Source organism: Lepisosteus oculatus, chromosome 28 (assembly GCF_040954835.1).
Source record: "Lepisosteus oculatus isolate fLepOcu1 chromosome 28, fLepOcu1.hap2, whole genome shotgun sequence".
NCBI lineage: Eukaryota > Metazoa > Chordata > Actinopteri > Semionotiformes > Lepisosteidae > Lepisosteus > Lepisosteus oculatus.
This window is the reverse complement of record NC_090723.1, coordinates 9736235-9788069: the sequence shown is the minus strand read 5'-3', so window position 1 is coordinate 9788069 and position 51835 is coordinate 9736235. Positions and strand designations below refer to the sequence as shown.

Here is a 51835-nt window from a genome sequence, read left to right as displayed (position 1 = left end):
ACGAGCCCCAGCGCCCCTTCCGGCACATGACGCCCCGAGCGCCACATAGCAGGAAGCCTGCTGACCGCGGCAGCCAATCAGCGGGCGGGGAGGGACGGCGGGCCACCGGAGCGCTCGCCCCCTGCTGGACCGGAGAGGCACTGGCCTCTCATTTCTAATGGTTCGCTGATCGATTATAAATGGGGTGGCGGTTGAGGGGGGTTTGTAAAGGCTTGCAAAACAAACAAACAAACAAACAAAAGATCTCGGAAACAGGTGGAGCAGGTCAAGGGCTTTATTGATTAATTTGCCACGCTCACATTCACATACTGTATACTGGTGGCTACAGACAGGTCTCAAGGCAGGAGACACCGCGCAGCTGTGCAAGACTCTCAGCGGCAAGTCGAGGGTTCGAGCTGGGCTGCGGCGGGGAGGGGTTTCAGTCTTCGTACAGGAGGTACCCGGAGAAGGTGCTGTATCTGCCCTGGGCGCCGTCTTTCATGACCTGCCCCCCGTCCAGCTTCACGTAGACCTCGTCCCCAGCCTTCAGCTGCAGCACGGCGCTGTTGGCCGCGGTGTCGAATTTGCTGCTGGCGTCCTGCGCGGTGGAGCTGGCGTAGACCTGCGGAGACCGGGCGATCTCTGTGTCTGCCGTTCAGGAAGTGATCTCCCGATCCCCCTCCCCGCCCTGTCAGTGCTCATTCAGATGTACCGTTACTCCTCTCTCCTATTAGACACGTATTTCACTGGAATCTTCCTTATTTTACGGATTACATGTTTTAATCCGGGTCTTAGTTCATGGAAAGATCTTCAAATCCGGTAACTCTTGTGCTAAAATTACGCTTTACTTTTCTCTCCCCCAAATTACAACTTCAGTTCTAAAGCGAATTGTTGTCTGAAGACTAGAACTCACACCTGTTCTGTTCACCTCACACCTGTTCTGTCTCTTGTCGAACTGGCGCCTTTAACCTTTAGCCTTTAACAGGAAAACCACGATGAAACCTGTTCGCGGTTCGTTTAAAATGCAGACAGAGGAAAGTTATAGCAGCATGTCGAGAAGGCCAAGACAGCTCTCCACATCAGCCCTTCCAAAGACATGATAACTCGAATTAAGAATTGGTGATTGGTCTCTGTGCTAAGGGAATTGGCTTAAGATGGATGTGTACAGTCCAGTGGTTATTAAGTCCCAAAGTGTTGCAATGAATTTGCTGTGCTGTGCTGCTCTCAGTGTGCTGCCTGTGCTGTGCTGTTGTCTCTGTGCTGCCTGTGCTGTGCTGCTCTCAGTGTGCTGCCTGTGCTGTGCTGTTGTCTCTGTGCTGCTCTCTGCTGCTCTCTGTGTGCTGCCTGTGTGCAGCACTGTGTGCTGTGCTGTGCTGTTGTCTCTGTGCTGCCTGTGCTGTGCTGCTCTCAGTGTGCTGCTCTCAGTGTGCTGCCTGTGCTGTGCTGCTCTCTGCTGCTCTCTGTGTGCTGCCTGTGCTGTGCTGCTCTCAGTGTGCTGCCTGTGCTGCCTGTGCTGCTCTCAGTGTGCTGCCTGTGCTGTGCTGCTCTCAGTGTGCTGCCTGTGCTGCCTGTGCTGCTCTCAGTGTGCTGCCTGTGCTGTGCTGCTCTCAGTGTGCTGCCTGTGCTGCCTGTGCTGCTCTCAGTGTGCTGCCTGTGCTGTGCTGCTCTCTGCTGCTCTCTGTGTGCTGCCTGTGCTGTGCTGCTCTCTGCTGCTCTCTGTGTGCTGCCTGTGCTGTGCTGCTCTCAGTGTGCTGCCTGTGCTGCCTGTGCTGCTCTCAGTGTGCTGCCTGTGCTGTGCTGCTCTCTGCTGCTCTCAGTGTGCTGCCTGTGCTGTGCTGCTCTCAGTGTGCTGCCTGTGCTGCCTGTGCTGTGCTGCTCTCTGCTGCTCTCAGTGTGCTGCCTGTGCTGTGCTGCTCTCAGTGTGCTGCCTGTGCTGCCTGTGCTGTGCTGCTCTCTGCTGCTCTCAGTGTGCTGCCTGTGCTGCCTGTTCTGTGCTGCTCTCACTGTGCTGCTCTCAGTGTGCTGCCTGTGCTGCCTGTGCTGTGCTGTTGTCTCTGTGCTGCTCTCTGCTGCTCTCTGTGTGCTGCCCTCTCTGTGCCCGGAGTACACAAGCAGCAGACACAAGGAGTTGGTTACCTGGTTGTTCAGCATGAGGTCGGCCCACATGTGCTCCCCGTCCTTCAGGATGTGGTAGCTGAAGACGTAGACCCCCGGCACCCTGCAGGTGAACTTGCCACTGCCGGGGCTGTAGTCGGCGCCCAGGTTGGTGATGACGTCGGTGAACCTCAGGACGTCCTGCTGGGTGAACAGCTCAGAGAGGGCCGCGTAGAAGGCGATCCTGGGGCGTGTGGCAGTGCCAGGCCCCCCTGGGGGCCCCGGTATTCCAGGGCTGCCCCTCGGCCCCGCTTTGCCGGGGGGCCCCGCCGGCCCCGGGGGTCCGGGGGCGCCGGCGGAGAGGGGGACGACCACACCGTGTTCCCCTCTGGCTGCCCCCGAGGCGGGGGGGTCGCAGACGATGCGGCAGGAGCCCAGGGCCTGCTGGGAGGCCGAGGACGCAGCGAGCAGCGAGAGCAGGAGGAGCAGCTGCAGAGGCGCCATCCCTGCGCCGTGCGGACGGCTGCCTCCCGAGACGCCCGTCTTATAAGCACCCAAACCTCCGTGACCTCAGGACGACCTTTCCACTTCTGTCTCCGCCAACGCTTTTTCCGTCCCTCGTGCGGTCCTGAAAGCTGACTCGACAAAGATCTCAGCAGACAAGCCATGTGCCGGCTCTGATTGCGAAACGCAAAGCCCACCCAACTTCCCGGTTTCAGAAAAGTTGTGAGCAGGAGCAGATTCCGGCTGTTTCCTGCCAAACCATACTCTGCTCTCCTTCTGACTTCCCCTGCACTGGAATAACCCGGCGTGGCGGCCCCAGCCGGGCACGGCTGCCCACTCGCTCGGCGCCACTCGGGCCGAAACAGAAGGCAGAGAGAAGCGAGTCGCAGGCCCCACACCCTGAGCCCAGAACGACATTTGGCTCCGTGCGGGAAAATCTATTTTTAATCCCCCGAATCCAGGTCAACGCGCTCACTGGTCAGCCAGCAAATCAGTTTGCATCAGAGGTCCAGCAGTGACGTTTCGGAGAATGGTGAATGGATGACAACCTACGATCCGGCAAGGAAAAACAACAGATGTTGTGCCAGCTGTGAGAGGGAATTGGAAGTCTTTTCTGTGTGAACCTCCCCCGGTATTCCTCGCTCTGCTTCGTGTACAGGATCGATTGCACGTGCCGCCGGTGCCAGTCTCGGGCGCAGTGGAAAATAACGCGTGCGCCCAGCGTGTGGGCATTATTTTCTACGGCCATGTGACCATCACAGTTCGCAGGGCTTTTTAATCCCCAGCTGGCAGAGCTTGAGAAAGGACCTGAGAGCAGTTGGCCTCAGTCGCACGTTTGAGCGATGCTCCAGCTCGGTTGCTGTCGGCCGGCGCTGAGCCGCGGGCGCTGGGCGCCTCGTCCTGCCCAAGCCCCGGCCGCTGTGAGGACGCCAGCCCCCGTCCTCCGCGGCTGCCTGTGCGCCGCCCTGGCGCTGCTCGCCTGCGCCCGGGGGGCCGCCGGGGAGCCCTCCTCCGCCAAGAGCGACGCGGACTACGACTTCGGCGACTACCGGGGCAAGTGGTGCCTGGACGAGCGCGGCTTCGTGTACGCCCTGGGCGAGACCTACCGCCCCAGCCCCCGGGCGTGCCCCTGCACCTGCACGGAGGACGGCCCGGTCTGTGTCAAGCCGCGCTGCCCGCGCATCCACCCCAGGTGCACGCGCGTGAGCTTCCGCACCTGCTGCCCGCGCTGCGAGGCCGTGCGGCAGGTGTGCGAGTACGGGGGCCGGACCTACCGGCTGCTGGAGGAGTTCATGGTGAGTCGCCGTGCCCTGCGTGTCGTTGCCCGCGCCGCAGCCCCGCACAGTGCGTCTGCAGGTGTGTGTGTTCTCCTGCAGGTGTGTGTTCTCCTGCAGGTGTGTGTGTGTTCTCCTGCAGAGTGAGCGTTCTTGTGCAGAGTGAGCGTTCTTGTGCAGAGTGAGTGTTCTCGTGCAGAGTGATTCTTCTCGTGCAGAGTGAATGTTTTCCTGCAGGTGTGTGTTCTCCTGCAGGTGTGTGTTCTCGTGCAGAGTGAGCGTTCTCGTGCAGAGTGTGTGTTCTCCTGCAGAGTGATTGTTCTCTTGCAGATTGATTGTTCTTGTGCAGAGTGAGCGTTCTCGTGCAGAGTGAGCGTTCTCGTGCAGAGTGAGCGTTCTCCTGCAGAGTGAGCGTTCTCGTGCAGAGCGTTCTCCTACAGAGTGTGTGTTTTCCTGCAGAGTGAGCGTTCTTGTGCAGAGTGATTGTTCTCGTGCAGAGTGAGTGTTCTCGTGCAGAGTGTGTGTTCTCCTGCAGAGTGTGTGTTCTCGTGCAGAGTGTGTGTTCTCGTGCAGAGTGAGTGTTCTCGTGCAGAGTGAGTGTTCTCCTGAAGAGTGAGTGTTCTCGTGCAGAGTGTGTGTTCTCATGCAGTGTGTGTTCTCCTGCAGAGTGAGTGTTCTCCTACAGAGTGAGTGTTCTCCTGCAGAGTGAGTGTTCTCCTACAGAGTGTGTGTTCTCGTGCAGAGTGTGTGTTCTCGTGCAGAGTGATTGTTCTCGTGCAGAGTGTGTGTTCTCGTGCAGAGTGAGTGTTCTGCAGAGGTCTGTGTCTGTGAAGGAGATGGTCTGCTTGCCCAGAGCTCCTGCTGCAGCTGCTGTTTTGAGACTCTCCTAGCAGAGGAGTAGCTGCCGCACTGGGATGGTGCACAGGGCTGTGAGCAGAGCTTCGCTTTGCCCTGCCACGCACTGCTCGGCTCGGGTTCGAACCACTAACACTTGCAGTAGCAGAGATATAATGCAATCCAGAGCAGAAGTGTTTGTGCAACGTTCTTTCCTGTTTTGAACTTGAATAGTGAAGTGACTTCTGAGCTGAATCAGCTCATTTAGTAACAGTTAACTTTCGTCCAGTTTTGAGATGAATGCTCACGTCTGTGTTTATAGAATTTGTAGAAGACGCAGTTTACCACCCAAGTTTATTATTTTCTTTTTAAAAGGGAAAGTACGTTTGATAAAGGTTTGTGACCACATAGTTCAGTTATGTTCTTTAAAACAGCATCTGCCATGTGTGTGACTGAGCCCAAACTGGGTTTTTCTGTAAGACAGCTGTGCTCTCACACGGTCCAAGCCCGGAATCAAGCAGATTATTTCTAGGGCCGTCGTGGTCTTAGCCCAGGGGAACCTCCTCTCTAACTGTGTCAAAACCCTGGTGACAGACTGCAGAGGAACTGGGGCAGCTAACAGAGGAGCTGATGAATGGGGACGGTAGTTTGCAGGGAATGATGTCATCAGCCCCCTGGTCTGGCGCAGTGGGCAGTGAGGGTGGGCACACTGAGGCTCACTCCCAGCCTGTCCCGGGACTCTGTGCTCTTGCCCTGCAGCTGTCCCCGTGTGAGAGGTGCCGCTGTGGGGCCAACAGGGAGGTGTACTGCACTGTGGCCGAGTGTCCTGCCCTGCACTGTGTGGACCCCACCTTCGAGCCCCATCACTGCTGTCCCGTCTGCAAGAACGGTAACCTGCCTGTCGCACCTGACACACACACACTGACACGCACACACACACACAGTGTCAGGAATTATTATTAAATCAGGACCCAGAGAGAGCAGCCCAGTCCTGTCTTGTCAGGTAAACCAAAACTTTTTTCTCTTTAACCTCTCTCTCATACAAATAAAAGAAAACACACAAACTTCCACAACATGACAATTTTCTCTTTTTTTGCGAACTAAACAGTTCCATACACATATAATACCAGTGTGGCTCTGTTACTGATTTTTTTTTAAATTATTTTCATTATTTTAAGATAAAAAGGATACAAAGGCAGGCTCAAGTAAAAAGAAAGAGACAGAATTCCGTCAGCCGAACCAGGGTCAGGGTGAGACAGGAGTGAGCACCACACTGGAGGACAATCTGGGAGCTGGCTGGCGCGCCGACATTCCCCCCAAAACACTCGCGTGTCTGGCGCCCCCTCTTGCTCTGCGCGCGTGCACCTCGTCTCGCGCCGCTCCGAGCGTGAGGCGCTTCACGCGCCGGCGGGACAGGCGTCCAGTCCCGAGAGTCTAGCGGGGCCCGGGTGCTGTCTGTCTCGAGGAAGCTGCGCCAAGCCCGGTCCTCCCCGGGCCGTTTTTCTGTACGTGCGCTGGTGTATTTTTAATTCATGCTACAACATCTCAAGGCAAGTTAAAATTATCAGCCGGTGGGGGGGTCGACTTCAAAGGCTCCGACGAGCGGTTTAAATGTGGCACAGGGCTCAGTTACCGCCTGATCAACGCGAGCAAAAAGGATGCGCCGCATTTTCACGACACATTTATAACCGTGTAGAATGTGTCAGGAAACTAGTTATATCGGTCACGTATGCTATAATAATTGTCGACTGTTTTTAAAACCTATGTGTCACAAAAAGCGTAAAAAAACACAGAAATCTCGTCTTTAAAAAGCAGGTGCAGGCTGCCCGCGATTCTGACGGCTGTTTCTATCCCCGCCAGGGGCCAACTGCTTCGCCGGAAACACCATCATCCCCGCCGGGGTGCGCGTGGAGGTCGACGCCCGCACGGTCTGCTTCTGCGCCTACAAGGACGGCACGTGGCAGATCCAGCACCAGGCGACCTGCCAGGCTCGTGACCGGCCGCGCGGAGGCGGGCGGGAGCAGATGGAGACGCAGCTCTTCCCCGAGTCTGTAGAGATCCCGTAGCTGCGCGAGGGAAGGTAGCGCCACGAGGCCAGGTGCGCGCACAGTACACCGAGACGTGTCCCCGCCGCCCAGACTGACAGACGGCGCTGTTCCTTTCCCACTTCCCCCCGCTGTCGCCTGTCCTGCCACCCGGCTGAGTGCCCATCGCTGTAGGATAGCACGTCAGGTGTTTACACCTGGAGGAGAACCCATTCTCCCTCATCTGTTGTTTAGACGAACATCGGGTATTCGATTTTAGAAAGACAAAACCTTGCTTGTTGTTGCTAAGCCGTTTTAGACGAGCCACTTCTGAATATTTAAATATGCTCTCCAGGAATGTCGCACCGTTTTTTTGATCCGTTCCACGTTTGACAAGCTTATGGCTGTCGCACAAACTAATGATCAGGCAGAAAAGCAAAGATGTTTTTTGCGTTTTATTTTATTTTGCATATGTGCGTTTATATGCGACTGTGCTGTGTTATTCTAAATAAGGTAAAATGTGTATAGAGTGTAGAGGGCTGGTTGAACCCACCTGGAGCGGATCAGACTGCTGCACTGTCTCACCTGGAGCGGATCAGACTACTGCACACTGGGAGTCTGACTGGGAGCACTGTCACACCTGGAGCGGATCAGACTGCTGCGCACTGGGAGTCTGACTGACAGCACTGTCACACCTGGAGTGGATCAGACTGCTGCGCACTGGGTGTCTGACTGGGAGCACCATCACACCTGGAGTGGATCAGACTGCTGCGCACTGGGAGTCTGACAGCACCGTCACACCTGGAGTGGATCAGACTGCTGCGCACTGGGAGTCTGACTGGCAGCACTGTCACACCTGGAGCGGATCAGACTGCTGCGCACTGGGAGTCTGACTGACAGCACTGTCACACCTGGAGTGGATCAGACTGCTGCGCACTGGGTGTCTGACTGGGAGCACCATCACACCTGGAGTGGATCAGACTGCTGCGCACTGGGAGTCTGACAGCACCGTCACACCTGGAGCGGATCAGACTGCTGCGCACTGGGAGTCTGACAGCACTGTCACACCTGGAGCGGATCAGACTGCTGCACACTGGGAGTCTGACTGGCAGCACTGTCACACCTGGAGCAGATCAGACTGCTGCGCACTGGGAGTCTGACTGACAGCACTGTCACACCTGGAGTGGATCAGACTGCTGCGCACTGGGTGTCTGACTGACAGCACTGTCACACCTGGAGCGGATCAGACTGCTGTGCACTGGGAGTCTGACTGACAGCACTGTCACACCTGGAGCGGATCAGACTGCTGCGCAATAGGAGTGACTGACAGCACTGTCACACCTGGAGCGGATCAGACTGCTACGCACTGGGAGTCTGACTGACAGCACTGTCACACCTGGAGTGGATGACACTGCTGTGCACTGGAAGTGACTGACAGCACTGTCACACCTGGAGCGGATCAGACTGCTACGTACTGGGAGTCTGACTGGGAGCACTGTCACACCTGGAGCGGAGCAGATCAGACTGCTGCGCACTGGGAGTGACTGACAGTGCTGTCACACCTGGAGCGGATCAGACTGCTGCGCACTAGGAGTCTGACAGCACTGTCACACCTGGAGCGGATCAGACTGCTGCGCACTGGGAGTCTGACTGGGAGCACTGTCACACCTGGAGCAGATCAGACTGCTGCGCACTGGGAGTCTGACAGCACTGTCACATCTGGAGCGGATCAGACTGCTGTGCACTGGGAGTCTGACTGGAAGCATTGTCACACCTGGAGCAGATCAGACTGCTGCGCACTGGGAGTCTGACTGACAGCACTGTCACACCTGGAGCGGATCAGACTGCTGCGCACTGGGAGTCTGACTGACAGCACTGTCACACCTGGAGCGGATCAGACTGCTGCGCAATAGGAGTGACTGACAGCACTGTCACACCTGGAGCGGATCAGACTGCTACGCACTGGGAGTCTGACTGACAGCACTGTCACACCTGGAGTGGATGAGACTGCTGTGCACTGGAAGTGACTGATAGCACTGTCACACCTGGAGCGGATCAGACTGTTACGCACTGGGAGTCTGACTGGGAGCACTGTCACACCTGGAGCGGAGCAGATCAGACTGCTGCGCACTGGGAGTGACTGACAGTGCTGTCACACCTGGAGCGGATCAGACTGCTGCGCACTAGGAGTCTGACAGCACTGTCACACCTGGAGCGGATCAGACTGCTGCGCACTGGGAGTCTGACTGGGAGCACTGTCACACCTGGAGCAGATCAGACTGCTGCGCACTGGGAGTCTGACAGCACTGTCACACCTGGAGTGGATCAGACTGCTGCGCACTGGGAGTCTGACTGACAGCACTGTCACACCTGGAGTGGATGAGACTGCTGTGCACTGGAAGTGACTGACAGCACTGTCACACCTGGAGCGGATCAGACTGCTACGCACTGGGAGTCTGACTGGGAGCACTGTCACACCTGGAGCGGATCAGACTGCTGCGCACTGGGAGTGACTGACAGCACTGTCACACCTAAAGCGGATCAGACTGCTACGCACTGGGAGTCTGACTGGGAGCACTGTCACACCTGGAGTGGATCAGACTGCTGTGCACTGGGAGTGACTGACAGCACTGTCACACCTGGAGCGGATCAGACTGCTACGCACTGGGAGTCTGACTGGGAGCACTGTCACACCTGGAGCGGAGCAGATCAGACTGCTGCGCACTGGGAGTGACAGACAGCGCTGTCACACCTGGAGCGGATCAGACTGCTGCGCACTAGGAGTCTGACAGCACTGTCACACCTGGAGCGGATCAGACTGCTGCGCACTGGGAGTCTGACAGCACTGTCACACCTGGAGTGGATCAGACTGCTGCGCACTGGGAGTCTGACTGACAGCACTGTCACACCTGGAGTGGATCAGACTGCTGCGCACTGGGAGTCTGACTGGGAGCACTGTCACACCTGGAGTGGATCAGACTGCTGTGCACTGGGAGTGACTGACAGCACTGTCACACCTGGAGCGGATCAGACTGCTACGCACTGGGAGTCTGACTGGGAGCACTGTCACACCTGGAGCGGAGCAGATCAGACTGCTGCGCACTGGGAGTGACTGACAGCGCTGTCACACCTGGAGCGGATCAGACTGCTGCGCACTAGGAGTCTGACAGCACTGTCACACCTGGAGCGGATCAGACTGCTGCGCACTGGGAGTCTGACTGGGAGCACCGTCACACCTGGAGCGGATCAGACTGCTGCGCACTGGGAGTCTGACTGGGAGCACTGTCACACCTGGAGCAGATCAGACTGCTGCGCACTGGGAGTGACTGACAGCACTGTCACACCTGGAGTGGATCAAACTGCTGCGCACTGGGAGTCTGACAGCGCTGTCACACCTGGAGCGGATCAGACTGCTGCGCACTAGGAGTCTGACAGCACTGTCACACCTGGAGCGGATCAGACTGCTGCGCACTGGGAGTCTGACTGGGAGCACCGTCACACCTGGAGCGGATCAGACTGCTACGCACTGGGAGTCTGACTGGGAGCACTGTCACACCTGGAGCAGATCAGACTGCTGCGCACTGGGAGTGACTGACAGCACTGTCACACCTGGAATGGATCAAACTGCTCTGCACTGGGAGTCTGACAGCACTGTCACACCTGGAGTGGATCAAACTGCTCTGCACTGGGAGTCTGACTGACAGCACTGTTAAACCCAGAGCACACTACACTACTGTGCAATAGTGCAACAATATGAATGACCCCATATGTAAATACAGCAGTGAATGAGTTTGTACTAATGCCGAATAATAAAGACCTTGAACTTGCATGAACTGTTAACATTTCTTTATATATATGAATTGAATAGTGACAATCTAGGATAAGGGCAGAGGTTGTCCTTAAGAGTCCAGGATTTCCCACAAACTATAGACTTTATTCTCTGTAACTTTCATCAAATAAAATATGTACTGTAGTTCCAAAAAAGGAAAAAAATAAAATACATTTCCCAGCTGACCACAGCATTTACTTTGGAATAAGCATTTTTTCCCCGAGTTAATGGACCGCAGGTGGCGTCAGTGATGGCCTGCGCTGATCCGGCTTCTAGTGAATATAATTAAAATATGTGTTCGTTTACCGAAAAGCCTTTGTGGTTTGCTTGTGATGTTACGGCTTCTGCCTCTGCGTTTGTAACCGCAGTGTTCACCGGTGGCCACTAGGGGGCGCAATGCGCCGCTGCGAGTCCACTGGGTCTGAGCAGGTGTGGAAGCGGTTGGCTCGAGATGAGCACAGCGTCTCTCCTTCCAGATGTATTTTCCGAGAGATGTCTTAGTACTTCACCTGTATCCCTCAATAAAAAAACTAGATATATGTGGGCATTGTCTTAAATATTACAAATGCATGGTTTGTATATGAAGAACGTTTAAAGGCACCACCTCTACAGTACAGTACTTTGGAAACTCAAATCTGTTGATCTGTTAAAACTGCTTTTAGCGTGGTAGACCTGGAAATTCACGACTGCGTTTTGGCAGGGTTTACAATCGCGGAGCTAAACTCCATAAATATCCATCCAATTTGAAAACAAACTTTCATGAAAAGGTTAAAGACACAATACAAAATGAGATGGAAAGTCGAAAAGAATCTCTCCTCCACCGAGAGCCGCCGCGCCTGTCTTTAGTGCGCTGCGCCTTTAAGACGCCCGTCTCCAAGGGATAGCGTGTGACGTCAGCAGCGCCGTATCCAAGCCCCAGCGAGCTCCAGGCGGGGAAGAGGGAATCTCGCGGCTGTCCCCTGCGGAGTCTCGAGGCGAGCGAGGCAATTTCAAACGGCTCCCGAGAGCGCGGCGCGGCGCGAGGACACCGCGGCGATGGCAGGTAGGACACGGAGCGGGAGAGGAGCCGTACTTTCTGAGCGGAAAAACTCTGTAAACTGCGAGGGGTAGAATTGGACAAGGGAGCGGGTGTGAGAGCGACAGGCGGAGATGGGAAGAAAGTGAGGTACGGGGTGGCGGACCCCTGCCTCTGGTCCCGGGGGCGCCGCATCCCTCGTACGAGTGTGGAGCCCCGGCGGACTGCGCTTAAATAATCAATTAACACGACAGCTGGGCACACTAGGGCAGGAAACAGAGGTCCGGTGTTTTATTTTTGAATGTTAGACACTGATATTTCTTGGGAATTGAGTAGTACTTGGGGGGCAAAAGGTTAGAAAACCCTTATTGATCCCCCCCTTTTTAAATAAAACAAAATTCTGATGACATTAGATTGTGTTACAATTTCCCGGTGCGGGTAGGAGAGTCTTGAGAGACCTTCGCGGGAGCAGTCTGGATGTCAGCCGGTTTGCTGGCGAGGGATGGCGCGACAGGTGGATTGTGTTTGATCGCGAAAAGAACAGGTGTGCGCATTGGACGGGTAGCTTGCGTTCGGCAACTTCTTCGATTTTCATCCCTGCCGTGTTTTTTTTTTTATTTTAATGCGAAAACCTGGATTATGCTCACTGGAGAGGATCACCCTTCCCTTACATCTAAAGTCGGCGAAGACTCGGCTTTGTGCTTCTGTGATAGCCGCCAGTGTGTCAGATCAAGTGTATCAGAAAGTGGTTAGTCATCCCGAAAAAAGCACAGGAGTCTTCTTTCTCATGAAGTCAAGATGATAAAGGGGAAGGAGGGTGTGAGTTATGGGGTTTGATGTTTAATTTGCATTTTTTTTTTAGAGGTTGGAATGATTTTACTGTAAATTACTCAGACTTTGATCGTAAATTACTGTTTCTGCACCTAGACTCTGTGGCACATGTGAAACCCAGCAGGGAAGATGGCTAATAAGTGTCTGTTAATGCAAGCATGTGACGCACGTATCGATAGGCGATCGCTCTGATCAGGAAGCTCTCCGCGTCCCAGCGGGACGGGGGTCGGAGAGAGCCCTCAGCCCACGGGACGTCCCGGGAGGGTCAAGTCGGAATAATACGCAGCTGACGGAGAGAAGTCCGTTGTACCCGGCCGCAGCTGCAGTGAACATGAGCGAGTCGGGCAGTCGGTTCACCGGTCGTCTGTTCCAGCTGATGCGGGGTTTCGCCTGCCGCAGTTCTTGTACAACTGTTGAAACGTTCTCACAAAAATACATCTGCAGAGGTGTGTGGGGTGATCCGAACGAGAAAGCGGGCAGGGCATCTCGATTAAGCGGCACCTGGATTTATTTGACACAGCAGGTAGAGAAACTGGCTGCTGAGAAGGAAGGATTGAACTTTTCTGCCTGGAGGCTGTGGACTCTCTGGGTCGGGTTCCGGTCCGGCTCGACTCTGCTCACCGGCCTTCGGGTCAGCCGGTGCGGCACTTTACAGTATCACTTCTGTCGAGCCGCAGGTGAAACTTGTTCTGAAATCGCAGTGCACCGCAGTTTTCATTGTCCAGCAACGTTTTAACCTGAAGCTAAAAAGAACCTAAAGCTTTGTTTCCCGTGAACACGGTGAATTCTGAGCTGGGGAGACGCGTGTGTGTCCTGTCCAGCCCGGGTGTAAGGGAAAGGCCTTTCATTGGTTTTCTGCAACTAAAAAAAAACCTCTTGACAAAGTCTGAAAGCATACGGGGGCAGACGTGTTGCTTGTTTGCCGGTTCCCCCGGTTTTTAGACCTTTCGTGTCATCTTGCATGCACTGTGAATAACCTCTTGGGTTAAACACACAAGGCAACGGAATTGTGCAATCGCAGAATGACAAGTCCAGTCCCGGCCCCGTGGCGTCCCCACGACAGCCCTATTCGCCCTTGTCGGGTCTGGAGCACCGAGACCTTCGGCGGCCTGTGCCCGACACGTCCGGTTTGTGCCCAGTGCCGGGAGGCTGGCCGCGCGCTGTCGGGGCTGTGCTGGAGCACATCAGGACGCGCGCGTGTCTGCTCGCTTGTTAAAGAACGACAGAGCGTGTGCGGGGCGCCCTGCGAAGCTCTGGTGTGCGTGTATGTGTGTGGAGGCTTGACAGTCGAGGCTTTTTCACAGCTCGGCGTGCGGTGTTTCTTCGGGTTTTCAGCGCGTGCGCATTGCGAGTAATTTGCAGCGCGCGCCCGTGGAGCCCCGGCCCGCTCCGGTGGGCGCGCGGTTCCGAGTGGGCGCTGCGGGAGCCGTCGGTGTTTCTGATGCGCGGTATTTATAGCTCGTCCCGGCCCGCAGGTACACTGCGTGAAAACGGCACAGGCTGCAGCCAGCGGCCGCGGGCTCCCGGGCCTCCACCTACCGCCTTCCCCAGCATCGCGCCAGCCCACGGCGGAAAGTAGTTCTGCCCCGTTACTGCCGGAGGCGTTCAGGCCCCGGGCTACACTCGCGCCTCTTGAGAGGGCAGCCATTGCAGTCCCACACAGCTCCAGCCGCGGCAGCAGCAGAAAAGACGGGGCGAGTCGCGCAGTGCAAGTGAACGAACCGGCCGGAAGGGCTGGTGATGGGAGTGACCTGCAAGACGTGCATGTCAACTGTGAAGGGAGGGTCTGCGCTATGTGCTGTGGCCGGAACTGCCCTTAAAAAATAACCTCGAGTCCCAGTTCTGAGTGCAGGCCGCTGGTTATTTTCATGTGTGCAGCCCGCGCTGAGAAGGAATGCTCCGGAGTCTTCGGATGTACTAAACCCGTTCACAGTGACAGTTTATGTCATTCTTATGTTGATGAACCTCTTCAGTCCCATAATGATTTCCTGTGTTTGTTTTTCTATCCAATCCAATAGTTGGGGAGCAGTGTCATCCGAGTTTGAGATTTCTGTCTTTGAAATCTTGTTTTGCACTGTTAAGGCTCCTGGAATATCTTGCAGAGAGCAGTTTGAAGCATTTTGTGCCTGCGTGTGTGTGTATATATATATAGTGAAGTATGTTGATATAATATGCATGCATAATATGCAAGTAAATCAGCTGTCGAGCCAGGTTGATGCTCTGTGCTGTAGCTCGGTGCAGTGCATTGCCCTCTGGCCTGCTAAGTGGCGTTCAGTACTTCATGGAAAAGGTGGCAAAGTTTTCTCGTGTGAAGGGGGGTGTGAATTCTCGTGAACATGATGTGTGAATCGCTGCTCTTCATGGTTGTGTGTGCACATGCTAACAACTCCCAGGCAGTTAGAACTCTCTGCATGAGAAGACTGGTGACCACACTCCCACTTTCTAACCGAAATACAGTGCTCTTGAAAGTCTCTGTGTGTGGGGAAAGAGTGGGCAAAACTGTGAGAGGCAGCACAGCCCCCCTGTGACACTTACACTCCTATTCTTTCTGGAGTTTACACTGATTTTCCAGATGCACTGTAATTAGTTTGTGCGTGGGTGGTTTATGCCATCACAGGGTTAAATCTGAACTGCAGGTTGGCGTGTTAGTGTTTGGAGTTCCCACCTGTTTTTTCCAGCCCGAACGTTCTGAGCACATGTGAATGTCCGAAAAGCAGAGAGAAAAAAAAAACGGAAAAAGAGCGATGGTTCTGTTACTGTTGCAGGGAGGGTCGTAAGAGATGAGCGGGGCTCCAGTCGGTTCCTCGTGCTCGATTTGTCGCTCCTCCGTCTGGCCCACCTGTTTCTGCATGGATCCCAGTGGCTAGTTTCAGCAGCGCAGCTGTGCGATTTATCCCATGACCCCTGTTGTAATGAAGTGCCTCCTGTTTCCCGTCCTAAATTTGTTTTTCTGCTCGTGGTTTCCACTCGTGTTTGAAGATCTGTTTCGCAGTAGGCACTGCTGCGCCTTCAGGGTTTCAGGAAAACCTGACTCAAATCAACACTGCAGCACATTCCTAGTGCTGCTGGCGGCAGTGGAGACTGGGGTCTCTCCATGCCTCGCTCGACCCGGTAGCTCTGTTAAACTTCTGAAAGGGCCGTACTGTTCATTGTTCCAAATTGATTTCGGCAGTATGACTGTTTTGTTTTTTACAGACCGATTTTCCTGCCCAGTTGAAACCCTTTTGAATGCTTCTGCGTCTTTTTTATAGCCATTTATAGTTTAGTTTGTGTTCTTTTTGCACAACAGGTGTCCCCTGAGTGAAACAAATCTTGAATTTAGTAGATTTCAAACCTCATTATTCCAAAGCAGCTCCCAAGCCTATACAGCTGATTTCTCTCTTACAGTGTGTTGTGTACCTCGTTGCTGGTGAAGGAACTAGAAGGCAGTGCTTATAACTGGCTGACTTTAATGCATAGCATCTTCCAGCACTTATTTGATAGTGATAGGCTGAAGTTAGATTATTGAATACCCATTTACTTAAGCAAGTGGTAATTAGGATTTGCAGTTCTCTGATTAAAGAGTGCAGTTTATATCTACAATGTTATAACTCCACCAAAACAAGGGATTTTCAGTAAAGGTGGAAGAAACCTCATTGTCAATAAGTACACTTTCGAAAACTTTCCCTCCCTCATTTGGAGGGTGCCAGTTCGTATGACCGTGACAATACGGTTTCAAGTGTGACCTGCTTTTGATATAACCTACTTAAAAGGCTGAGACTCACGTTCAAACAGAGTCATCTGTCAGAAGCATTGTGCAATTGTGCCAGAGCAGTAAGATGAGATCACAGCTCTTTGTTTCCACAGTTCTGTTGAGGGAAAAAAGCTCAACTTATTTACTGAGGTTAAGTAATCCTGGCGAAGCACAAGTAGTGGTTAGCGGCTGCCTCCTACACACCATAGGGCCCGACAATTTATACCATTGCTTCAGCACCGAATACTTTTTAGGATTGGTTTTTTCCTTGCCTTTGATGCACGAAAGTTCAAAAGAGGTGACTAAGAGCTGTGAACTGGTGTATTTTTTTGCATTTTTTTAATGAAGATAGGATTTTGAGTTGGGTGCCGGGAGCATGTTTGTTGTTTTGTCGATAGCAGCAGCAGCAGTAGATTTTGTTTGCTCAGGTATCACTCCTGTATCACTTCTCTCAAGGTCTGTATTTCTCATAAGGGATTTATTTAATAGATGGTGTGGAAGGAGCAATCATCAGGAAACCTATATAGGGTTACTATATAGTAAAGTGTAGATACGTATGTTTATACTTTTGTGTGTCTTTGTGTGTTCAGTGTTCATATGTGTATAAGTCTATACTGTATATATTTGGAACAAGTAATAGGTTTATTCCATGCTGAAAAGAGAAGAAAGAAAACAACGTTTTGGCTGTTGAGCCTTCTTTGGGTGTAAGCTTATTGGAAGATTTGGAAGCACAACCTAGACAGAGGCTTGGAGAGAGAATGATATTTTCATTCTCTACAAGCAGGGGTTTCAAGTCCTGTACCTGGTGCCCCACACACCCACTGCATTCCAACCCGCCTTCATTAGATCACTGAGTCCTTGCTTGAGCTAAGAAGTTGCTTCAATTGAATATATACATTTTGTTTCCAGTCACAAGTCTGGGATTTTAATTCACTTACCAAATAAGTCATTTTGTAATGAAATAAATAAAGCTCCAGCATGTTTAAGAGCTGGGAACAAACAGTTCAGATTGATCTCATAATCAGTAAGTCAATGAAGGGTTTGTTTATGTGACTGGAGGCTCAGCTGGAACAAAAGCCAACAGGCGAGTGGTTCACCAGGACCAGAACTGGGAAGCACTGCTCTACAACATAACAACACAAGAAAGATTACACTCAAGAGGAGACCTTTTGGCCTGTCTGTGCTGTTGGGTAATTAGTAGCTAATGGATCTGAGGATGTCGCCCAACCATTTCAGTACAGGTGCTGAAGAACAAAACTTAGCAGAAAGTGAGATTGTGTGTTCAAAGACAGCTGAAAGCTGGCAACACACACCTCCTCCCCAGTTGTGCATCTTTTCTGCCCTGGAAATGTGGCCCTGAACTGCCAGCACTTGGACATCGGTGTCTGTAGTACATCGTGGAAGACGAGTTAGCAGTGTGCGTGTGCATATTCACGTACCTAGAGACTGCCGTTAAGAGGTTTGTTTATTCCTGTGAAGGTTCTTGTTTTCTTCCTCAGATTTTCTGTATTTTCGGCCTTCTGTGTTTTCCTCATAATTAAATAGTTCTAAACAAATTGTATTGTAAATAGTAGTTTGAAAAAGAGAAGAAAGTTTTTGCAGTGCACATAAGATGGAATTGATTTAGAAGAGCGTTACAGTCATTCAAATGTCCCGTCTTTCTGGATTTCCTCCTGTATCCGAACGTGTGAGTGTGTCGAGAGGGGTGTCTCGCGGGGCAGAGGAACACTGGGCAGTTAGACTCTCCTTGGCCTAGTGGGAGAAGCAGGGCCTGACCCTGGCTGGTGTTTACCCCATGGGGTGCCAGGAAATCTTTTTTAGAGGTACCGAGGGTCCGGGTGAGGAAGACGGGGTGCTCGTTTATTATTGCCGAGGGTCTGTCATCCGTTCATCTCACGAGTCTCCTGCTTTTGTGTTTGTGTCCTAGAAGAGAACTCCACCACGGCCTCCGTGAACATGGAATCGGGCGAATCACAGGAGCAGGCGCCTGTGGCAGGTACGTCCGCGCGATTCGCCGGTGTGATTTCCCTCTGTCTGCGTAAGAGACCGGGTCACCTGCTCTACCGGGTGGCTCGGCCTCACTGGCCACAGACAACGTGGCGTAAGTGGGGGGGCCTTGGTGCAGCCCTCCATTTCCTGCCTGCTTCTTCCAGCTCAGGGGCGCGGGGGAGCCGGAGCCCCAGGGCCTTGTCGTGAGTCCTAAACAGGCTCTTGTTTTTACATGGGTGACAGATGGGAGGAGCCCATTAGCCCTCTTTCGTTAATTTGGCTTCTAGTATTGATTGAATTGATCCAAGGAAACTGGTAACTTGGCTGGAAAGTGTGTTCTAGACCCCAGAATTCTTTGCATAAAGAAGTAGTTTTGTACTTTTCTTTAGTGTGCACTGGGGTCCATCGGTTTGCTTTTCACTGTTGATTCTGAATTCTCTGTTCAGGACTAAAAGGTTCAATTCTTTGACCCTGTCAGTCCCCAGTGCAAAATGAACTATAATTGAAGTCTTTGCATCCCAGAGAAATCAATTGTTTGATCCTTAAATGCACACATTAAAATGAAAGGTTGTTTTTGCAATTCGATATCAGGACTTTTACTTCTATACCTTTGTATAAAATATAAAATAACTAGCTTAAGTATTTAAATTATAGTGTAATTTAATTAAAGTTAACTGTTGCTTAAACCTGTCTTTTTCACATTAATAAGATTTTTTAAAATCGCAGTCCGACCATACTGGATTGTAGATTTTTACATGGGAATCTCCAAAACAACCATTTCTAGGTACCTCCTGTTGATGTCTGAAATAATACAAATGCCCACAATTGAATGCGGAGCAGAGTAGGAGAAATTCTACATACAAAACACGATAACCACATGCTTTCTTCACACTACAAAACTAATTTATTAACTTATACCTTGGGTTTAATATAGTAACATTTCCTGAAGGAAGTTTTCTCTGCTCAGTTCAAAGTTTTCTGTTTTTTTACCCTGGCTTGTGTTGGGTCTTACTATGATTTCTTTTAATCTTTCTTGCCTTCTGCTCTGTGTTAGCCAAGCTAAACCACAGTGACATTTAAAATGGGAGCTGTATAGCCTTTCACCCTTCTTTCTTTCAATACATTTGTTCTATATTTAAACTGATCTCATCTCATTGGAGCACCCTAATTTGACCTGCACGGGTAGCTACAATGACTTCACAACTGAGAGGAATGTCTGGAGGCGTTCAGATATTCTCTCAGGTACCCAGTCAGATTTCATAGTTTAGAGTGTTTCTGCAAGCTCTTTTAATGTGTCCTCTTCATTGTAAGTACTCTAGGAGGGCATCTTGGCCGCGGTCTACTAACCTTCCTCATCAGCACCAGTGTAGATCCAAGCAGCAAACCCACTCTTCATCTCCCTGTATCCCTGTATCTGTGCAGCAGCATGGCTCACTGATCTTCCAACGAGACTGCAGACCAGAGTTCACAAAGTTGGTTAATTAACTGTGTGCAACACACATTAAATATCATAAGACCTCAAACGGAATAGTATTGGTAAGAAACATTAGTGACTCCTCTTAACTACATTCCAGTGCACTATCAGCAGCACCATTTTAAAATACCACTGTGGTTTGACCATTTGGCTTTCTTTTTCCCATTTGGCGGATGGATAAAGCTAATTGTGGTTCATGTTCCAGCAGGCAGTCCGACAGTTGGCACAGATTTGTCTATCCAGCGCACCCAAGAGGAGCACGAGGAGTGCGAGACCTCAGAGCAAGAGACGGAGGGCGACTGCGCTGACCCCTCAGCCCCTGATGCAGACGCTGACCCAGGTGTGGTACCTAAAGCGGTGTGTAGACACGCAGGCTCTCAGCACAAACCTGCTCCCCGGAGTCTCTGGGGGATTCCTGAGCAGATAATAATCCTGTCACAGCTGTGTTATCAGTTGGGGCAAGTCATGCAGACTCTTCTGATATGAAAATAAAAGACCTCTGAAAAACGCTCTGTGGAATACGTAGTGTTCACAGTTGCTGGTGAAGACACCTCTTGCACACCTGGGCGCAGAAAAAAAACAGATTGTGAGAGATGAATCGACTTACTGATTGTTCTGTCTTAAATGAAAAAAGCAATTATTTTCTAAATCAAAGAAAGGTTCTTTGCCTCAAAAGAAATTTGTGGATGTATGCTGAGTCATTGATGTTTAATTTATTACCCTAAACAAAGGCTAGCAATAAACCGTGTTCAGTCTCCTAAAGCACCTCTGGTGCACCTCTAGTGCATTGGCTGCTACAGTTGGTCTGTAAAATTGGATAATTGGCAGGTAAGGACCCCTCTGGAATGTCTTAGGTCACATTCACCAGGGCACCGACCACTCTTCTGGGTGAAATACAGGACCCCTTGGTATCTCGCCGCTGTACTTTTCTGCAGTACTGAGTTTTCCCATTGCACAGCGATTTGACTCTTTCCAGGCATCATGAACCATGAGCCCTGACAAATAGCAAACAGTGCTGGTGAAGCACAACAGCAGTGTGTTAAATAGTCACGTTTGCTTTGTTTGTGCAAAACTAACGGAGCTGATGAGAACCATTTACCTTGTAGTGGACGGTCTTAAATAAAAGACTAAAGCTTCCCGCAAAACATGGAACTGGACCAGCCTGCTAGGCATTCAGAGTCCTGTTCACTGGAGTGTCTGGTGGGGGTACTGGGGCTGCTCGGGCTGGATCAGTGCAGATGGCCTGCTTTTAATGGGGTCTGTGTGCACTCTGAGCTGGTTTCCGCAGCCATGTTCAAAAATACCTGCAGCAGCGTGCCTCCACAGGCTCATGATCACAGCACAGCCGGATGGGAAAATGACAAAAAAACACTTATTTTTCACACTAGTCCCAGGGTTTCCTTTCGCTGTCTCTCATGCTTCCTGTGGGTTGGTGCTGAGACTGCAGGCTGGGAGCCAGGGCCTGCTCCCAGCCTGCTCTGCAGCAGACTGTCGAGGCAGCAGCTCCCCAAGAGGGGATGTCTGATTACAGGGCGCTGTGATTGATCTTTTCTTTCACTGCAGAATCCTTAGCTGCTGTGATTGATCTATTCAGTCTCACACATGATTAAAGGATCATTATGTGACACAGTGCAGACAACTTGGTAATCCTTTATTTTATAGAGCGCCTTTCAAAATGCATCATCTCTGAAAGCACTTATAAAATTTATATACTTATAAAAGGAAGAAATAGCAAAAACATTAGAAACATCTAGTACAATAAACTGAGCCAAATTAATAAGAAGTGTGTTAAATTGAATTTTAAAAATGCAGACTGATTTGCAAGATCCGCTCTGGGGGTGGGAGATCAACCTATAGTCCTGGAGCAGCAGAACATGGTCCCCCAGGGGTTCGGTGCCTCATACAGGAAACCAAAAGAAGTCTGAAGAGTCCAAGAGCCAGGGCAAGTGTTAGCAGATCACTGATGTAGTCTGGTGCCAGGCTGTTCAAGCCTTTAAAGGTGAGCAGCAGTGTTTTGAATTTTATTGGGAAATCAACAGGGAGACAGTGTGCTCATGCTTTTATATTTCAGTTTAGCTCCAAGCAGTTCTGAACATATTGTACTGCAACTTAAGAAGATGTTTGTACTGTATGTACTTGCAAGAACAACATTACTGTAATGAAGCCTAGAAAATCAACTTCTACTTATCAGGCTGGCTCGCACTCGATGAGATATGAGCAATGTTCTGACAATAAAAACATACATCTTTGCAATGCTACAAATATATATTCCTGCTTGCTTAAAACGATTCCTACACCATCAAAACAAAATTTGCACAGTTGCAGAGGTGATAGCCAATCAGCATAACATTGGTCCTGCTAGAGCTGAGACTTAAAAAAATATTTTGCATCCAGTTTTTCACATAATGTAATATAAGCGGTTTGACAAGGCAGATAGTGTTTGATTAATGTCCGGTTTCGTGCAAACATAAATCTGGGTGTCATCAGCATAAATAATAGAAACCGATACCATACCTAACTGTTACCATAGAAGTATTTCATATAGTAGTGACACAAGGAAACGCAAAAGAACAGGATCAAGAAGAGTGCCCTGTGTGATGGCATTAAGTCAGTTCTTCTTGATATAAAGTTAGATTTGAGCGAGCTGTTGAATTCATTGATAAAGTTTCCAAAACCATTGCAGACACTACAGGGTGATGTCTGTCTCGGGTAAACATGGCCTCTCTGTCTCTCCTTGGGGATGCACTCTGAGCATTTACTGAGCATTTAGGCATAACACTGTACAGAAGGTACTGCTGGGGTGCCCTTTTCTTGTCCTTCATCTCCTTCTGTTTTGTCATATCCTTTCTTTATTTGTGTAACATCGATGCGTTCTTAAAACATATGAATTCAATCTAACCCCTGTAAACAAAATAATTGCCCACCCACTTGAATTGGTATTTTAAGGTTAACCACACAAGGTAGCGAATATCAGAATAATTTTTGCTAGAAGTTCCCCTTGAGAGCAAGAAAAACGGAAAACGGATTGACGAAAGAAGGAAACTTAGCAGACAAGCTATTCTGTCTGACTTTATAAATATCTTAAGTGTGTGTATTTTTTTTACCATTTCAAAAGCAGTAAATGCTACAGTTCCAGTCATACTTCACCCACATCTTACACGCTATCTCTGTTCAGCACACCTCTGTCTTAGCTCAGTGAAGGGGTTTCTCTAGCACAAGGTGTTCACGCATGAGCGGTGTATTTATGATTTCCCAGAAGGTGAAGATTATATGATGAAAATTAACACACACGAGTGAAAGAAAATGAATCAATAAATACCCTTTTAATTTTCGTTCTGCTCAGCCAGACCCAGCGACCTGCAAACAGACCACTTTTAGTCGTGGAAAATCCCTTTGTTTCTGTCAGGCTGTTTTTTTGGGATGGCTTTCAAATCTTTTGACACAGGTGCGACCTTTCCTCGACATGAACTGAACTCCCCCCGCGACCTTTCTGAAGAGGCAGGTAAAAAATTAATTGCCCTGGCCACAATAGTCACTTCTGTAGGTTAACACCTTTCAATGATTACTATTATATTCAAACCATGGTGGTGGAAACAAGATCGCTCTGAAAAAAAAAACCCAGTTTTTCTACTTAAACCCGCGGAACATTTGCAGGGCCCGCAGGCACAGTCGATCAGAAATCCGCGGGACCGAGGGTGCAGCTCTAGAGATGGCGCGAGTCATTCTTGTAAATGGGGGCATTGTGGCCCTGGACTATATTTAAAAGGGACTTCTGATGCTTTTTGTTACAGTTTCCATCACACTTCAGCTCTCTCTCTTCGTGTGTGTGTGTGTGCGCGCACAAGTTGTTTTTGCAGCTCTTCACGCGTTTTCTAACCACGCTGTGGTTTCTGGATGGTGTTGAGAAGCTCGCGCGCCGGGGGAGGGTCGGTGGGGGTGCTGGGGAGGGGGGAGGAAGGGGGGCTGTGTGTGTTTCGGGCTGGAGTGCAATGGGAGTGCTGAAGCCCTGCCATGGTGCTAGCTGAGGTTCCAGCGGCACTGCTCACAGCTCGCGCTGTTTCGTGCCTCGAAAGGAAGTGCGCCTTTATCAGAGCCTCGCATCTCCCGAGCCCAGAGCTAACCCCATCTCTTGGTGGGGAGGATGCTGTCTTGCATCAGCAGAGTGGCGCTCATTAACCCCCAGCCTGCTGGGGCCAGTGCCTTAGCAGCCCAGATCAGGTCCCGTTTTCCATAGTCTCCCCAATCCCACGGACATGGCGAGGTGGCCGATTGAAGCTCTTGCAGGGGGTAGGCCTTTCAGACTTTTCATCAGTACTGCAGTGGCACTCGCGAGGAAATCTTCTTGCATGCAGTTTCCTTCGGACTGCGGACCCTCATGAGTGACCCTTCCGGTTTTATGGGGTGCTTTTGCATTTTGAAAATTTAGCTTCGGATTCTGCCATGGAAAGTGAAATGAGGTGCTGTAGTTGAAACTGGTTTATGGTTCTGTTTTCCGAGCCACAGTGTCCTGCTGCTGCATTCGGTCTCTGAGTACGGGGCAAAGGCTCTTAATCTCCTCTCTGCTCAAAACACAAAGGGGAAGCGTTATCCCGGGGTGCTGCAATTGAGCTGGATCATCTTTGTAGTCTTAGAGTTTTAGGTGGCATAGGGGAGGAGCTGATACCCAAGGTTTACCATTGCAAAGAACACACAAAAATGTGACTAGCTGCAACAGATGACTTCAAACAAATGACAAGAAATAATTCAGCTAAAGGAATCCTATTTAAAGCATCTAGGCCCGTGTGTTGTAAACAGCAGAAAAAATGAAATAGAAATATTACCTCTGGCGTAGCGAAGGCCATTGAAGGCGTCAAACAGTGCCGAAGGTGAGAGAGAGAGGCAGCAGGGAGAGCCTGGGAGGCTGGGGAGATGTCCTCCTGCTCTGTCCCCGCAGGTGTGTCTGCAGGTGTGCAGCCCCTAACCCTCTCCCCCCGCAGGCCAGATGACGGCACGATAGCTCCGCGAGGGGCTCTCTGACGAGCGCCCTCTTCCTTTGGCAGCCTTTGAGCCCCCCGGCTGCAGTTTCCGTTAGAGGAGCGCCGCTCGCGCCTCGGCTGTGCTCTTTGCCTTTGTTGTTCTTCTTTTCATATCGCAAGGCGGACGAACCCTCACCTGGAGGGCAGGGGGTCTTGTCTGAGCACTCAGAATCCCCTGCTGCAGGCCCCCCGCCAGGGTTTTGAAGCCATCCAGATGAAAACACTCAAAGACTGAGAAGCACATTTTGTTGTTGGCGTCTGTCTCTGCACGATACCTGTCAAATGACATCATGCACACAAACAGCCGAAAGAATAACTGTTTATCTTGTGTTTATTTTGGCCTTTCTGGGTTCATTGAATTCCAGTTAGCTGATTTTATTGACTGACTTGTTCCTGTTCTCTCTGGCTTTGCTAAATAATTGCACTGACTTCTGTTTAAACCTTCTGCTTTCCAATTCAGCGTAGCCACTTACAAGTGTAAAGTGGGGAATTATCCCTAGAATCATGCAGTTCATGGTTGAAGTCATTATTCCAGTTCAGGAGCATGCAGTACCTTCGTCTTGTTCTATTTTCAACAAAAACACGCCTGTGTTTTGTGTCAGTGTAGTCAGATGTAAATGCTTTGCCTGTGCTCACCCCTCAAATTAAACCTCTACGAGTCAATCAGTCACCATCAGTCACCATATATGAAATGTGAAACTGAAAGCCTTGTTACATGATTCAGAACTTTCCATTTATTTTTTCACAATCCATTTGTAAGAAAAATCTACTGATGAGTAATTCAGTATTGTTCAAAGTTTTAGTTTTAGAATTAACAAGAGCAAGAAGACGGAGAACACAGCGTATTGTGTGAAGTGTGTAGTCTCGAAGCCAGGCTCTTTGAAGTCAATTCTGCACATGAAAATGATCATTCTTAATGATGAACTCTGGGAAAGCTGAAGTACAGATGCACATACTACCATAACCTCAGGATATCTGCAAGAACAAATTTGTAACACAGTCGTAAACCAATTGTCCAGGGGTTTTCATGCATCATACCCATTCCGTGTCTGCTGTTTGCCACGCTTGATCGCGTTGCAGATGTGTGACCTCTGCACATGCGTGTCTGTGTATCTGTGTAGTAATGTGCAGAAGGTTTGTCTTCAGCTGCAGCCCACTCCTCCAGCCCTGTTTCACAATGTTATGCTCATATCTTTGACCTTTATCAGGCCAAGGTAAAAGAAAAACCTCAAACCAGACCCAGAATAAAACAATAAAATGATTATAGAGACAGACAGCTTGCAGTCTGCGTGGTTTGTCGCGGCACTCTGTGTGAGGATGAGATCCGGGGAGCACGGGGGGCTCCTGGAGGGGCCAGGGGGGCTGTTTAGCTCTTATTGCCTGTGCATTTCTGGGGTTTCGGGGTTTGCGGTGGAGATGGTGGTGCTGGGCTGAGGCAGAGTCGTGAATTCTCATAGGGGTGGGCGAGCTGCTTTGGAAGACCTAGCACAACTCAGGAAGGAGCCCCCCTTCTCAGATATTTTGGGTTTGTTGAGCAATTTTTTTATTCTAGTTTCTTATGAAAATCTGGCTGTAGACAAATTGGACAAGCTGCAGCTGTTTATATATCCATCTGCATTTTCTCTTTGGCCCTGCAGAAGCTCCTTTTCTCTGTAGCTTTCTTTAGGTGTTTTGGGGTGCTTTTATTTTTCTTACTCTCTCACGGTCTTGGAGCACACATGTACTGTATAAGAAATATTTTGCAAAGTATTTTTTTTTTTAGTTTTAGAATTGATAAGAACAAGAAGACGGAGAGTACATCTTAATATGTGGTGTGTGTATGCCCAAACCCTGGGTCTTCGAAGTCCATTCTACTGTGATTGTCTGGGCGGGATTATCTGGTTGCTATAGAACTCCACTGGTAGTGATTGCTGGCAGCCTGCCTCCCTGGTGCTACATCAGTCCAGTCCTGTCCGCTCTCCTGCTTCCTGTCCTTCAGTCCTGATGTTTCAACACCCCAGCAGGACAACACCTGTCCCCATGCTGCTAGGGTTACAGCAGCTTTCTTGTGAGGTGAACAGGGGACGGTTCTGCTGGGCGTGACTTACTCCCCTCACCCAAGCCTCCTGTTCCACACTTCCATGACTCCCCAGGATCCTCCAGTGTCCTCCCACCTTTAATTGGTTAATTAGCATCTCTAAACTGTCCGTGTGTGGGGTGCAGTGGAGTGTATCCCATAATTTGTCTTTATGCTTTGGGAATAAGCTCACTGTGGCTCTTGCCCAGAATAATTGCCTTTTTTAATAATGGCTGAATGTGCGTTTATTGCCCACACTTGTACAGGTTTTCATTTTATTCATCTGCGATAAAACCGTCAAAATGGTGTCTTCAGCTATTAGTCACACTTGTATTTATACACAATCCACAAGTAGAAAAATACGAGGAATAGAAAGCTTACATTAACAGTATTGTTATTACTGGTGTTCAGACCCCATTTACATCATGTACATGGTACAATGTAAATTACTGCTTGTGTATTAAATGCTTTTAACTGTCAGAAATCCTACAAAAATCTTATAACTTGCAGATTTAAACTAAATGCGCAAACAGCTTACTTATTGCAGTACAGATAATTGTATTCACAGCAACCCATAGGTAGAATACAGTTGTGAAGAGACTGATGCTCCAGCCACATCAGTGTGTGGCTGAAAGAAACGCCCAGAGTTTCAGCTGTGGAGCCTCTTCAGGTGACGCGTGAGCGTCCTTCTCCTTCTTTCTGCTTCTCAGCCCGGAGTGCGCCTCTGCATGGTCCTGTACAGTATTTGCAACAGCAGTGGTTACACTTTTACGTCACGGATTCAGGGGCTTCCTGCAGTCCTGAAAATGCTGAAGGAGTTATCCGCTGTATTGGAACTCTGTATTACTTTCTGAAACGAATGCATGTTGAACGCACAGGCTCGCTACAGGCTGGGTAGACATCACTGGTTTAGCAACTCTTGCGTGGGTACCAGTATCCAAAGGTTAAAAATCAAATTAAACTTCTTGTTCTCATTGAGAGTGTGTGTGTGTGTGTGTGTGTGTGTGTGTGTGTGTGTGTGTGGACCTCATGTCTAAGCTATTTTCCCTCCGTCTTGGGTACGCAGCAGAACTGAGTTAGTGAAAGCGCCCAGAGCAGTGAAGCACACTGAATGAGAGAGACTCCACACATAGAGGAGTGCAAATAGAGATTGTTGAAAAATGTAACCAAGTTTTATTTTTAATTTTGGTTAAAAGAAAGCCATAGCAGCAATTTGTTTTATTATAAAACTGAACAGATATAAATTACATCTTTCAGTAGGACATTTGGAATTAATTGTCTTGTGGACGTTCGTGTCCCCAGCCATGTATGTGTTACGTATACATGTATTGTATTCACATTTTTGATGTCTATATATTTGTATAGTGTTCCTAATGGCTGTCTATTGGCCAAGACAACAGCTGTGACACCAGTGCAGTGAAGCTCCATGTGCAGAATGTGCCCATTTTCTTTGTTAGCGACTCAGTTGACACCTCCTTGAAACCACCGGGTCTGTGCGGTCTGCGTTGATATCTCTGCATACAAGTCTGCGAGCTATAAAAAAAGACAAAGCCAAAAGAAAAAAATCCCTGGCCATTTTTTTTCTTGTCTCAGTAACAGTCTTTCTAATTGCCGTGTGTGTGCCAGGGCGTGTCAGGCAAGAGCAGAAGCAGTGCGGTGAGGGCTGTGTCCCGCGCGTGCGGACGGGTGTGTGCGCAGGGCAGGAACGCCTCCTGCAGCACATGCCTCGAGGCGCAGCGCCGCTGAGGGCAGGAGAGAGAAAACAGCCAGAAGCAGAAATTAATGAAACACCCAGGAGTTCTTGCTGGGGATGACAAAGCACTATATCAATGTGGTCCCCTGACTAATTTTCCATTAAAGCTGCGCGGAAAGCTTTTCTCACACTTGCGACTCCGAGGTGTTGCAGAGTAAGCAACAGAGAGGTTGAAGTGCGACGGTTTCTGGCCAGCCGCTGCGGTTGTCACGGCCCTGTAGAGACGCCGAGCAGCCGCTTCTGGTTGCGTTCACACCTCCCGGGGCCGGCCCTGTCCCCGACACGGTGCCTGTAACCGCCAGAGGCGCGGTGGGCCCGTGCCGCTGGTCCCCTCGGCTCTCGGCAGGGAATGCAACTCCCTGTACCTCCTGGAAAGTGCCAGGGCGTAACTGCTGTGTGTGTGTGTGTGTGTGTTTCCTCCTCCTTCTCGCTTCCTCTTTTCATGTGTCCTTGTGTTGTTGTCGTTTGCCCCCTCCCCAGTTGAGGTCCAGGTGAAGAACGAGCGGGAGGAGGAGTACGTCAGGAGCGAGGAAGGGGGGGAGTGCCGCGAGGAGGCGGACGCGGACCAGTATCTCTCCCCCCTGGATTACGCGCGGTACGAGAACTCGCCCGCGGACGGTTCGGCCGGCTCCTACCTGGGCTCGCGGGCCGGCAGCGGGAAGCTGAGCTGCGACATCTGCGGCCTGGCCTGCGTCAGCCTCAACGTGCTGCTGGTGCACAAGCGCAGTCACACTGGTAAGCGCCCGAGCAGTCGTCCCTGTCTGCGGCGGCTCTCTGGCCCTGCTTGCCTCCCCCCTGTCCGAGCGCAAGAGTGAACCCCAGGGCTGCTTTCCTCCGCAGTGTTCTGTGAGCTCAGCCTGTCTCCACAGAGCAGACTGGTTCTGACCCTCAGCTCCCCCGCTGTACAGAGCCCCTACTCACAGTAACAGTGGAGGAGGCGCAGCTTCTCCGTAGTGCTTGAACCAGACTGGAGTCTCTTAGTTCACTCCATCGTTTACTATGGATCTCCTTTCACCGTGGTTTGCGTTACCGTCTGTAGCACCTAGGAACACCATGATCTACCAGAGCAGATGTTTCTAAGGAATGATTTACTGTACCATGATTTACTGTTTTTTACTGATTTACTGTAAGCTTTAAAAACATGGGCATCCATTTGCAGAAACAAGGTAAACAATGATGTGAATAGAATATTTTGTTTCATAAATTTGCTGTGGTGAACATTTGCAAGGATGTGAAAACGGGGATCGGGCACCCTGTAAGACTAAAGAAGCGCCAGCGCGGTGCTCGAGCGCCCAGCACGCACCGCCGCGGCTGACCCGCGTCCCGTGTCTGGCGTTTCAGGGGAGCGCCCGTTCCACTGCACGCAGTGCGGCGCCTCCTTCACGCAGAAGGGGAACCTTCTGCGCCACATCAAGCTGCACTCCGGGGAGAAGCCCTTCAAGTGTCACATGTGCAGCTACGCCTGCCGTCGGCGGGACGCCTTGAGCGGGCACCTCCGCACGCACTCAGGTAACCCTCCCCCGCCGCCCCGCGCGCCCGACACCTCCACCCGCACACGCCCGGGGCCCGCCCAGCTGGGCCCGGTCCGCCGCCCCCTGGCAGGCCCCTACATCAGTGTGCGACTCAGAAACACCCAGGGCTGTAGCTGTGGTGCCTCTCCAGGTGTGCATGAGCGTCCTTCTCCTTCTCCTTCTCCTTTCAGCCCACCACTCATTTTCCTGTTTGCTTTCTGGGACTCAGACGTCATGTATATCCATTTGTTGATTGCATTGATACTTTCAGAAGGAGTTTCTTTAAAACATTTGCAGGTTCAATCATGAATAGAGTTTTACATGAGTGAATTCTGGTTTCAGGTTCTTCAGAGCCCTAATTGTATGTTGCAAGTTACCTCAGATAAGTTATTTAAAAAATGTGAGAATGTGATTTTGCATTGCGCTGTGGTTTGGTGCCGCTGTGTCTTCTGCTTATTATTGAAGTTAAAATCGCAGTTTATTGTAAAAGTCACAGTCCACATGGTCTTTGTTTAACGGACAGTTTTTCTGCTGTGAGGTTAGAGGGAGAGTTGATAATACATGTCCAACTGCTAACAAATAAAGAATGAACTTGTATTACCACACAGGCCTCTCGACTTCAAGAACCTGCAGAATCTTGAGAACTTGACCAGTCAAATTTTGATGATTATCTTTGAGAAGCTGCAGTGAGAGGCTTAAAGTATAATATCTACTGTAGCTACAGTAGCAGATGATAAAACTATCACTCTTTTGTTGCAGATACGATCTTGCAGCTGTTCTTCTCTGACACTTAAGGACAGAGTTCATAAAAGCAGAAGAATGGTAGCAGCTTTTCTCGGAAGTTTTATGTTGAAGACATGTATTGACTTCTCTTTGTCCATCAACTTCCCATCAGTTAAGAAGTGTGCAGGTCTTATTTTTTAAGTTAAGATCTCCTTTGTACCAATATAGGCTTTTGCCTGGAACACAATAAAAACATAACAGTTAATCTTTGGAAAGCATAAAAGTAAGAGAAAATACCAGGAAAGTATTTATGAAATGTACCTGTCTAGACAAAGGTGTGTATGCAGATTGTATCTCAAAATTCAGTTAGCCATCTCTGCTCAGAGTCAGGTCAGAAGATGTTTTTTGCTGTGTGGCTGGAAACTGTGTTAGTGTAGTCTTAGTGGTTGACTTACATAATATCAGACAGTGCTTTTAAAAATCATGGCTTTGATCTTTTTACTCTTTTCTTGGGTGGCTGCTAGTACTTCTATCCCCATCTACATGTATCTGCAGAGAACTGTGATTCCACCAATATTTTCAGTATGAGTTGCAGTGCTGAAGACATTTTTATCGCAAGATTTTATCATGCATTTGTAATCAGTTAAGAAAAAGATAGTCTCTTCTACCGGGTAGTCATATTCTGAGCTTTCTTTCCTTAAGATAAAAGTATAGAATTTTCTTTCATCTTGTTCCTGTATTTCATTCATTTTCATCTATGGACTATGACACATAGCTGATGTCATAAAACAGGCTTCCTTAAAAAACAGAATGTCCTCAAGGTTGATTCTTTGAAAAACACGTAAAAAATTCAAAGTTACAATATAGCTAAAGGTTCTGTTTTTATTGTTCTTAAAGCAACATTTCCCCTTCACTAATGTCTCAGGTTTCGCTATGCACTTCGTGGTCGCAAAAACAAGGACCAAAACCCAACACTGGTGTAGCTGGTGTGTTGTTTGTCTGATTCTGCAAGTGTGGTTCCATCTGATGTGCCCTCGAATGGCCAAAAACACAAGATGAAGTTGGGCTTCACCAGCTTTAGGTGTTGTTTTTTTATCTGTGAAGACTGGCTGCCGGTAATAGACTCAGATTCTGAGATTCACCCACACGAGTGACCGAGAAGGAAGGGGGAGTGAAGAAAACAAGAGGTTTGCAAAGGTCCTGCAACAGTAGGGAGTCCTGAGTACTTGGAGGCAACACATATAATATAGGAAAAGAAAATGGATGAAATTTTCAACCCAATTTATTGATGCAACTACCAATTATACATTCAATCCATTTTCTTGGGGTTATTACTGGGATCTGCCTTCAACAACCTGTCTCAGTACTGTCCATGATGGTGCAGTATTCGTAGCAGTATCTTTCTCTGCTTTATGTTGCTCCATTCTTTAAACATTATCTTGACTTGCTTTCTGCTCATGTGCAGAATCACCTTCTGGAGCAAGGAGAGTTCCACCAGCAGCACAATGGTGTCTGTCAGGATTTTTCTACTGAGCTCAGCCTGGGTCTCTGTTGACCAGACTGGCAGAGTAATCTAATTTTCCCCATGTGGGAGGAGACCTACTGCTGAGCATCAGAGGAATCAGAAGGGCTGCAGAGGAGAGAAATCTGTGCAACTTGTGCATCTTATCACCTAGGCTGTGCCCCCTTCTGACTGGTAGTACTGGGAACAGACTTCCAGTTAGAGACACAGGACACCAAACATGAAATATCTGAACCCCACCACCAGTAGAAAGGAAAATATCAGAGTAGCTAGTCAACACGAAATGGAATGTTTTTGAGAGGAGGGGGGAATGCCTGGTGAAAACCCAAGCAAACATAGGAAGAGCATGGCGCCCCACCCCAGAACTGGGCACTGGACCCTGGATCTATGAGGCAGTATGTGCTGCTGACCACCTCTCTCCCATGACCAGGGTGGGCCAGTCTTGTGCCCAGTGGTAACGTTGCCACCACCCACACCTGTCCTAGAGAAGCAGTGGTTGAAATGGAAATAATTAAAATAGAATTGTGGAGCAAAGCATGTTAATCTTGGTAAAAAACCTGAAATGCTTTCCCAAAAGCTAGTTCTAAAACTGATCCAGCAGATCTCCTAACTTTAAAGATGCCATCTGTGCAATGTGATTAAACCTTGTCTATGGGTACTTGAGAACTCAGCATTGCTTTGAAGGACCATGTCTAGCAGGAGCAGGTCCATCCATGTGGTACCTGAAAGCTGTGCTTCCACTGTTCAGGGTTACAGCATCTTGTCTCCTGGAAGCACAAGGTGTGAACTGGGCCAGAGAGCAGAGGGTGGCTCTCGCCCTTGACGGGAGGCCAGTCCACAGCGGGACGGAAGTGACGAACAGCATAGGCGAGCGAAGGTGGGATGAAACCAGAGCACCTGGTGAAAACCCATGTGATCATGGGGAAAACGTGCGAGAGAGACAGACGCCTGAGGCCAGAGCAGAGCTCAGGATCCTGGAGCAGTGAGGCATCAGCTCTTGCCAACACACGTTTGTTTCAAGACTCTGATGCATGACTCCATGACCGAGACGTATTCATTTCAAAACTTCAATGGTAATCCAGTTAAAACCTCAGCTGATTTTTTTGGAGCATTTCATTCTCTTCTTATCTCAGATCCATCAGCATTTGTATCATTTCAGAGAAGTGATACTTATTTTTTTTTATTCCCGATGCAAGAAACTTGCCGGTATCAGTACTTGTGATCGCGCTCGTCAATGAGAAACCTGTGACTACGGTGTGAAACGTGCTCACTGGTGCAAGTGTGCCTGTAAGTGTGAATCGGTGAGTGGTGCGGCCGGCAATCCTAGCCCCCGGCCCGGCCGAAGCTGGAGAGGACTCCTGGTAGCCACTCACCTGCCCTCTCGTGTGTGGACAGCGGCAGCATGGTCGCAGTGATTGCTGTCTGGTGTCGTTATGTCACAGAGAACCACATCTTTTCACACCACATAACCTGACTCGGTGACTCATCTGTGAGCAGAGGGGGCAGGTACGGCAAACTTGACTTATCACAAGTCAGATTATACATCACACGTTACAATACAAACAGCTTTTTTAAGTGCATCGTCATTATCTCCAGCATTGGAAGGAAAGCCATGCCCTTAGCTCTCCTAAGGGTGGAGTCTTACTCATCTTCAGCTCTCTTTATTTTTTTGTTTTTAACAAATATATTTTGTTGAACCCTGTGTTTCAGCCGCATTTTGAATTCAATGTCTATCCCACCCAAGTTTTCCATTTTCTCTCAAAGTTTTAAGAATACATTTTGTTTTTAAGAGTAAGATATGCCTTTATAATGTTTAAAATATATCATTTTTGAAAAATGTAATATAATCAGGATTTTGAAAATATCATGTAAAGGAACATGTACCCTTGTACTTTTTATCCTTACCTGAGTGTGAAGTCTGGCACTTTTTAACACCTACAGCTTATTGTATTTTAAAGACCCAAACCAGGCTCAAGTGGAAATTGGAAAGAAGAAAATCTATACCATGTATATATCTTACAAAGGCTGGGGAGTTGATTAATGTTTTTACTAACAGCATGTTGTTTTCCATAATGTGCCAATCAAATGATTCACATTGTGAAAGTGCAAAAAAGAAAACAAGTGTTGCAATACACTGCTACAAAAAGACAAAACTGATGAAATCGACTGATGTTAGCCAGTTTGTACAAATCGCAACGAATCTTCACATAAGGACTATCTTGAGTCAGACTAGTAGGAAGCAGGAAAGCTCTGCTTAGTCAGACCTGTCCTGGATTAAAACCTTTTTACACAGCAGAAAGTCCATGGCAGGGATTTGACTGGTAATAGTCATTAAATAGTACAATATGGTACTGTATGTGATACTTTGAATAGGTCTTAGGCACATCCTTTCCAAAGAAAGAACATCGAACTGTAGTGTTGCTGACCAGTTCATTCAAATTATGATATAACAGCTGTGTTTTTCTTAACAGATGTATTCAAGACAGATGGTCTACGTATATAACAGCAGGCGCTGTGAATTACTGTCACTTTCTGTGTTTTCAGTGTGGGATTATTAACTTGTCTGGTTGGTTGTTGGATTGGTTTTGCAGTGGAGAAGCCGTACAAGTGCAACTACTGTGGGAGGAGCTACAAGCAGCGCAGCTCCCTGGAGGAGCACAAGGAGAGGTGCCACGTGTACATCCAGAGCAAGGGCCACAGCGAAGGAGGTACGGCCACTGACCGCGCGCCCGTCACTCCGCCCGTTTTGCTTCCAAAGAGGGCGAGTCCGTCGCCGTACAGCCTGCGTCTCACCCCAAGGACAAAGCGCAAGCAGGGTCACGAGCTGGGCCTGCCCCTCTCAGGGCGGTGCCCAGTGAGCCGCTGGCAGGGCTATAGGTTTTGAGCCCAGAACAAGGATGGAAGCATCCTTAAAGACCGGCCTTCAAAGATTTAAACTGCTGTTAAGAGTCAGGAAACATTTCACTCCCCTTTTGTTTTTTTTGGCAAGTGTTTTTCCTATTATAATAATGTGCCTTAGGCCTAAGAGTAGTGGAAAATATTGACTACAGCTGAAGGGTCTTTAAACTTAATACGGAGTTTTTTGGGGGCGAGGCTGTGTTACAAAATATGCTCAGAAAAAAGATTGATAAATACTTTGCTTGCATGCATGATTCTCCTAACACAGGTGCATGTCTTCTCCAGACGAAGAAACTATAGAACAGCAGAATTTTACGTTGTAAAGTATGTTAGTAAAAACCACTCAACGCCTTGTTATAGACTGTGGGATGGCAAATTCATGTCATCAAATCTATAGATAACCGCTTCGTACAGATTATATGCATAATAGGCAGTTGACTTCACTCAATTCCCATCACCCTGTGTTCAGAACTCGCATTTTGTCTGTTTGACCTATTTTGCCAACTGCTGTGAAATTCAGAGGTTTGTGAGCTTTCTTTCTGCAGAAAGCTCATGTTTAGGAGGACGTTTACTGATTTCGTAAGTTCTGATCAGTGGAAAAGTCTCAGGCAGGCACGTGGTATGAAATTCAGTTTCCGAAAAACACTAAATTGAGCTGCGTAGTGTCAGGGACACATTGAACAACACTATCCCATCTACAATCTGTGGCAGGAGGCTTGTGCAACTGCAGAGTGTTTCGAGTTTGTCTTGGACCCCAGTCTTTACCTTTTTTTCCACAGGAGCTATGATGGCCCTTTGCATTGGTTTATAACACCAACACAGTGCTGTAGCTTCAGCGGGCTCAAGCCTGGCAGAGAGTGGTCCGAGACTAAATGAAGTTTCGGCCCTTCTGCGGTGGTTGTCTGAGCACTAGTTTTCACAGAGGGTGCTCTGGGAAAGGGGGCTTGCAAGGAAGCTGTGTGGGTCTCCGCTATTTATTTGTGCTCCAAATCAATTCCAGCGAACTTTATGAAACCATGTTAAGACAGTGGAAAAAAACGAGTGAAAAGCCTTTCTCTTTTGCAAAGATTACGACATGCAACACTGGCACTCAGAAGCAGACCTTTGCTTTTACTTGATGCTTTGTGTTTTAAAGCTTAAGCTGTGGTTTTTAAAAAAACAAAACACAAATGCAGGTCCTCAATAGATACTGATTTCAGAGCAGCAGACCCGATTAACCCGTTTCAAGATATTTATTATTTCTATATTCATAACCCCTCTATTTGTACATAACACCCTGCATCTTATAATATACACCTTAATAAGCATCTTAATTACCACCTTCTCGGAAATCAGATAGTGCCCCAAGCATAAACATAGAAGAGATTAAGGTCATTTTTACTAATAATAATGAATACCTTTGCTGGAGATGGACAATGCCAATACTGTCTGTGACTGAAGCTATGAACTGTACAGATTATTGCTTCTGTGTATGTAGTTACATTTCATTGGAGCACACTCTTTTCCACAGGCACTGAAATGTCTAAATTGGGATGTTTTTAAACAACAACTGTAAAACTCATTTTCATATCTTGCTGTTTCATCGAGGTTTGGTTTGATGTATTGTACTGTTTGTTTTTATCTTGAGCAGTGTTTATTTGCAGCTGTGTTACACTTCTGTCGGTTTGTTTTTTCTTTTCTATCTGGGTGTTTTGAGATGTTCTGCATGTAGATAGTAGAACAAAATGAAGATTACTAACATTATACATTCAGATATATATGGGATGTAAGGCATCACTGTAGCTACAAAAGGTAAAACAATATATACAGTATATATGATTAAATAATGAATGTTTTCTGGGTTTTTTGGGGGAAACAGAAAGTGTAGAGAGTATTTATTTACTAATATTGGAACATTTCCCAAGTCTTCTGGAAGTGTGTTGATACATACAGTATGCTTAGTTCAGGGAACGGAGTGGCCATGTCTGGCAGGTACAGTAACACAGTAGTAGTTACCTTCCAAGCTCAGGTTAGCAGTGACAGCTCTTGGTCCTCAGAGATTTTTGTGATAGAGGGAGATGTCTGTTGCAGCCGTTCAGGGATTTGATAACAGTGTTGGAAAGCACTGGTTTCCTACGTTGCCAATGCAGGACGTACTGATCATTCCAGGTTTTCCAAATGTCAGGCTCTGGAGGGGCCCTCACCTGTGTGCAATGGGGTCAGATCTCTGTGCTTCATTGAGGGTGTTGCTTGATCTGTGTAGTATTGGGGAGCTGTGTTCGATGTAGGCCATGGGTACGGCCTCGTATGTAACTGAAAGCCTTGTTTGATTTAATGTAGGTCAAGATTTTGGTGTTGGGAGAGTTGGGCAGAAAACTGTCGCTCCGGATGTTGTGTGTTTTGAGTAGTTTAATGTTACGTACTGTATGCCTCACTAGCACAAACAGTCCGAGCAGACAGGGGTGTTGAGCGTCTTTACAGAGGGATGCTCAGCTTGAGGAACAAAGCCTGTATTTGCCTGTTCATTGTGCTCTGGAACTAGTGGTGCTGAGGTGATGCAATGTGCCAGGAAGTGATGTCAAATGGTCTCCTTTGTTATCTTGCGGGCATCAATAAACACTTATAGAGGGTTCTTAAAGGAAGCAGCACTTGAGCACTGCAGTCTCCCAGTCTCCGGGCGCAGGCTTCTAATGTGCAGGGCGGCTGACAGAAGTCCCCAAGCTTCGGATCGCTCTATCAGATAAAGCTCTCCAGTTGCACAACACCTCACCTCCGCGCTCCTCGCTCCATCCCTTTTCAACCACATGAGAGCTGACACAGGAAGCATTGCCTCTTTTCTGTTCTTTATACTCAGCAACTGTGGTTTCATCTAAATTGACCTTCCCAATCCCCCCCCTACCCCACGCCCTTCGCCACCTCATCATCCGTTGCTCATTTTCATTAGGCTCGCTGTGTTCGGTAAGAACGCAGAGAATGCAGACACTTCCTTTTTCAGTGGGTTTGTCATGCTTCACTCAAGGGGAAAAATAACCTGCATGTCTTCTCCAGTCCTCCCCCCAAGATCAATCAGTCAGTTTTTCTTTTACTTGATGCAGCAATCTACCATGGTAAACACCTTCCAAACAGATTCCCAAACTCTTGACCTGGAGGACACAGGAAGCTCAAGGAAGTCTTCATTGCAAGTATTACAACAAAATTCAGTATGTGACTGTTTTTCTCGGGAGGAGAGGGTCACACGATCAGAGCTGCCTCACTCACAACAGTGCCAGCTGCCTCCACACAGCCTGCAAGGCAGATTGACAGTGAGGTCGCGTCGCGCGGAGAGTCTGGTGTAAAAGAGAAGAGTGTACTGAAGAAAAGCAGAAACAATTGCAGAAAGGAGCTATACATAAAAGGAGTTATATATAAAAGGTTATACATAATAACTAAAAGAAGTACTGTCTGGGATTGACTTTAATAACGTCTTATTTGCGCATTTAAAAGAGTTAATTCCTTATGGCATCTTTTGAACGCTTGCAAAGTCCAGGATGTTGCTCACTCCACCATCCCTGTGGGAGTATATTCCGCACAGCGGCGTGCTGGGAGAACGCTGGTCAGGATGCAGGTCTGGTTTTTGGTTGGTTTTTATTTTTTAACGTAAAAAATAGGGTTAAAGTAAATAAGAATTCTTGTGTGGAGAGACCTGCACATACTGCGGCTATGGTCTGCTTGTGGTTTCCTTCTCCAGTAATTTGCTAATCAAAGAAGGCTTATTTAAAGTTTTCTGTTTTGTTTTACTTTCATTTATCTTGTACCTTATGACATCTAAGTCCAGTTCCAGTCTGGGTTAGAGAAGTTAGAGAAGAGGGACAGAATGTTCAGTAACATGGCTCTGTCACTGTGGAGGAAGGCTGGAAACCTGGGGAATAACTGGCTTTATTTTTTCGCTGGGGTGGGGCAGAGGGGCATCTCTAGAGTCCTTTTCACTTCGCAAGCAGGATAGACGAGGCAGCTGGGGACCGGAAGGAGGGTTTGCACATTGGGGTCAGTAGATCGGTGTATCGGCATGGCCTGTTTCGTTCACAGCTGTGTGCTTGACTTGAGGTTATGGAGAGGCCCAGGGGCCTTGGAGCACAGGCAGGATGAGAGGGACACAGCAGTGTGGGAGAGGCAGCACTGCCTTGCAGACCTTGTGACCGATGCAGACCTGCATGCAGAAGCTTGATTTTTAGACCAGAAGTGAGGAAGTGCAGGTGTACACAGAGCAGGAAAGTTTTCAAAATGAAGAATATTGGGAGTATTTATTTTTCAGTACTGGGGTCCGGTGTTGTTGAAATATTTACTGAGCTGGACACAGATCTTGTTCCCCAGATCTGGCCTTTTGTACAGTTCGCTGTGTTCTGCAGTTTCATTTCGACATGCATTCATCTTATTTTTCCACAGTTTGCTCCTCTCTTAAGCTTAAGCACACAAGGCTCTTTTGTGTGTTACTACTCTTCTCTCTTTTCTTTTCTGTATGGTACACCACAGTAGAATTTGTATTAGGTGTCAGTGGGGCTGCTATAAGTGCTGCCAGGCAGGGTGTCAGCCTGCTGCCTCTGCACACAACCATCCAGAGCCTGTCTTGCTCTGCGAGTTCCTCCTCTGCAGACACAGCAGGCTCAGCACTGGCTGGGTCCCCCATCAGAGGCTCCAGGTACCACAGGATGTCTCTCTCTCTCTGTCTCTCTTGCTCTCACTGTCTCTCTCGCTCACTCTCTGCTTCCACGCTGGCCACAACTGTGCCTCTCACCCACTGGCAAAATTCGGAGTTACGTCAGTTGTCGCCGATCAACTTCCTCCTAGCTACAGAAACAAGCAGTTTTTTTTTTCTAGCACACTTATCGTGGAGCCGTTAATCCTAAAAAAAAAGGAAAAGCAAAGAGAAATCCGGTTGCATTTCTGCAGCCTTGAGAAGTGGTCAGATTAATGACATATTCGCCAAATATCTCAGCAGAAGTAACTGACATCCAGATTGTCTGAAACAGAGTCTGAAGACACCAAGGCTCCCAGAACACAGATGGGAACAGAGAGAGCTCTAGTACTGGACCGACTGGCGAGCAACGTGGCCAAGAGGAAGAGCTCCATGCCTCAGAAGTTCATCGGTAAGTTTTTTATGGCTCTTTGTCTGTTTTAGTGTCGTTAGCTTTCCGGATTCGGAGGAGGAGGAGGAGGAGCAGTGGAAGGTGGTGAGGGGGGTTAACGATGGCGACCACCTTTGCCAGGAGTGAAGAGGCGGCCCGCGGCTCGGCCCGTTTGCCCCGCCGAAACTGCCGGGCTCCAGCCCGCCGCCGGCTTCTGCAGAGCTGATGTTTCCATTCTCGAATAAATAAGAACTGTGGCGGCCGAACGTGCTGATCAAAGCCCTCGAGCCTCAGCGCAGGCACTTGCTGTCACGGCTGGCTTTCACTTGCTTTGTCATTCTTTGTGGTAACGCTTTACCATATAAAGCAGGCACCTACTTAGGGTTGTTGAGAAAAGCTTGTGATTCTGAAAAAAATACACGAAGAAACTCAGAAATGATTAAGGCGCTATGTAAAGCACAGGTACTGGAATTTCTTTTTTCGCTGTTATCTTTTGAAGGCTTCTGCAAGTTATTTAACGCTGCAAAGTGATGCTTTTAATTCCTTTTGCTTTCACTGTGTGTCATGTCATGCTGCTTGCCTTGTTTGGAATTGAGTCAAAGGGGTAAATGACGATCTGTTGTTTTTTTGGCTAGAATTTAGATTGCAGGTTTTATTATTGATTCAGTGTTCGCTTTCATCTCGCTTGCTGGAAGTATGTGCCGGGACTGTGCCCTGCCTCCCAGCTGTAACTGCACTCTGTAGACACGATGGCTTGAAAATGGCAAGACAGCTTTCTGTCAGGGACAGATCCTGCCTTTCTAAAACTCTTGTGTTACTTTCAAAGTGGTGTTAATAATTTTCAACTATTAACTAGTTCATGTGAAAATAAAAACTTAGTTAATAGGCTGGGATTTCTTCCATGTAGCTTTTGTAAAAAGTAACAGGTATGAAGTGCGTCGGTGTGATTTTTAACAAATAGTTAAGCTTTGATTTTATTCCATTTAATGTTTAGAATATTTAATTCTTGCTTAGTTTAGATTTTGCATTTGAAGACTGGATGGTTAAATATTTAATTAAAATGGAATGGAACACTAGAATCTTTGGCAGACATTTGTCAGCGAATATGTCTGGAGTTATTTTCTTAGAGCTGTTTTAGTGGAGGGTGCACAGTGAAATGGGGCTTTCCTGCTCTCAGATGATGGACCGGCTAGCTAGTTCTTCGCCAGAGGTGAACATCAGGCGTTTGACCCCTGTAGGGTGAAGGAGGGAGAAAAGAGCAGGCTTAGTGTGAAAGGGAAATTTGAAAATGGGCAGAACAACCACGCAAATGTGTGAGCACGTGTGGGGCAGGGGATTTTCACTCTGACATCATGTGAGGTGCTGATAGAGCGTCTCGCCAGGGATCATCACGGGAGAGATGGGTTTTATCCCAGTGTTTGCATTGATCAATCTCAAAACGTTTTTCTTTTTTTTTTTGCTGGGTGTTGATCGTGATGGTTCTGCTTTTATTCCACTCTATTCTATTTGTCATTTTGCAGTAAGCAGTATTTTTTTTTGCCGTAGTGCAGAATTGGAAGCGAAATCTCAAATCGATATTAAGTGAAAAGAAACATGTTGGATGAGGAGGTCTCCCTTCCACACCTGCAGTCGGCACCTTGCTTTCAGCGAGTCCAGAGCTGACTCGTGCCCCGGAGTTCGAACGTTGTACTTCACCTTGGCCTGTGCAGAGCCACTCTGTCCCAGGCCTGTGGGAAGGCTGAGCCCAGTGTTCAGGTCCTTCACAGCCCCCGGGGAGCACATGAGATCACACGCCGGGCACACTGTGTCTTCATGGGCTGACTGCTGCCATCGCTCAGTGCAGTTAACAGAACATGGGGAATTTCCATTGTAAAAAAATAACCACTGTGGTCTGATCACTTACCTGGGTCTATCTAATCATTTTACAGATATGTGACACTTATTATAATATTTCTAAAAGATAGATTTTGGCTTCTCTAGTTTTGGTTTGTGTTTGAAAGATAGTTTTTAAACTGCTGTTCAGAATATCACTCTTTTGTTTCCCTGGAGAACTGTAACTCTGTGCCCTATTCTCCTGGTTGGCCTTGTGAGGTGGCTTTCTCTGTTGAATACCTGCGTGCTCACGTACTGTATATTTCTTCGGAGCAACAGGAGGCTTTCTGAACAGTGACAGCTATTTTATGACAGTACCAGCTGAGATTATTCATAAACACAATGTTCATGTAATTCCTCTGGCTCGAGGATTTTCTGTGCATGTATATGCTCCGAAAAGCAACAAGATTTGATTTAAAAGGATGTCGTGCTTTTCTCATGATCTTTACACCGGCTCCTACACCTCAGTGATTCATTTCTTTGCTCCTGGCAGCGGCAGCTCACTCTTGATTTTACAGAAGTACCCCCCCCAGCCCCGGGCCCGATCGGCTCATGCCGTGGTGCTCTCGGTGCCCCGGCGCCGGGCCGCGCTGTGGGGACCTGGTGACTGTTGCCACACACCAGCCCGAGCTCCACGAGAGGAAAAGAGCGAGGTGGCAGTTTCTCTTTCTCGCTGGGAGAGAGCACGGGCCTGAACCGATGGTCCGGTAAACACATTGCTTGCCTTTTTATTAAACTGTCTCTTGTTCTCAGTCTGGTAACAGTCTGAGCGGCGCGTTCGCACCCCTTGAGCCCCTCCGGTCACCCATCCTCCTCTCACGTTTTAAACGTCTGCGAGGACCCAAGGGACAGCTGGCTAGAACGGCAGCGATTAATGACTCGTTTTGAACGCGCTTTTAAACGGATCGTCGACGTGTTTTTTTAGAAAACGCAAAAGAGCTTCCCATGGTTTCAAAACCAGCGAGGAGGCCTCAAGTAGCAATGAAAGCAGTGAAGTGGGTGCACGTCATGTGATTGTGCTTCTGTGTACGTGTGAGTTAACTGGCGTACATGCCTGCAACACACATGTGCAGTGCATTTGTTTGATGTATTCAGGGCTATTTTCACTCATGTGGGATTATTTCTTGACATGGCCATGTGACCTTTCATCTGTGTGTAAGCGAGTAGCGATGCGCCTCATCAGTTCGGACACTCAGGGCCCCATCATCCCTGTATCTGTCAGCAGCTCCCTACAGGACAGCAATTCCTAAAAACAATTTTAGGAATCCTATTGCGGGACTGAGTTCCACTTTTTCATATATGATAAAGAGAAAATGTGTTTTCCCTTCTGTTCTATTATAATAGAACCTGCCTGTACGGGTGACAGTCACACAGAATTGTAAATAAGTTTTTTTTTTGAAGTCCCAATTTTTTGTAATATTAAGTAGCAAATATACTGTTGAATTATTTTCAATGCCGTTTTAAAATAAAAGCATGTTTTTATTTATTCCAAAATTGTACCAGACAGTTGAGTTAGCACTGTTTCTCATGTCATCCTTAGTTATTTCAGAAAATGTTTGATCTCTTCAGCCTTGCAGGATGTAAAAGCCTGGCACCAAGGAATATGGTTGTATCTTCTTTGTTATGATGGGACTTGTAGAATTTGATACTCAAGACATGAGCTTTGAGCAAAAAATTGATTTTCTTGTTTTTGCTGTTGAACCTTGTTTCCTAGTCAGTTGTTTCTGCCAGCCTGAAATTGTTTTTTTTTTTAATATCTAAATTGCTTTCCTTTGCAGAGAAAGGACAGTTTTTCATAATCACTCCATGATGTTAATTAACATTTTATAGTGTTTTCCACTTTGTTTCACAGATTAATACAGTACCCACTGCTGCCAGGTATTGACTGGTGCACTAGGACATTGTGCTTTGAGTGTTAAATTGGGGGTAAATTGTGTCCTGGTGTTTTGTGCTGCCGATATGGATCCTGGGTTCAGTTCCAGGCTGGGGCACCTTGGCTTGGTTCACAAGGGCTTAGTGTGAGTGATCTGGTTCTCTCCCGCTGTCCACATAGATCCAGGCTGGGTTGAGTCTGTCCAGGTGTACCTGTGTGTGTACAGTACAGTGTGTTGCAATGGTATTGTTCTTGGCCTGCCATTTTCCTCACCAGTTGGCGACAGATGGCTGCAGTTTGTGCCCTAAAGAAGCAGCACGACCGCTTTCTCTGTTTTGAGTACTTTTGCTGTTAAATCTATAAAAATCCCAGCTCACCTATTGTTTGACAATCCATTGTCAGGCCATACACTTCATGTATGATGAAGTCAGGGCTTTTTAACTTTTGTCCTTTAAGAATTCATCGTAGTGATTGAAGAATGGTTTTGAGAGAAGCATCAGCATTCTAAGCAGGGTTCAGTGTTGTGCTGCTGCAGATTAGAACTGACAATATCAAATTATAAAGTAAGACATCAGTCACTCACATTTTACGACCGTGTGCACTTGGAGTTAATTGACACGTTTTCTGGTGTGTAAAGATAAAACATTCAGATACTGTACAGCAAATGTGTGAAACATAAAAAATACTGGAAGTTTGATCATGAGTGTGATTTATCAGTTTCTCTGCTAAATGTTTTTGATTTGTATTTTAGGTTGTGTGAAAACATGAGTCATAACCACTTTTTTTGCAAAACTATGTAGTTGTTGTAGGAGTTAGTGAAGTACATTTTTAATAACTTTTATGATGAGAAAATATGAGAATCTGTGAGAAACAGGTTTGCCTCTTAGAGAAAAAAGTGAAGAAGCCACTTTCATATAAGTGTGGGCTGTTTCTTTTTAGTTTGTGTTAGCTGCCTTGGGAGTATATAAAAAAAATGAGATATATAAAGATTTTAGACATTTTTCATTTTTATTATTTTTATTATTTCATTTTATTATTTTTAATTTTATTATATTAAATTCAGCAAACAAAACAAAATTATTTATCCGTTAAGGAAAAACCTACAAACCTGTAGTTAAAAAACAGTACAATAGTTTACTTGTAGCTTAAAAAATTAACAATCTTTTTTAAATCTTAGAGAATTCCTTCCAAAGGTTACAATATATTTTAAACATTTGAACACAAATATGTCTTACTTTTGTTCATAAATGCCCTTTTGTTGATCTTGTAAGAACAGTTACACTTGGGTGTATATCAAAATAGCTACACAGCTTTTGAAATATTAATGAATTTGTGAAATTATAATATAACTCAATTGCATCTATCTAGTAGACACGTGGTTTAGGCAGTTTTGAACATATATTGTGGCACTGGCTATAGTCATGTTTCATTTAAGTAAATATCTGTCCTGGAGGTGTGGTGTCTCTTTTCAGTTGACTAGTGCAATACAACATGAGCAGAAACTGTGATCTCTGCATAAATACTGATTTCTTCCTCCCCTCTGGGGAGTAAAGAGATGTCTCTCTCAGCCCTTAGATTAATTCCATGTGCTCTTCAGCCAGACCGTGGTCCATATTAGTAATTAGTTCGAACTTGTTTTGGAAAAAAAATTAGAACACCATCGAAACCTTGTACAGTAAATGTGTCATAAATAACTTTACAGGCACCTCTGTATGCAGTTTAAAGTACTTGAATAGGTGCCACTGCTGGCAGGGCGCTGTGCCTCTGTGTTCCGGCTGATTCCTCCCTCTGGTGCAGGAACCTGACTTGTAGGAAGCTGAATCCTGTAGCAGATGAATCAGGTTATATCTGGTAACAAATGGGTGACACGATATTGTATTCACTTGCAATACAAAACATAAAGCTTTTCATAGTGCATCGCTGGACACTGTTTATCTTAAATGCAATGCCATAGTTGATGTTGAGTTTTTAAAATAAAAATACTGCAATGTGCATGGAAGCTCTGAAAGTCAGAGTCTGTACTTTAAACGTGTTCATTGCACTCAACCCTCAGGCATTTCTGCAAAGTGGAAGCTGGGATGAAACCGCTGCATTTTTTTCTTATTAAAGTGTGCAAACAAGCCTTTCACACCACAGGCTCTGACTCTATGCTCACTTCAGATAAGTTTGAGAAAACACAAGAACAATTTGTTCCATCTCTCTGTTTTAAACCACTATCAAGGGTGTTATTTCCAATAGTACTGTACAGCCCCAAAAATAACTTCAAATAGCTGCTCTGGCAAAAGGTGAGAATTTGCTTGTCAACTCAGTGCTTCAGCCAAGCACAAGCAATGAAGGTGTGTGACTTTCAGCAGTCAAGCCAGCTACCTGCTCCTCGTACCCCTGCTGAGCTGGGCACCTCTTTGTCATTTTATTCTGCCTTGCAGACATTTAATATTTGAAAAATAAATAAAACCTAAATAATGTGACCTGCTCTCTCAGGGTTTAATACTCTTTTTTTAAAAAAAAGAAGTGTTAAAAAGAGCTTTTTTGAAGCCACAACCAACATTTTAAACTTTAGTTCATCCCAAAGGTAGAGTCAGGTTAATTGGGAGAGAAAAGGTCCTAGGATTGAAGACCATAAAGTTGGAGAATTCACCTCACTTCTTGAGAAGCGTGGTGTGAGGAAAACTGGCCACAAGCAGACTTGTGATGGGTTCAGCTGTTGGTAGAGAGAGGCAAGAGACTTGGTGAAGTCTGCACAGTGTTTCATTCATGTATCGCTCCAGAAACCAGAACACACTCTGATCTACTTGCCGCCTAGGCTTGCAAAGGGCTTCTACGATGTTATAGGTCTGAAAATGGATTACGCCACTACTGTATAGCCGCTGTTAACGGAGAACTCGCGTTCGTCTGTCTTCAGCTCTTGAGCTGAGTCTGCACCTCGCAGTTCTGCTCTTTGCACAGTGTCAAAGCTTGAAAGCAAATGGTGAGAAGGAGGGGGGGCTTGATTAGTACTGTAGTAAACCCACAGTGTTAGCAACACATTTCATTGTCAATTTTTTTTTCTTCTAGTCCCTTTGTCAGTTCCACTAAGCCGAATTGAGTTAAAAGGTTGAAGGAATTTAAGTATGACTGGCTTTTTGAACTGCCAGAACATGAAGTGCCGTTTTCCAAAGCCAGTGGCTTACCTTTATAAGAATGTGACCATGGTAGATTTGGTGTCTACAGTGTTGTACTGTGCATGTGCAGTGTATTTTATTTCATTGAGATTGGGCTCAGGGTTTATTTGATCACCCATCCTAGTGTTTGCACTGCTTGCAAAGCAGCAACTTGTGTTACCTTCACGTTGGAAAAGGGCAGTGTTTTTTTGTCTCATTACTCTGCAACATCCAGCAGTTTTGCTGCTGAATGTATCAGGGTTTCTCTTCATTTTTTTCCTGCCCATCTTTGCAAGCCTGTACGTTTGAGATTGTCAGGAAGTGTTTGCCTGTGCCTGTGCTGGTGCAGTGGAAACTGTTGGTTGGCTGGTTTCTTACACATGCTGGATTGTCAGAAGTGGAGCTGATGGCCCCGGCTGCAGTATGTAACCAGCTTGACTTTTCAGGCGAGGCATGCATTAAGTAAAGAGCCTTTCAAGTGGTGGGGCCTGTGGTCTGATCGATGAGCGTGTCCCTGCCTACTCTGAGCTCTGGGGTGCACTGCATGCTGCAGCAGTGCACGCGACTCAACAATGACCCCCTTAATACAGCGAGCTAATAATAGAGCTGGGAGAGAGAGGCGCAGGGCCTGGCTTGGTGGCCTGTAGGTCAGAATTCGATTTCACTGTAAAGAGCAGAGGGTGGGAATCACAACGTCGGGAGGAGAGACTGGGGCAAAAGGGGTGCTAGTCCCTCAGGGGAACTTTGTGCAGAAAAGGAGAAGCCATCTTCACTTAAGAAGGGAATTTGGCAATAATGTGGTCATTTGTGGGTTGCGATGCACATCCCCTTAATACACAGTATTTTTTAACTGAGCAGCAACCTGTACAAGAGAGACACTTCTTGACATGCGCACATGCATGTCCATTGATGAGCATCCTTTTCCCGATTTTCCTCGATGAAGACCTAATTTTCTTTGGCAGATTCTCCACAAAGACGGGTGAGATCCCGGGGCCAATCCTGGAGTAAAATAATTACTTGAAATATCTCAGCTGCCACTTGCTAGTCGGTATTTATTGTGCCTTCTTTGAGATCAACCTTATTATTTCAGACACCAGGTCCATACTTGCATCCTTGAGTGTGTATATAGCAACTGTATATGTATGTGCATACACATGGAAACTGTTCTTTTGCATGAAGGCTCAAGATCATCTGATGTGTGGACTACTGTGTAGTTAAGCAGGGGAAAAGCTCTATCTTTGTGTACAATGGCAAGCTGACATACAATCTGTATATAACCACTGTGGGATCCTATGGGCTGGAAACACAGTGTCTGAGATGCTCGATGGATTCTGAAGCAATATGGTGTGGCTTCTCAGCTGCGCTGGGAAGCTCCTTTTAGGACCGGACAGACTGTTGATCTATCCTCCAACGCCTGCAAAGTCAAAAGTTTTCAGTATGTCTTTCTAGGTTTGTGGAGGGCTTGTAGGGAGAAGAATGTACTCTTGATTTCCCGGTCCTGCCCTGCACGCGAGAGAGATTTCCTAAATGACCTGCATCACTGGTTCTTCCACATTTGTTCCTCTTGCACAAAACTACTGCAGTGTGTTTTGCACCGTGCTTTGCAAAGCAGCTTATCATGTACCAAATAAACTGAAATCTTCCAATATGGTAACCACAACACTTAAAAAAGGTAATATTTTCAACCACAGCCCTCGTAAGAAAACAAAAGGGAGTAAAGCAAACGTGAGCAGGTGCTGCTCTCTTGAGCTTGTGGTGAAACTGCTGCCAAGGACTCTCGGGCCTCCTCTCCATGACTCATGCTCTGTAGCAAGAAAGCTGACGGATTTTTAGTAATATCTGTTACGGTAAGAACCTGCACGTGCCTTCCAGCTCTCGACGGGAGGCCTCATGTTTCCAGTCCGCGTGTGTTACGTTCTCTTCCCCGCTTATGGAAAAACAACGCTGCTTTGCACCTGGCTTGCTTCTTCGCGCCCAACTTTGCCGTGCTCTCTCCAGGACGCTTTCTCCAGGACGCTTTCTGCCGCAAGCTTTAGGACGCTCCTTGGGAATCGGGGGTCAAGCCTCCCCTGTGTGGACAGCAAGTTAATTTTTTCTTTTTTTTTTTGTCCTCCAAATTTTGTGTATGTTGTGTGCCACTGCCCAGGTGACAAACGGCTCTGCCTAGACATCAGCTACAGCAGCAATATGATGTTTAGCAAGGACAGCGAGCTCATCGCAAGAGGCATGATGGAGCCGCCGATGGGGTACTTGGGTGCGGACGGCATGCACCCCCTAATCCAGACACCCTCCTCCGGGCCACCCCCTCCAGACATGGTCCAGGTCATCAGCAGTGCCTTCCCCATCCCTCTGACCCGCGCGGAAATGGCCAACGGCCACGAGTCAGAGAGCGGGGGCCACCAGCCTCACCCCCGAATCAAACGGCAGCCGTCCAACCACGGCCCCTCGCCCAGCCACAGCGGGCAGGAGTCCCCAGACGCCGACAGCAACCACCCGGACGAGCGGAGTGGGCACGGGCCCCCGCTGTACAACCTGGGCCACCTGCTGATCCCCCGGCCACGCAACGGGCTGCACGCCCCCGCGCCGCACCCCCACCCGCCCCACAGCCTGAAGGACCTGGGGCCCCGGCCCTACGAGGCCCTGAAGCCGCCGGCCGGCCTGTCGCTCCAGGAGGTGGTGAGGGTGGTGAACGCGGAGGGCGAGGCGGTGGGCGCGTACCGCTGCGACCACTGCCGGGTGCTCTTCCTGGACTACGTCATGTTCACCATCCACATGGGCTGCCATGGCTTCCGGGACCCCTTCGAGTGCAACGTGTGCGGCTACCGCAGCCAGGACCGCTACGAGTTCTCCTCGCACATCGCCCGAGGCGAGCACCGCCTCCTGCTCAAATAGTGCAGCCCGGCAGCGTTGGCAGAGATGTGCTTGTCCATACAGCTATATAGATACTTTTTGAGTGCCTTACATATACGGTATACATATACACGCGTTTACTGGAGGTTGGAAGTGCTACAGGAGGTAGCGTAGCATTAAACAACTGATCTGCTACTTGGCCACGGTTGTGCATCGCTCTCTACGTGTCGGGGACGCACAGGAACTCTCAGGTTTTAGGCACTGAGCCGGCGACGCGGGACATCGCCCAGCGCCCTGCCTGTGTGTGAAGACACCTTGAGCAAGGTGAAAGGTCGGGACTGCTGTCACTGCTGCCAAGCACTGCAGAAGCTTCCAAGAGCTGTGTTTGTTTTTTTTAAATATGCCTATATGTATATGGAGTGTGTTTTTTATCTTTGTATAATCCTGTGTCTGTGTTGACGGCCCATGTTCAATCTATTTCAGATGATGATTTCCTCTGATTTCGTTGTTTCTCTTGCATTTGCAGTATTCCAGGGCGCTCTGTAGTGCCTTTGCTGTTTTGGGGGTACACTGATAGTTCCCACTTACTAGATATCTTAACTCAGGACTGAGGTCTCCCCGGTATTTTCATTTTCTAGATAAAGCCCCTTGATATACCAGGGGGGAGTACTTGGTATATTGACCTTATGGGAGTTGGGTTCTGAGTAAGAACCCCATTTCAATTTGATACTGTATTTCACCAAAGTTAGTGAAAAGATATTCCACTAGCACACCAGACACTGGGATAGAACTGGGTGTATACTTTCATACCTCTGTAGAAGAAGATGAAGGGATACAAGCGTAGACCGTCAATCTCCCAGCCACTATTATATTACTCTGTATTACTCTTGCTTTTTACTGCACTATTTCCAGAATGCTGGGCATTTATTTATCTTGCGTTCAAAAATGTACACTGGAGGAGTGCATTAAATAGGCACTTGTTTGTATAAATTCATTTTTTGTGTGTATATATACCCAGCAGCTGTCACTGCCCTGCACATTTATTACAAATAAAATATGCTTTCTGCGGCTAGAAAATGCTTTAAAAGAAAAGGTGATAGAAATATCTGAGCAACACATGTGAGGCGAGCTGAGGAGTGTCCCAGCCTAAAAAAGTTTGGAGTAAGGGGAGGAGAAAAAATCGCAAAATAAAAATAAAACACAGTCCCATTCAGAGAGGGACTGGAGTGGAGTGGGACTCTGTGTTGTTGCTCTCTATGGGTTCTACTCCAAGCCTCATTTACATTGTTTGTAATTTTTTTTAATGTGTTGAAACAAGTGTAATATCTTCCATGAACACAGCTGTGTTAATGAGAATGGCCTTCTCTCGCTTGTAACCTTAATGTCTCAATGCTCCTCTCACTGGGATGGTTTCTGTTTTTGTCTTCTGTTTTGGTTTTCTGTGCAGTTTAAAGTTGATTTATTTTTTTTATTTTAAAGCCTCAGTCAAAGACATGCAGATCAAGTTCTAGTGTTATCCACACATGCCCTTAAGAAAGCTCTGTTGATAATTTCTAGAGAACACTTGTGCAATAAACAAAATCCACAGCAAAAACCCTATCTTCATCTGACATGTTTTTATTCCTCTGCATTTTCACCTGTTAAACAAACGTGTTGTGCATATTTACTAGAAGATTGTCTTACAGACAGATTTTGCTGTAATTGTCATAAAGTTCCTGACTCTCGGAACAATGCCTTACTGTCAGGGCTCATGCACCTTGGAGCAGACAGTAGCTGCTGGTTTTTAAATTCCTTAGCAAAGAGTAAGGATGTTCTGTTTCCTGCAAAAACACACTGACTCCGTTGGTGCAAAATACATTTTTTATTTTGTGCGTTGAGATTCATCAGTCCTGTTTTGGGTTTTCTGAACTGCTTTAAGATTGCAGTCATGTGAGGCGCTATATGAACTGAAACGGCAGCTG

General features: G+C 47.8%; 3 protein-coding genes across 7 annotated transcripts; 2 read left to right on the top strand and 1 right to left on the bottom strand.

The window, feature by feature from the left end:
* Window positions 1-260: 260 nt before the first annotated feature.
* Window positions 261-2626, bottom strand: LOC102693841 (complement C1q-like protein 3). Its single transcript, XM_006638368.3, has 2 exons — window positions 2116-2626; window positions 261-601 (listed from the first exon to the last, which is right to left on the bottom strand). Exons 1-2 carry the CDS (start codon window positions 2575-2577, stop codon window positions 419-421), a joined length of 645 nt encoding a protein of 214 aa, XP_006638431.1. The 5' UTR covers window positions 2578-2626; the 3' UTR covers window positions 261-418.
* A 101-nt stretch (window positions 2627-2727) lies between these two features.
* Window positions 2728-10542, top strand: LOC138225484 (von Willebrand factor C domain-containing protein 2-like). The gene is made up of 3 exons (XM_069185732.1): window positions 2728-3872; window positions 5445-5574; window positions 6546-10542. Exons 1-3 carry the CDS (start codon window positions 3420-3422, stop codon window positions 6749-6751), a joined length of 789 nt encoding a protein of 262 aa, XP_069041833.1. The 5' UTR covers window positions 2728-3419; the 3' UTR covers window positions 6752-10542.
* Window positions 10543-11148: 606 nt separating this feature from the next.
* On the top strand, window positions 11149-51473 carry LOC102685762 (zinc finger protein Aiolos-like). Of its 5 annotated transcripts, none has more exons than XM_015362341.2 (8): window positions 11149-11580; window positions 18045-18113; window positions 19789-19920; window positions 28885-29139; window positions 29746-29913; window positions 34752-34868; window positions 40044-40160; window positions 49171-51473. In XM_015362341.2, the coding sequence occupies exons 1-8, from the start codon at window positions 11574-11576 to the stop codon at window positions 49914-49916; spliced, it is 1611 nt and encodes a 536-aa protein (XP_015217827.2). In that variant the 5' UTR covers window positions 11149-11573; the 3' UTR covers window positions 49917-51473. The 5 variants fall into 5 exon arrangements, with proteins under 5 accessions (XP_015217827.2, XP_015217826.2, XP_015217824.2 ...); XM_015362340.2 differs by having other exon boundaries at window positions 19786-19920; XM_015362338.2 differs by lacking the exon at window positions 11149-11580 and adding an exon at window positions 12063-12097 and having other exon boundaries at window positions 19786-19920.
* The last annotated feature ends 362 nt before the right edge of the window (window positions 51474-51835 follow it).

What these genes read in the sequence shown, in the direction of transcription:
- LOC138225484 (XM_069185732.1), top strand. Translation starts at nt 3,420, where the DNA reads ATGCTCCAGCTCGGTTGCTGTCGGCCGGCGCTGAGCCGCGGGCGCTGG. An exon ending in GGCTGCTGGAGGAGTTCATG is followed by an intron (nt 3,873 to 5,444) that starts GTGAGTCGCCGT and finishes CTTGCCCTGCAG; the next exon opens with CTGTCCCCGTGTGAGAGGTG. An exon ending in CTGTCCCGTCTGCAAGAACG is followed by an intron (nt 5,575 to 6,545) that starts GTAACCTGCCTG and finishes TATCCCCGCCAG; the next exon opens with GGGCCAACTGCTTCGCCGGA.
- LOC102693841 (XM_006638368.3), bottom strand. Translation starts at nt 2,577, where the DNA reads ATGGCGCCTCTGCAGCTGCTCCTCCTGCTCTCGCTGCTCGCTGCGTCC. An exon ending in ACCTCATGCTGAACAACCAG is followed by an intron (nt 602 to 2,115) that starts GTAACCAACTCC and finishes CGGTCTCCGCAG; the next exon opens with GTCTACGCCAGCTCCACCGC.
- LOC102685762 (XM_015362340.2), top strand. An exon ending in GCACAAGCGCAGTCACACTG is followed by an intron (nt 29,140 to 29,745) that starts GTAAGCGCCCGA and finishes CTGGCGTTTCAG; the next exon opens with GGGAGCGCCCGTTCCACTGC. An exon ending in GCACCTCCGCACGCACTCAG is followed by an intron (nt 29,914 to 34,751) that starts GTAACCCTCCCC and finishes TTGGTTTTGCAG; the next exon opens with TGGAGAAGCCGTACAAGTGC.